Consider the following 72,089-nt stretch of genomic DNA (forward strand, 5'->3'; position numbering starts at 1 on the left):
AACTTCATCAGCAAGGAAAGGCTCTGGCAGGGGTGAGCTCTCTGCTGCTGTGCCTTTCCCTGCTGCCTCCCCCTACCAGAGCCGTTCACTGACACATGTAGCTACACATTGCAGTGTGAATGCAGCCTGCTTTTCACTGCAGCGTGTAGCTATCCCTACCCTATATGCTGACACCAGTAGTGTGCAGTGCAGTGTAGAGATAGCCTGTGAGTTGTCCCATTGACATCAATGAGGCTGCAGTGAGCTGTTTTCTAGAAATGTAAAGGCCAAATTCTGCTCACAGTTTCCCACATGCAATCCATAATTCCTATCTTGTCTCTCTGCCTATTTAGCCCTGGAACTGGGGGAAGGTGGGAGCCTGAGTGCGTGGAAGGTAGAGGAAGGGTTCACAGCCTTGAAGGACCTCTTGAAAAGCTTTTGTCAATTGTCAGGCAGAAAGTGAAATTGACAAAAGCCTTCCTAGTGGATAGCTGAGGAGCTGTCATTTTGATTTTCCAAATGGAAAGTCAAACTACTTCGGCAAAATTGAAATTTTTCTGTGGAAGATTTTGATTTTGAAATGGGCATTTTCCATCAGCAAATCATTATAATGAAAAACTACCAGGCAGCTCTGGTTGTTAGATCTGATCTGTCTGCCTAATCAAATCCTCATACACATTCAGTTGGTGCAAATCCTCAAAAATGACAATGTTCTAAGGGCTGCATTTTGGTTAACAAACAGATGCACTTGAAAAACCTAGTAAACACTTGCAGGTATTTTAGGGGTAAAACACAAGCCTGACATCAGTGAGGGAGAGGCAAGGACTTTATAAAACTGATAACCGAAATAGCTAGTTATTTTTGTCTTTACTATTTCAGAGGGGCTGCGCATCCACAGCTCTCTTTGGAGTTGGTGGGAGTTGGTGAGAATTAGGGCCTAGTTGCCTTAGGCCAGGTACCCAAAAATCGGAGCACCCAAAATCAACGACCACTTCTGAAAATTCCAGCTCCAGTTTGCTGGGCAACAGCAAATGGTAAATGACTATGATTTGTTTTAGAAGTTGTAATGGATTATTTTGTGACTACTTTGTAGTAAAAAGCTTGATTTATATGTTAGATCTATACAAAACATGAACATCTGACACAACTGGCTTACATTAATGCTGGTAAGACACTGGGGAAAGAAAACTGATAGCCAAAGTAAAATATCCTGAAGTGTTGGTGTTAGCAATTTAAAATGTTCTACCATTCCAGGTTCACTGAGAAGGACCCAATATACAGCTGGAAATTTTATTTATTAAAAATGAGACCTTCAGTATATGATATGTCTCATTTTCCTCTCAGCATTGACCTTGCATTTGAGATTTTGACTGCAACAAGATCAGAATTGATGGCGATGACTTGTATTTCCCTCTACCTTTCCGTTTCACTTGATGGCTAGTGGAAATGATTGACTTTCAAAATATTTCATCTACTGATGGACATTTGGAGAGTAACAACCAGCCAGCAACATGCTCATGCTCAAAGAATATGATCTGTGTGCCATTCACATCACTGTGGATTGCAGCAACGGGATTAGACATTATGGCTGTGTAAAATACTATATTGGTATTTGTATCTCTTGAGTTACTATGAAGGTTCCTTTGGCACCTATGAAAGGGGGTAACAGTCTTTAAGTATAAGGTACACTCATTGTCTTGTGGGATGAGGGAGATTGTTTTAATTTATATTGGAAGGAACTCCAATTTTTTGTTAAAATAAGTAAAAAATGTAGATTGATGTTTAAAAGTACATAAGAAAATGAAGGAAAATGAGCAAGAATGATGTCAAGTATTGTAATAATATCCTTATGTATGGCCAAATACAACATCACTTTCGTATCACATTAATTAGCATATGAAATATATTCCTGCCTGCATTTTAATATCTTTTCAGTATTATAGAATGCTTTTTGATACAGGAGCTCTATCAGGCTGATCATTCTCACAGTTCAGCATAATACTAATAATGTATCTGCCCGAGCCACATAATAAGTGCTAGAGTTCAAGACTGAAATTGTCATGCCTAAAGTTATACTGGTAGGACTGGCTTGATATGATTATTTGGACAAGGGGGAGGCCTCATTTCTTGGAAGACAGGATTAAGGAGGTAAATGGATCAGCAGGCTGGACACAGAATGTCTGTGCTACAATAAGGGGGAACACTCACGAAACCACTTACAGTGGACAAGATAACAATGGATAAGATAAGGAAGAATGTAATGTAAGGAATGTAAAAGGAGATAAGGAGTGAATCAGGCATGAACTGTGCATGGACAGAGCATGCTGTACAGGGATTGGATCCAACAAAGTAACCAAGCCAATCCCAAAACATGTAATGCAATGTACAGGAAATTCATTATGATGTGTAACTGTATATAAAGGAAGAGGTTTGCCATGTAACTTTGGATGTGTAGTACACCCTATATCCATCCCCTACGCTTGAGGCTGATTGACTCAGTGTAACTTTGTTATTTGCCAAATACATGAGTGACAAGACGGTGTTCAAACTGAATTCTTGGAGAACTGAGTGGAAGAGTCTTGAGGGAACCCCAACTGTGAGTTGTCCCATTGACATCAATGAGGCTGCCGTGAGCTGTTTTCTAAAAATGTAAAGGCCAAATTCTGCTCACAGTTTCCCACATGCAATCCATAATTCCTATCTTGTCTCTCTGCCTATTTAGCCCTGGAACTGGGGGAAGGTGGGAGCCTGAGTGCCTGAGGGAACCCCAACAATGCTTAGCATCTTGCAAGACTGGGCCCCAGTTTAGCAATTGGCTTGTCTTCACCAGTCATGGGACTGGACGAAACACTGGTATTATTTCTTCCTCTACCCTGCTGGGGTTTGCAAAATAGGTTTGGTCTGAACTGCCACCTCTCATAATCACAAAGGTCTGATCAGTCAGAATTTTAGGGAGCACAAGGTGGCTGGGCTTTAAGTCTGGAGATACTGCAGTCTAAGAGACCTTGTAATCCACTGGGCCTCTAGCTTACAGACTGAGGAACACATTGTTGCTATGCTGGGTCTGACTTAGTCCTTGTCCTAATTAAGCAATTCTGGAATCTGTTGCTCACTATACTGCATCCAGAAGGAGACAAATTAAGAGAAATAGAGAGAGGGGAATAAAAATAAGAAAGGAGCATGATATACACACAAACAAGCGTTCTCCAACCTTTTCCAGGAACTAGGGATACATTGTTTGCATTAACAAAATGCAAAGGGATGATCTAGCTTTCACCAGCCTGATCCTTCACTCCTCGATCTGGTTTAGTCAGAATGAGTGTTAGCTATGCACTAGGTCAGGAAGAAGCACCAGTAGAATGACCTCTCCTCCCTAATGCTTCCCAAAGGGAAGGGAGCCGGGGCATCAACAATAGTGTCCCACAGGAAAGTCCACTGCAGACAGCCTTCTGTTGCCGCCAAATATTGACATCTCCTTCATTTACAGACCATTCTCATCCATTTACTATGTATTCACGAATTCATCAAAGTCTTTGAAAGTAATTATTAAAATAGGTCAAAATCTTTCATGTTCAAAATTTCTATGATTTTTTTTGCAAAAAAACATGAAAATATTATACTATGTTGTGTCTGTGTGTGTGCGTGCACACTCAATAACTACAGATACATGTATATTTGTAGGTATTACATCTACAGCTCTAAGAATAAGCAAAGATTTTGTTCCTTTGGTTTAATTTCCCTTTGCTCTGCCCCTGTGTTAGAACAGTTTGTACTATTTGGGGATTTTATTGCCATATATATCCAAAACTCGAGCCAAGATGTACTAAGCTGATGAATTTGCAATAAATTGTAGCTGGGTGGGCTGGTATCACAAGAGCCATGTGTAAAATATTATATGTATTTGTTCTTTTTAAACAAAATGACAAGTTGGCCCAGTATGGGAGACCAATATAAAGGCAATTCCTGTTCTGAAAAGGTCACACTCTAAGGCCTTGATTCAGAAAGGCACTTAAGCAGGTGTGTAACAAAACGTGTGAATAGTTCCATTGACTTCCAAGGGGCTACTCCTTTGCTTTGAGTTACCCAAGTGCATAAGTGCCTTCCTAGATCTGGGCCTAAAAGCCCAACATAGTGAGGAAAAGATGCACTGTGTGATCCAGAGAAAGGGCGGATTTCTAACACAGAATTATTTTTAATGGTTTGATACAGAAGGGACCATACAAACTGGCAAAAAAGCCATTCCAAACTGGAGTTTCCATTCTGCTTGGTGTTGAGGTTTGTTCAAAGCTGACACACAAACTAAAACTCATTTTGGCCATGGACCTTTGTGAATTCCAACAGAACAAATGGTTTGTGCACAACCCCTTGCCATCTCTCTGCTCTCTACAGGCAGCCTTTATTTACCAGCAGTGACATCAGCTGAATGGGCGAGGTGCCTGTTATGCCTGTGTTTCTTTAGCAACATGCTTCTGAAAGAAAGGTTAATAGTATTTTAAAAAGAATATTTCTTCATTTCCAAAGCAAAGGCAATGGAGCTCAAATATTTGCAAGATTAGAAGAGCACGGTAAAGGCCCTGGAGCTCAGCTAATGAAAAAGGTAAATTATAGAAACCGATAGCAAAATGCATAAAGAATTGTCAGCGCATTACCTGCTAAGACTACAGGCTTCAAAGGCCCTTATTGAAATTGGGATATGGTGAGACATACAGGCATAGCACTGAAGTTCTAAGAAATTTTGATGCTTATAGTTGATGGTGAATCTCCTGCTAAATCCAATATCTGACTACGAGGGGTTGTCTTTGCATAGCAGTCTCACAAATCATGTTATTTGAATAAAGATCTGTGCTGTAGGAAACTCCCAGGCACATTTAATTACTAACATGTCATTGCATTCAAAGAAAGCTAATTTAAAACATCAGGCATTGGGGATTGGTCCTGCTTTGAGCAGGAGGTTGGACTAGATGATCTCCTGAGGTCCCTTCCAACCCTGATATTCTATGATTATACATAGCACAAGAGAGACAAAGAACAGCAGTAATTGGAATTAATGTTATTTGTGGCATTGTACTGGGGAAGCAACTGCCAGTGATTGCAGAAGTCCCTTGATGTAATGACTGACCTTTCTGGTATTATTTATTATTTATGTTACAGTAGCACCTACATGCCCCAAGTAAGTTTAAGTCACCTCGTACCAAGCACTGTACAGCCACACAGTAAGAGACAGCCATTGCCTGGAAGACCTTATAATCTAATTAGACATGACAAACAAGGTGAGAGGGGAACTGAAGCATGGAAAGGTGAAGTGATTTGGCCAAAGTCGAACAGCAGGTCGGTAGTAGAACCATAAATAGAATCCAGTTTTCTGACACCCATCCAGCTCCTTCCAGTCCAGTGCCCTGTCCACTGGACAACAAGGCTTAGACTTACAGTGCTCTGGACTTGATGCTCCAGTGCCCTGTACGCTGTACAGTCATTCACATCTGTGCAAAATTGGTATTCACTGTTAATAGAAGATGCTACTAAATCAGAATGGCAGCACTGAACAACCATTTTACAGTACAGACGTGGAAATTATATCACACGGTGCAGGGCTGTGGGCAATTTAGTCTTAAGTGAAGATAGCTGAGATTTATTATTTGATTTTAAAAACAAAGATGTGAGTGATTCAGAACCCGAAAGAAGTGTGCATGTGAGTGTAGTGAATGCATGGTTCTACCACTGCTACTTCCCCTCTTGCGGCTTCATCCATCATTCATGCCTTCTGTTGTTAGACTGAACACTCTTTGGAGCAGGTGTTTGCACTGCACCTAACACAATGGGGCTTTAATAATTTGTCCTTTGGGAGTTTTAGTAAACTACTAATAAATAATAATAATAATTTATCTATATTTGATATACATAAGGAGCAAAATATGCAAGCTATAGAAAAATTCAAAGGACACTCGAAACAATAGTCCTATGCATTGTTCACTGCTGTGCAGAAATATAAAAAATATAGATGTGATTGGAGTCTTAATATTAATTCCTGTCTTTAACTACAGCAAGCAGTACTCCTGCAATGAGTTGCATTTTCTCCATCAACACTGTTACAGTAGTTGCAGAAATGTCCAAAGTTGCTAAAGTTCACATCATTTATACAAAAAAGTGTCTCCAAATTCTCTGATGCTCTTTAAACTTGTTTCTCCAGCAGGCCAGAACAGCTGTATAAATTTTAAACTTCTGTTTTTGTTTTAACAATAATGGTGGGATCTCGGTATGTATGAATAAACTTAGTTTGTACATTATTAATCAAACAATTACCTTTCTGATTATTCCACCCTTTGGCCACGGGGCCTTATAAACACACTGTTTGGTTTCAGTTCTTTTTATTTGCTGCCTCTTTCAGCACAGCTTCTATTTCACTAACTTGAAAGCATGAGCATGGATTGTAAACATCAGCCTCACTTCTTCACGTTATCACTTAAATGAAAATAAATCAATATGATATTAATTTAATTTTTAAATCATTCACAGACAGGGAAAAAGAAGAGGTCTGTTTAGCTTCACCAGCAGTACCCTCTTGCGAAAGGCTGTAGCAGCTCTGAGTTTTCTCAGATTATTGAAAAAATCTAGCTGTTAGACCTTGGGTTTTTATTCTCTTAGCCCTCTGTTCTAGCTTTTCTAAAAGGCCTGGATGCCTGGACATTTCTTAAATGGTAATAACACATAACTTTGGGGCCTTAATGACTACAGTGAAATCAGCAGCAGTTAATCAGTGCTGGAATGGGAATCTGCTTGCTGGGAAAGAATGAATTTGAATGCTGAGAGGAAATTCAAGGTGTTGATTTACTGGGTGCAAAATCTAAAAATAATAAAAAGAGTGCATTATGGAGCTGTTCATTATTAAATATAACCCAATCCACAGGCAATAGCATTGCATCTGTGGTGAGTCTGTAATACATTTTTTAAACAGTTTTTTTTCCTAGATTAGACAAGGCTTTTAAGAATCCACAAGCAGCCGGGGACAGAACTCTTCTGAGATTATGAACCGCTTTGGCAAGGGTGTACACACTCCATCAATAGATGGAGCAATAACAACCGTCTCCAACTTGAGTTGCTTCTTTCTGATAACACATCTCTTATATTCTGATTGAGATTTAAACAGTTCAAATCCAAGTCTTTTTCTCGGCTAGGCACTGAGAAAGAATGAAGCTGCTGTATATCATCTATCTTTGAAAAGGAGGCAAAAAGTTATGTGTTATCAGCATATTCAGAGCAATGCAGTACAGTAACTCCTTGCTTAAGATTGTAGTTATGTTCTTGAAAAATGCAACTTTAAGCGAAATGATGTTAAGCGAATCCAATTTCCCCATAAGAATTAATGTAAATGGGGTGGGGGATTAGGTCCCAGGGAATATTTTTTCACCAGATAAAAAACTATATACTATGTAGATACACACACAGTATGTATTTTAAACAAACAATTTAATACTGTTCACAGCTATGATGATTGTGATGCTTGGCTGGTGGTGAAGTTAGAGGGTGGAAGAGGGAGGGATATTTCCCAGGGAATGCCTTGCTGCTAAATGATGAAGTAGCACTCGGCTGAGCCCTCAAGGGTTAACACATTGTTGTTAATGTAGCTTCTCACACAAGGCAGCATGAACAGAAGGGAGGGGAGAAAGCATAGCAGACAGAGACAGACACACACCTTGTGTGTGGGAGAGAGAGAGAAAGAGATGTACACAGTCCCTTTAAGTAAGCTAACCCACTCTTAAGTGCATTGTCTTTTTAAGTGCATCAGGAAGTTGAGGCAGCAGCTGCTGCTCCAAGTTCTCTATGTCTCTCTCCCTCTGTGTCCCCTCCCTGCTCTATATAGAGAAGGGGTAAGTGGGGTGCAGGAGCAGGGGGGAGGGGGACACCCTGACATTAGCCCCTCCTTCCTCCCCGCACAGCTAGCAGGAGGCTCCCAGGACCAGCTCCAAGGCAGAGGGCAGGAGCAGCACATGGCCGTGAGGGTGAGGGACAGCTGAAGTGCCTGGCAATTGATAGCCTGCTGGGCAGCTGCTGCCCAGGGAACTTGGGGGAGCTGATGGGGGGCTGCTGGCCACCCTGGTTCCAAGCCCCCACCAGCTAGCTGCAACGGGCTGCGCTTCCTGCAAGCAGCGGACAAAGCAGGCAGCTGCCAAATGACATTAGAAGGGAGCATTGCACAACTTTAAATGAGCATGTTCCTTAATTGATCAGCAATGTAACAACGAAACAATGTTAACCAGGACAACTTTAAGTGAGGAGTTCCTGTACAAAACACCTTATAACCTTTCCATTCTGTCATCCCTTCCAGTTCAACAAGAGGCAAATAAGTTGAACAGGAGAGGATGGAAACCCAGGGACCCATGCATAAGCAGATACTTAGAGTGAATGAACAGCCACTCTGCACCATCCTATACAATTTTCCAGAAAAGGAGGAATGGGACACTAATGTACACCCCTACATTCATCCCTGCCCAGTGTCACAGGAGAGTCAAAACCTCTTTGTAGTCACTATTATCAAAGGCTGCTGACAGATCTAATACAACTGGGACACTAGACCAGTATCCAGCTCAGAACAAGATCATCAACCAAAGATACTAATGCAGGCCCTGTATTGTTCCCAGATCACACTGATGGAGATCTTGATAGCAGAATACCAGGGGGTAACAGAGTTGTCCCACTCTTTTCAGTGACCTGAGCTTGATCTAGAATTTCAGTTTAATTTAAATCACCATGCTAATAGCATCCTAGCCCATTGATGAATGCAAACTGCTAAGTAATACAAAATATGGTGCCAAGCTCTGAGCACTGCTGCATTTATTGATTACATTGCATTAGCAAATTGTCTGGGAATACTTACAGGAAACTTTATTAAGAGCTGGGTGAAAAGTGCCAATCCATTTCCAAAGAAGTATATGTACTTTAATGCTTCAACGTCATTGATACCAGCACTGTATTTTGATTTATACTTTGAAAGAGTAATAAAAATAATAAATCAGGAACTGATTCTCAGTTGGTGTTAGTTTCATTTATACACACATTAAGGCCCCTTTTCACAGCCAGGATGATGTAAATCTACCTTTGTATAAATTAGAATCAAGCCCTCAATATACAGAAAGACATTAACATGATTAAAACTTTGTGCTGCTCCTGAATTTACTCATTTTCTTAATGGAAGTACTAGTTAGTATTTATAGGGTTATCATCCCTATACTTCAATAAGGATTGGATTTGAAATTGTGAAATCTGAAATTTTCTAAGAAACAGCTGATTCATAGTTTACTTAAAAAGTCAGCTCGCTGCATACAAAAGATGGAAAGCAACTTTTAAAAATGTTCAATGAATAAAAAATATGTAAATGAAAAGTTATGCCTCTTTTTTAATCATTTGCCTCTCCACTGTCAGTTTTTATATTCACTAGCGAAGTGTTTGCACACACTACGTTCAAAATTGAAAAGGATATTTAAATACTGTCTGCCAATCTATATAACAGCACGTGACAGTGCTAACATTTCCACTATACACTAGGTTAGAACAAGAAAGTACCATTTCCTTTGGACTTTAAGTCCATGGCTGAAGGAAGGCTGAAAGAATTGGGTTTGTTTAGTCTGGAAAAGAGAAGACTGAGAGGGGACATGATAGCAGTTTTCAGGTATCTAAAAGGGTGTCATCAGGAGGAGAGAGAAAACTTGTTCACCTTAGTCTCTAATGATAGAACAAGAAGCAATGGGCTTAAACTGCAGCAAGGGAGATTTAGGTTGGACATTAGGAAAAAGTTCCTGACTGTCAGGATAGTTAAACACTGGAATAAATTGCCTAGGGAGGTTGTGGAATCTCCATCTCTGGAAATATTTAAGAGGAGGTTAGATAAATGTCTATCAGGGATGGTCTAGACAGTATTCGGTCTTGCCATGAGGGCAGGGAACTGGACTCGATGACCTCTCGAGGTCCCTTCCAGTCCTAGAGTCTATGAGTCTATGTGCACACACACCTACACACTTTACTCACTCTCATTCAGACACCAAATCTCCCAAACAACCAATCAATCTACGTCTTTATAGGCAGAGAAGCAAGAAAGAGTGATATATTGTTATGGTCATTTCCATTTTAAGTATTTGGGAGGCTTCAGCTATTATAGTAGATTTGACCATGTAATTTCATAAATACATAAAGTGGAGGGAGAATGCTGGTTTTGGATTGTAAGGTTTCAGCAAAATTTGTGCATTTGTTTGTATTCATATTTGTTTGTGTTTGTGCGTATACCAGATATGTCTTCCCATGTTTGTCATGTGCATTCTGTTTTTAGTAGTTGTTAGGATCACCAGTAGTGCAATAAGACCCACTCTACAATCTAATAAATTCACCAAAAAACTTTTACATCACTACAAATTAGCCAGTAAAAAATAATTTTCAAAGTTTTTCCTGTAGAGAGTCTTGGAATTTTCCTATGGCTGCTGCCTGTCTGACTGGCATGTATATCACATTTTACCTACTATATATATATAACACATCAAAAAAGATCTTTCTTTTAAAAAAAGCACATCACAGTCTCTTGTTTACATTTTCTCCTATTTCTGTCTCTGTAGGTTGAATTAATTGCTTGTATTATTGAAATATATATACCGGGTACCGCAAAAAGAACAGGACTACTTGTGGCACCTTAGAGACTAACAAATTTATCAGATGCATCCCAAGAAGTGGGCTGTAGCTCATGAAAGCTCATGCTGAAATAAATTTGTTAGTCTCTAAGGTGCCACAAGTACTCTTGTTCTTTTTGCGGACACAGACTAACATGGCTGCTACTCTGAAACCTGTCATACAGGGTACCAACATTCTTGTAATCCTAGCCAGTTGTTTCAGCCTGTGATCCAGGTGCATCCTGTACATTTTCCAAAAGCTGGATGAACAAATCAGTGACTTAATCTTAGTCTCAGTGACTCTGGGCCACATTTTCAAAGGTGCCTAGAGATGCAGATAGGTGCCTACTGGGATTTTCAGAAGAGCCTAAGCAGGTTAGGACCCTAATTCCCCTTGAAATCAATAGGAATTAGTGGGATTTTTAGAAGTGCCTAAGCAATTTAGGTGCCTAACTCTCATTGATTTGCAACGGAGTAAGAGGTGCCTAAATGCTATTGAAAATCCGACTCTCTATCATTTAGTTTCTTCCTGTGTAAAATGGAGATACTATTGCTACCCACCTTTGTAAAGCTGAAAAAAAAAGATGAAACAGTTTTAATCCCCCTCACCCTCCTTTTAAAAAACAAAAACAAAAATAAAAGAACCCCAACAGAATACTTTGGATTTCCACTTCATTCAGACTGTCGGGCTTTTTGCTCATCTTTCCACAAATGGGGCTAACCTGCAGTCCTTGCTTAGGCAAACTTCTCACTGGGTAAGGACAGCAGATTTAGACTCCGGATTACCAGGACTGGATGTAGGTAATCCAGGAATCTAGGCACACAGCATGACCCACTGCACTCCAGTGGCTCCACCCACCAGCTGTGGCTCCATTTGCCAGATGGTGTGACAGGGCTGGCCCGCCCCTCTCTCAGTGAGGCAGAACAGTGGCATGAGTTACCCGCTTTGCCCTCCACCAACAGCAGGGGCAGTAGCACTGACATCTCATCCTCTAGAGCAAAGGAGACAGCAGCAGGAGGATCACCTAGGGGGCCACTTGGGGATCTGGGGCAAAATCAGTACTTGGCCCTGCTAGTAAAGGCAGGGGGCTGGACTTGATGACCTTTCAAGGTTCTTTCCAGTTCTAGGAGATAGGTATATCTCCAATTATATTTATATTTATATATTTTTCTAGCAGTTGCGGAGTGAGGTTCTGCTTGGATGAGAAGGCCAAGCCCACTGCACTCTTCTCTTCCTGCTACACACAGAATCTTCTGTTGAATTGGTACTGGCAGGGCCCCACAGAGCAATGGCTCTGGGAATTAATACTGTGTTAAAATGAATGGGGCAGGTCACATGTTTCAAAGCTACGGTTGCAGGCTGTCTGCAGAATCAAGCAGATAACACGGCATTAGTTACACTCATCGGGTTCATGTTTTCAAGCCTTCCTTCACAACCACAAGGAATCGAAAGCTACTTTAAAAATGAAAGATTAGATTCTGGTGTAACCCCATGACTGCAGGAACCAGAGCCCTAGACCTGAGTTTACAGTGCATATGCCTTAATCTGGCCCTGCCTAAGTAAAGTGAAACAAAAGTGAGGATCAGCAGCTTCCCTGGGTCTTTATGAGTGTTCCAGTTGTAGGACGATTTATTTCTGAGGTTCTATATATTGTATATAAAGCAAACACAATTTACTCTGCTTGATAATAAAATAAATTTATATTTGTTTTTAATAGATGGACAAAAACAGAGCCAAAACTAGACAATATTTTCCTGAATTACCTGGGCACTATTTAATATAGTACTGACGCAGTTAAAACATAGACATCTATAGTATGGTTCTTGGTTGACTTGTTAGGTATAGAGTTTTAATATAATATTTCTGACACAGACAAAAATATATATTTTATAACAATAGACACAAATACTACCCTGTTAAATAGCAGACTTACAGTAATTTACTGCCTAATTGCACATTGTACTTGTTCAAATGATCTTAACGAGTAGAAGGCAAAATAAATGACCATTTTATTTCTGTGATATTTATATTTCCAATCCTAAATTATTGTACTATATGAAAATAAAAGGCTAAATCTGACTGTTGCCATACTTGATTCACTTAAAGTTTACATTCAGTTCAGGTTCACATAAGATTAATTTATTTATAATACACATATCATCCTATGTGGACAGCTATAGACATAATAATAGTTCATAGATTACTTGCATTCATTTTTGACATCATGTCTATGTAATAAGCTGGATGTTATGAACAAACCTCATGCAGAAAGTTCTACAAACCTACCAAATAAGCATGTTTTCCACAGTAATTTTAACAGTATGAAAATAAAGCATATAATCATGATAAGAATACTTTACCCACAATGGTACGCCTAGAAATTATGACCTCAGTGTCTGAAAATGAACTTATTCCATTATTTTGCCCTATTGATTGTATAGAGGATTTAGTACTACTGCCTACAAAATGCAAAACTAGGAAAGAAACATCAGAAAGTCAATGGATTTTTCTTCACAAAAGTCAAGGTTCGGGTATGGCCCTTACTTTTATTCACATCTTTGTTCTCTAATGTTAGATACACTGAACTAAGGCAAGAAGTCTTGGGGCTTGTCTACACTTCCAGTGCTGAAGTGGCACAAGTGTACTGGAGAGCTTCTCCCATCAACACAGGTACTCTACCTCCCTGAGAGGCAGCAGCTATGTCAACGGGAGAAGCCCTCCTGTCATCATAGCACTGTCTATGCCGGGGGTAGGTTGGTATACTATGTTGCTCAGGGGTGTAGATTTTCCACATCCCTAAAAGATGTAGTTATACCTGCCTAAGTTTGTAGTGTAGATCAAGCTGCGTAGAGAGTCTTTATGCTAGAGTTTTCTGTAGGGACCTTGGAATCTTCCCACACTTGATGGAGCACATCCGTACAGTCCCTCTGCAGTTTCTATAACTCCTTTCTATGCAAGAATGTAGGTTTGTTCTGTGGATTGGCAGAGTTGTAGAACCAATGCCCACACTCCAGACTATCCTTCCCCCTCTGCCATAGGTGCTGGAACTAGAGGTGCTGAGGGTGCTGCCACACCCCCTGGCTTGAAGTTGTTTCCATTATATACTGGGTTTACAGTTTGGTTCAATGGCTCTCTGCACCCTTACTGCACTGAGATGCCATGGAATAATGCAACTCAGAGAGCAACAGATGTGGAATCTCGCATTTAGAACTGGTTGGGAAAGTGCTGATGAAACCATTTTCCATCAGCGAATGCAGTGCTGTTGAAACTGAAACACATTTGTGCTGGTTTCAGTGAAATTTCACTTAGGAGACAAAAAGCTTTAAAAAAAGTTTTAATAATGTTGAAACAGGATGTTTCAACATTTTTTGAATGAAAAACTTTGATTTTTATTATGAAACAATGGTTCATTTTGAATTTTTAAATTCTGTATTATAATATATATAATTTAAAAAGTCAAAACTTTTTTTTTGTAACTTCCTTTAGCTGAGAATTTAGAAGTTGCTGGGTTTCATTCCAATTTGGAACAAAACCAGTTTTCAAAATCTTGAAATCCTTTGTGACATGGAATCTCCATCTTCTGCTCAGCCCTGCCTCCAGTACAACTTCACTGCAGGTTGTCCCCATGAACCAGCAGATCTTCAGGAGTTCTGCTATGTTCAGGCCTTCCAAGTTCATGGAAGGTGTTAGGATTTAGTCTGAAGGGTAAGATCCTGGCTTCCCCTATACAGAGCCAAAGTATCAAGTCTTTGCATAGTTCATTTACAAATGGTTGCCAGATAGAGTCCTCAAACTCATCCTGGAGCTAGGGCACAGGCCAGCTGCATTATGGCTGCAAGTACAGGCATGATTCACTGTGTCAGACAATGGGGGGCTTTGAACTAGCAGATCTAAGCTGTGCATAGACCCACTGGCCAAACCCCAGTAACTTCTCCTTCCATTTCTATACGGTCCAATGGAGAACGCCATTGTGCATGCCCCAGGTTTTGGAGCCCCCTTAACTGGTCTGAATCAGCTCTTCCACTCACTCACATGGTAGAAACTTGGCATTGGGCCATGTGTGTATTTGAAGGAGGTCTAGTTTTGATCTACTGTCCTTAGAGCTTGACTTTTTTCTTTTAAATTTAGTACTGCAGTTCATAAGGTGCACATTCAGAGCTGAGATGCAGTGTTATTTTTGAAATATGACTTTTGGAAAAACATTAACATTTCTAAAATGAATTTTATGTACATACATAATATACGGATAGAATTAAAACTCCACAAAAGGAGCAAAAAAAATTAAGGATCAACCTTGTGAAAGTTACGTTGACACTGAATGCAAAAGTTGATGGCTTCTTCCTTTAGCAGCAAAACTTATTCTTACATTTTCTGTTCTCTGCTATAATTCATAGTTTCATGAAAGTTAATAAAAAACTGTCACCAGTAATCAAAACATAAGGAAATATGAATTTCAGTTTTACACTTTTCTGTCATCTGTTAATTTTACGAGGATCATTGGAAAATTACTGGAGTGTAACTCTTGGTTGTAGAGCAATTTAGTTGTTAGGCCTCCCATTGGGAAGGACCAGTACCAGTGAGAACAGACACAGACATCTAAGATATGGTCAAGTGGCTGCAATTTTATTTGTTCTTAGTTTGCGGTGCCAGGGGGCTGAGCAGTAAGAGGTCAACTGCAGTCTGGTGCTATCTTTTATGGGTGTGATCCACCTGCTGACCAATCCTGGAGTTCAAAAGAGACATTGGGATTGACCAATAGCAGTCCTCCTAACAAAAGAGGACTCCCTTTGGCTGACAAGCATCACTGTGCCACCTGTTGGGTGTATGGATTAGCCTTTCCTATTAGTTACTCTGACCTTGAAGGCTGACACCTACGGCTGCCCAAAAATTTTCTGTCAAAACTGTTTTTCAATAAAAAATTGAGTTTTCAACAAAGTGAATTTTTCCACATGTCCACTTTCCATAGACGTTTCACAGCAGCCCCCCAAATAAAATAGATTGCATTTTTTGTTTGAAAAAGTTTTGTTTTGTTGATGAAAAGTCAAAATTTTCTACAGATTTCCCACCCTCATATTCCGTCCAGCCCTCTTGACTCCCCATACTGTTAATGGACTCTGCACTATTCCATTTCCACACCAACAGACTGTTTATGTCCAATATTCCTTTTGACACTGAGTGAAGAAATTGTTTCTTTTATCACAACTGCAAAACTGTATTTACGTCTAGAAAGCATAAATTCCCATTACTTCACTCAGAGCTTAATTTTCAACTCAATTAATTGCTTTTATTTTTTTAATAAACAAGTTTTTTATCTTCTATTGGTGACAGCCTCTCAGAGCTAGACAGGAAAGGCTTCTGTAGTAATTTACTTTATTTAAGGTTATCTTGCATATTGTATAAGATAACACCACTTTAAAATAGTGATATATTTTTTAACCTTTTGTAAGAATAACACATTTAACCCTCCTATAAGGAACTTATTGTTAATCACACACTTAATTCAAATAATAAAATACTGGATGTATTTTTACAAAATTTGTTATAAGAAAAAGCAAGAAAGATTGTTAATTATCACTTGTTCAAGCAATCTGATAATTAGCAATGAATCACTTACAGTAGTGACAATATATTTTTGAGTTAGTGCCAATATAATGTTGACTGCTCATTATTTTAGAGTGACCATATCAGAATCTCACAGATGACTGAATACAAATGTCAAGTATCTTTATATACTGGCTGACCTAAATAGTTTTCACTGTTTTCTGTTATGTATATTTTGTGTTTTATATATTTATTAAATTCTGTAGTATCAAGATCTGTTTGCATGGGGCAGGAGGGGAGATGCGGAATTTATCCTTCGTTTGATATTCTATATCCCAACGCAACAAGTTTGATAATAAAATACAACAGTTTATTTCACGGGCTCCCACTCTCATAGAAGTGATTTAAAGAATTGTGCAGTGGCATTTTATTCCTGGTCCCTGTTTTCCTTCTGCTAAAATGCCTCTTACCATTCATGATGGGATACCCTGTTGCACTGCATTTTATGTGAAAGCAGAATTTCACTTTGTGTTGGTCACCAAGTTATCTTCAGCATTGGATAGCTCTGGACTTGAATCAACATCACTGAAGGCCTCCTTATTTGTGAAAGTTGAGTTCAGAGTCAAACTGCACCGAGGATTCACCGGTGCAAGCTCATTTAATATAATATTGTCACTTTTTACAAGAGTTGCTTTGTCCATGTTTTCTTGACTGTACCTCGCAACAACAGCATCAAGGAAGTCTAATTTTGGTGGCAAAGAACCACTCTCAAATAAATATTTTGCTAGGTAGGAGACTGCAATATTAGTGAAGAAGGAGGTGAGCATAGCAAGTGTTTTAAATGGGAAGCGCTGGACGTATATATGATTTTTATCTGCGTAGTAACCAGGATAGAAGATCAAGGGCTGAAGGTAGAGGTATGGTTCTCCTCCAGTAATTCTGAGAAGGAGGCCAAACAAATACCCTGCAATGGCACCATAAGTGTTGGTTCCTTTGATAAATAACACACATAAGAGTTGAGGGAAGATGATGATGTAAATAAGATCAGAACTGAGATACCAGAGTCCATAAACTGACTTAGCTAGCAGTGCCATTGCTGTCGCTGCTGCTCCAAAGACAAAAATAGTGATTCGCATGACCCAAATTATTTCCCTGTCTGAAGCCTAAGAAAAAAGAAAAAAAGGTGTTAGTTTTCCATAGTAATGCATGTATGACTTTTATTATGATTAGATCACACACAAGACTGAAAAATCAAAGGATTTGCATGATTTTGAATAATCAGATGTTGTGAAAGATTTAGCAAGATATGTAGCATGTAAGAAGAAAAAAATTCAATTTTTTGCAGCTTTAGGGAAAAATAGTTTAATATAGTGCACAAAAAAAAAGAACAAGTAGACAGAACTTAATTTTAAAAATAAGCACATCATGAAACAATCTGCTGATGTGAGAACATATCACTTCATTTACACTGACAGGCTTTTAAGCTATAGATCATTCTGCTCAATTTCAATTTGTCAAATGATTTCTAAGCATTTTTTATGTTAATTGGTGTTCTGAAAATGTCTCATAGTTAATGATTTAATAAAACTTGTACTGACAATAAGAATTAGGAATTGTTCAAGTATATTGTAACATCATGAATAGAGCTAAATGCAGTTTCAGCAGATGTTACTTCTTCACCTATGCAATTAATCATAATCACCAGGATTTCTGTGATTTTTCATTTTCTTCATTTAATATACTGTAATAAGAGGAAATGTTACATTTTATCTTACTAGAGATAGAAACAAATGGAGAAAATTTTCAGTGTCACTTTGAAAGTCTCCCCAAGCCCTTTTCATTACAGAAATAAATTGAAATTTAATCTCACATTTTGTCGAAATGAAAGTTGGTAAATGTTTCGAGCAAACATAGAACTCGCTGATAAGATTGAAGAGTCAGCTGATGACATTACAGCAGCAGATACTGCACCAAGGCCAAAGAAAGAAATATAGACAGGACAAAGATATTGAAGCACAATTGGTAAAATCATATCTGCTTCTTGCCTCTCTGTGGGGTCTGGTAAACCATACATAGTCTTGTTCCAATCTGTAATACAAATATATATACATATATATGTAATTGATTGTGTAGGATACATATTGACTTCTTTGCCTTTGTGAATAATCAGTGAGCCAGTGCATATTGTCATGTTCATTCATGCTCATTGGGACTATGCAAACCTTGCCAATTTGAGTTCAGATGGTCGCAGCAAATCTAAACCAACTGTTCTGCTTTGCAGGGGGTTTGTACCAGCTGAGGTTCAGTTGGAGGGGTGGGCTCATTTCAGAATGAACACTCCAAATATACCTTACTAAATTCGCCGATTTCACAATGAAACTAATGAGTTGTGCTAGCGCCGTCCCCACTAAGCTCTGCACCCGAAAGGTCCCTTTCTTTTTTGTTGCTATGTTCTGATGCAGTGGCCCTCAAACCTTCCTGACTGCCTGGAATCTTTTGGGTGCCCACATAGCCTGCTGCCATCGTCTGACTCTTTGAAATCAGTGCACTGGACTATCCCCATCAACCATGAGGCCCACTCTAGGAAAGGTCTTCTGCCCCCAACTCCTCCCAGTCATTAGCAGCATCACAGAAAACAGATTCTTGGTGCTGCACATCACTGTTCTGCATTGACCACTTCCCTGGGGCAGCACAGCATGATGTGTTAAGACCTCAGACTTCCCTAGAGAGCAGTGCAACAATAAGAGCAACCACCTTTCCTGCCATTTCCTGGGCCATTCTGAACTGGAGTAGAAGGAAGGAATGGCCCAGGATATGTGTCAGCGATTGCTGAACACCAGGTGGCTTTACCTACATAGCCACTGCCCAGGTGTTTGGAATAGGAAATATAATTTTGTTATGCTTACACAATGCCTAACAACATGGGTCCATGATCATTGACTGGCTCCTAGGCAATATAAACAGGAATTATATTATTAATAATAAATAGCTAATATCAGGATGGAACTCAGACTAAAATTTTGTACCAAGTCTGTGAACATCTAGGAAAGGCGAAATAATGGCAGCAACAGGGACAAAATTCCAGCTGTAATAGCACACGGTTGTATCACTTGAACAATAGTAGAATCTCTGTTAGATGGTATTTGCATAAGGTCTATGACACACACAATTAACTTGCTCTGATTCCATTCAATAGAAGGTAGTTTTATACATTTACAATAGATAGTTCATGAGTGTATTCAAAATATATTAAATATTTACATCATTAAACTGAGCTGCAGGATACTGTGAGTCAGAAGAATGTTCTATACAATTACATTCAGGTCTATTCTTGTGTAAAGGAAATCAGGAGAAGTTTAATGATATTACCTGGCTGGATTATATTGAACACATGCTCTATAAGGGTTTTCACACACTGATAGCCATAGTTACATTCACTGTGGTCAGTCATTTACCTGTTGATGCTCCTATTGCACCAATGAGTATCGCAGGAAGGGCCATCACAAGACAACCAAAAGCTGCCAGAAAGGATAATACTTGAGCATATGTGGCAGATGAAGAAGAAAGAACTCGCTGAAAATATGCTTGCCATGGGATTCCTCCTAACATCTGCAAGTACAATAAACAATATTCTATCATTTCTGGTTTACTAAGGTTTTCTTTGATATATTAATATACACCATAACAAGAAACACAAATAATCTGCTCCTATCCAGTGTTGTTACTATCTCAATTATATATACTCTCGAAAATTTCAACAGGCACAACCAATAACGATTGAATACTTTCACCATCTCAAATAACACTGAAATCTTTTGATGTGTAATCACATCTCTCCTTTTCTGTGCAGGCCATTCCCTTGAATAATTATCATTAATACTTTGCACTTCACCAGTCATCCAAAGATCTCAATGAGCATCACAAATACTAATTAAGTCTTACAAAAAAGATTAGGAAATATTATCAACTAATTTCATAGCTGGAGAATTGACATACAGAGCACCTTCTTAAAGCCAACAAGATCTACCTTAGACACCAGTGGGATTTGAAATGAACATTTCTTTGTATTTGACATATGTTTTAGACCTCCAAATCTTGCAACTATGTACTTTCAACCCAGTCCTCAAATAATTCTTCTAAGCCATGCAGTCAAAGTAATACCAATTGAAAGTCTAAGAAAGCAGTGGCACAAGCTTTTAAACCATCATAATGGTAGAGAAACAATATTTTTTCTTTTAAAAATGGTGCATCTCTTCTTCTATCTTGTTGAACAACAGGAATCATGTTTGAGTATATTTAAAATGACACACAAAAATCTACATTAAAAGCACATTACTAAAGTTGCAATGTCAAGTCTGTCTTGAGAACAGGGTCTGAATAGTGTCCAAAATATAAGGAATGGGGTTACACATTGAACAAAGAAAAAAAAACCTATTAAACAATTGCTCATTAATTGAGCATGATCCATCCTGTGCACTGAGTGTGGCAGGAGTCCTGTGGAAAAGGTAGCATGTGATCATATGGTTAACAACTGTTATCATAATGCATACACACAAAGTGGCCCAATTAAGATTGCACAGGCTACCTTAATTCTGACATTTCTTCGTTTTTGAATGTTTGGCTTTACAGTCTTAATAGTGTTTTTTTAACAGTTTTTTTGTATTTATGCATGTAACTTCCTATGTTTAAAAAAAAAGCAAATGGAGAAACAGAAATTCCATCATGTGGCACCATATTGACAACCTCGTGGGCCATTAACAGGATTGGAACCTTCAGAACCACCAAACAAGCCTCTTTCCCTTGAGTAATATGTTCTATTCCTCTACTCCTTCCCCAGCTTGGCCAAATTTGCCTGATTTTCAGAGGGATAGCAAAAGTCATATCCTTGGCATGCAGGGCATCAAATTCCAAGTTCCTGCTCTAAAGCATGGGGGTGCTTGGTTTCTCAAAGGAAAGGTTGGCAGAATCTTTTAATATAGGCAAAAAAACCCCCCATGTATTTTTTAACTCCATTCTCAGAAACAGCTGAACCATTTTGGCTGAGATTTGATAAATAAATAAATAAATTCATTCAGCCTGAGGCATTCACCTGGAATGGAAAATTATCTGTCCAAAGTTATAAGCAACTGAAAAGAAGGATATTATAATGCAAAGTGTTGGGCAAACTTAAGAATACATGGAGTTGCCAGCCATTCCTATATTAAATGGATTTTGCAAATATTAAACTCGTTTCACTCTTTGTCTGTCCATCCATCCAAGGTTTTCTTATTCACCTACAACTGTTGCATCTTTAATCAGTTGTATATAGCATTTATTGCCTTCTACAATATAATGCTCTGGCAAGAATGCCAGCTGTTAAATCATATCCCTATTCTATTCCTTAACTGTAACTAGGTCTACTCTTTTAGCTAAACAATATTTAACTGCTTTATTGATGGCCCTCTACTTCTGTTGCTCTGCTTCCATATTCTACTGAAATTTCATTGAAATCAGTTGACTATCAGGATATAGCTGGTATATTCATCAGCAGTGAAGAAGTTAAAAACCTCCATGCACAGTTTACTGGCAACTTTTAATTAGCCACTTTACATTTACACGTCACATGGCAATACACTATCAATGATTAAATGCTTTATTCTCTCATACAAGGCATTACTTACCAGTAAAAAGAAGTTGTCAAGCCATGAGTAGACATCAAGTGATTCAATGGATCCAAGCCAAGATTCTTTCTGCGCAGCTGTGAATCCAATGTTTTTAACTGCAGGATGTGACATTGCAAAAGGAACACTGATCCACTATAACCAAAGAGTGACATTTTATTGAATGTAACAGTCTGTGCAAAAATTATGAAATTATTGTATGAAAAATGTACTCGGTATTTTTCTTAATGCTGTGTGCTTTAGCCCAAATGCCAAGTTTAATTATAAGAGAATCATATTCTTTGTTGGGCTTTGTGGGGCCCTGGGCCAGAGCAAGTGGGGGCCCCTCCCCACCCCTTCCGCCTGCAGCTCCCCCACTCCCCTGCTCGCCTGGTGGTCCTGCCAAGGACATGGGGTTAGGGCGCCGGGGCTCACCCACACCTGCCTGCTTGGCACTCCTGTGCAGGGGCCCCATTGGCCCAGTGGCTAATCTGCCACAGCACTGAAGTCCACAGAGTTATGCCAGTGGAAAGTCTGGCAAAAAATGTAGGTACACATAAAAACCAAATGTATGTAGATAAGAGGGAATTATGCCATAAATCAATGTTTCCCAAACTTTTGAAAGCTGATTCCCCTTTAGGAAAATGAAACCATCTGCATGTCCCTGTTGTTGGAGCAGTCACTTGAAATTTGGCAAGAGGGGCTGGTGTTTGCCCCAGGGATGTGCCTTGTTCATCCCCATGACATTCTGCTCAAATTTAGTCAAGTTCCAAGCTTTAGAAAAATCACAATTCACATATTCTCAGTAGGATCTTCTTAGATTGTAGGAACTAAAATCTCTGAAGATTCTATCCACACTGGGCATGCTCCAGCCTAGAGCTGATCAGCACCTTCCTTTCAACTGATGCTCTGGGTGCTGTGAGTTGTGCTGGGTCTAGGTCTGGGCACCTGAACTGAGAACAGGGAGCCTGTCTCTCTTGTGCTCTCATTATTAAGATTGCAAAGTCAAACATTCAATTCTTAAAAAGTAGCGAAGAGTCCTGTGGCACCTTTAAGACTAACAGATGTATTGGAGCATTAGCTTTTGTGGGTGAATACCAGCCTTTGGTAATTTCCATTACATGCGTCTGACGAAGTGGGTATTCATCCATGAAAACTTATGCTCCAATACATCTTTTAGTCTTAAAGGTGTCACAGGACTTTCTGTTGCTTTTTAAGAATTGAATGTTTGACTTTGCAATCTTAATAATGTTCGTCTAATGTAGCTGTTGTATGTACCATACACACATACAATGATTAAAGGGCAGATTCTTTGCTGCATCCAGTTTATGTTGAACTGCACAGAAAGGGAGGGGTTTCTCTGGAAATTCAGTAATGGATTAGTGGATTCAGTATTCTCTGCCCTAATCCCAAACCCTGGCATAGTTTAGGACAGTCTAGAGACTGCTCTTAACTGTGCCTGAAGGCTATGGTGCCCTAGGGACCATATGCCAGCTGAGGATTTCTGAAGCAGTCCCCTCTCTGGCTGCTCACTCTCTTGCACTTCTTCACCCTCTGTGCGATAGGCTGCTGGGAGGGAGGTGACTACATCAGCTGGGACTCCCCTATACCAGGTGCAATCCCAACTGAGGAAATACAAGAGGTTTGGCATTGCCTGAGTGGTTTAAAAGGATGGAATGAGCCGGAGAATAGAGTCCTGTGTCCCTCCTTAGGACTCCTACACGGTGTCAGTGTATGGGCTCACTGGCACAAATGCAGCTTTGTGCTCACAGAGGTCCCTCTGGAATCAAACGGGAGTAGTTCTGGATGTGGAGGCTTTGCATGAGGAAGAGGGGCAGGACTGGTTGGTTATAGGACAGGTGTGTGATCCACTGCTGTGAGAATCTTCCAGTCCTCCTTCGAGCAGAAGCTCTTTGGGTCTGTGAAAGGCCACTTTATACTGCTGCAGTAATATCTCTGCAGAAACACAGCGCTTGGCAGCATGGTGAGGGGAAGGATTTCTTCTCCCCACACCCAGTGACCATACTTAGTTCCCAATCGGCCATTTAGGCTGGGCTCTGGGCCTCTGGATTTGGCCCATTTTCCAGAGCAAGACCACCACAACAACATAATATAAATGAGCAAGCTCACCAGCCCTAGGAAGATGCAGAAGAGCTGAACCACATCAGTATAGGCCACTGAGTAGAGTCCACCCACCAGGGTGTATATAATTGCAATCAGGGCAGAAACAATCACTGAAATATTGATATCAATATCAATGATCACACTTATGGTGGCACCTGGAGGGGAAAACAAAAGACTTTAGCTATTCTGCTCTCTTCAGTCTCCTTTCAGACACCAGTTTCAAGATATGTCACAGTCTGCAAAATAAAACTGTACTTTACTTGCTTTGGCCTGTTTTTTCGCTTTTGAGATCCAGTGGATAATAAGGAGCTGCATTCTGCCTCATCCCAGGGAGACAGAAAGCCTCCTGGAGCTCCTGAACATGCTGGGATTATGTGCTTGCAGCTACACCCTTTTCCACATGACAACTTGTCATAACTCTCCTACTCAGATCTGAACCTTAGAGTTCAGAACATAAGAAGCTAGCATGAAACCTCCAAACTTAATTACTAGCTTGGATCTGATATCGCTGCCACCAGCCAGAAAAATTCCAGTGTCTGGCTCACTCTGGTCTCTCCAAAACCTTCCCTGGGGAACCCCCAAGACTCAGATGCCCTGAGTCTCACCACAAAGGGAAATAACCCACTTCCCTTCTCCCTCTTCCCCTCCAGGTGTTCCCTCCCTGGGTTCCTGGAGAGATATACAGATTCAAGCTCCATGAATCTAAACAAAGGGATTCCACCCTCTTTACCTGCTCCCAGATTTCCCCACCCTGTGTACTCTGGAAGATTCCCTGCTTCAAGTCCTTGAAACACAAGTACTGAGAGATCTAATCTCTCTCCCCCCTCACCCAGAGGGTATGCAAAGTCAGGCTTAGTAAATCTAACACAAAGAGATTTTCCCCCTCCCTTCGTTTCTTAGCCTTAACCAGTGAAAAACACTTAAATAGGTCTTAAAAAGAAAGCTTTATATAAAAAGAAAGAAAAAGACATAAATTTGGTCTCTGTATCAAGGTGACAATATACAGGGTCAATTGCTTAACAGAAAAAATGAATAACAGCCTTATCCAAAAAGAATACAATTTAACACATTCCAGCAACTACACACATGTAAATACAAAAAAACAATATAAACCTATTGTCTTACTATCCTTGTACTTACAACTTGGAAGCAGAAGATTAGAAAGCCTGGAGATAGAAAGATCACTCTCAGAGCCAAGAGGGTCACCAAACCAAGACAAAGAACAAAGAACTTACACCCAAAACTTCCCTCCACCCAGATTTTAAAAAGTCTTGTTTCCTGATCAGGTGTTTCAGGTCACTTTTTGTTAACCCTCTACAGGTAATGGAACGTTAACCCTTAGCTATCTGTTTATGACACGCCCCCAAATTGAAGATAGTGGGGAACCTCACTGGCAGCGATTTCTTCCTAGAACTTTAAAATAAACAGATTAATACAACACATGCATCTTTACATATACTACTAAGTATGTAAACTACAAGACTTTCACATTTTAAGAACACTTTTTAACTACTGGATTCTGGGAAACTTTCACAAGAGAGTGCATCAGCTACTTTGTTAGAAGCTCCTGAAATGTGTTGAATCTCAAAATCAAAATCTTGGAGAGCTAAACTCCAATGAAGAAGTTTCTTGTTGTTCCCCTTGGCAGTATGAAGCCACTCTAGCGCAGAATGGTCAGTTTGTAGCTGGAACCGCCGTCCTCAAACACATGGGCGTAGCTTTTCCAGGGCGTACACAATGGCATAGCATTCCTTTTCACTGACTGACCAGTGACTTTCCCTCTCAGACAGTTTCTTGCTGAGAAACACGACAGGATGGAAGTTGTGATCCGTTGCTTCCTGCATGAGAACTGCTCCTATACCACACTCAGGTGCATCTATGGTTACTAGGAATGGCTTGTCAAAGTCCGTGGCCATTAGCACAGGGTCAGACATGAGCATTGCCTTAAGTTGGGTAAAGGCCTTTTGACACTCATCAGTCCCCTTAACTGCATTCGGCTGGGTCTTTTTGGTCAGGTCGGTCAGTGGGGCAGTGATTTGGCTGTAGTGTGGTACAAATCGCCTATAGTACCTGGCCAAGCCTAAGAAGGATTGAACCTGTTTCTTTGACTTTGGGACAGGCCACTTTTGGATAGCATCCACCTTGGCCTGTAGGGGGTTTATGGTTCCTCGACCCACCTGGTGTCCCAGGTAAGTTACTCTGTTTTGGCCTATTTGACACTTTTTGGCCTTAACAGTTAGTCCGGCCTGCCTGATGCGCTCAAAGACCTTTTCCAGGTGTTCTAGGTGTTCGGGCCAGGAGTCAGAAAAGATGGCCACATCATCGAGGTAGGCAACTGCATATTCGCCCAGTCCTGCTAGTAGACCATCTACCAGCCTCTGGAAGGTGGCGGGTGCATTTCGCAGCCCGAAAGGAAGGACATTAAATTCATACACCCCTGCATGGGTGACGAACGCTGACCTTTCCTTGGCAGATTGGTCTAGCGGTACTTGCCAGTACCCCTTGGTTAAGTCTATTGTAGATATGAATTGGGCACGTCCCAACTTTTCCAATAGCTCATCGGTGCGAGGCATTGGACAGTTGTCTGGACGAGTTACTGCATTTAGCTTATGGTAGTCCACGCAAAAGCGTATTTCCCCATCTGGTTTGGGTACCAGAACCACTGGAAATGCCCATGCACTGGTAGATGAGCGGATTATACCCATCTGTAGCATGTTCTGGATCTCCCGTTCTATAGCAGCTTGGGCGTGAGGAGACACCCAGTAGGGTAGGGTTCTAATTGGGTGAGCACTACCTGTGTCAATGGAGTGGTATGCCCGTTCAGTCCGTCCTGGGGTGGCTGAGAACAATGGGGCGAAGCTAGTGCACAGCTGCTTGATTTGTTGCCTCTGCAGATGTTCCAGGGTTGTGGAGAGGTTCACCTCTTCCACGCCACCGTCTTTTTTCCCTTCATAGTAGACACCTTCAGGCCACTCAGCATCATCTCCCTGGACTGTAAACTGACAAACCTGTAAGTCTCTGGAATAGAAAGGCTTGAGAGAATTAACATGGTACACTCTGGGTTTTAGAGAGGAATTGGGAAATGCTATGAGGTAGTTAACAGCTCCCAGGTGCTCTTGCACCGTGAATGGCCCTTCCCATGATGCTTCCATCTTATGGGCCTGTTGCGCCTTCAAGACCATAACCTGGTCTCCTACCTTGAAGAAACGTTCTCTGGTATGTTTGTCATACCAGGCCTTTTGCTCTTCCTGAGCATTCTTTAGGTTTTCTTGAGCAAGAGCTAAAGAGTGTCGGAGGGTGCTTTGTAGGTTGCTTACAAAGTCCAGAATGTTAGTCCCTGGAGAAGGCGTAAACCCCTCCCATTGCTGCTTCACCAACTGTAATGGCCCCTTAATCTCATGGCCATACACAAGTTCAAACGGTGAAAACCCTAAACTGGGATGTGGTACAGCCCTGTAGGCAAAAAGCAACTGCTGCAACACTAGGTCCCAATCATTGGAGTGTTCCTTTACGAATTTACATATCATGGCCCCCAAAGTTCCATTAAACCTTTCCACCAGGCCATTGGTTTGATGGTGGTACGGGGTGGCAACCAAGTGGTTCACCCCATGAGTTTCCCATAGTTCTTTCATGGTCCCTGCCAGGAAATTAGATCCTGAATCTGTAAGGATGTCAGAGGGCCAACCTACCCTGGCAAAAATGTCTGTTAGGGCCAGGCATACAGTGTTAGCCCTGGTGTTGCCTAGAGCTACTGCTTCCGGCCATCGGGTAGCAAAGTCCAAAAAAGTCAGTACGTACTGCTTTCCTCTGGGTGTCTTTTTTGGGAAAGGACCCAGAATATTCACAGCTACTCGCTGAAATGGGACCTCAATTATGGGGAGTGGCTGGAGAGGGGCCTTGACCTGGTCTTGGGGCTTTCCCACCCTTTGGCATACCTCACAAGACCGGACATACTTGGCAACGTCCTTGCCCATCCCCTCCCAGTGGAAGGACTTCCCCAACCGGTCCTTGGTTCTGTTCACCCCAGCATGGCCACTGGGATGATCATGGGCTAAGCTTAAGAGCTTTTCCCTGTACTTTTTGCAGCTGCCAGTCTTTCTGGTGTCTACCAGAAAGAGTCTCCTTATATAAAAGTCCTTGTTCTACAACAAATCGGGATTGATTAGAAGAGCTGAGAGGCGGTGGGGTGCTCCATGCCACCACCCAAGCTTTCTGAAGGCTGTCATCTGCTTCCTGCTCAGCCTGGAACTGTTCCCTTGAGGCTGGGGACACCAGTTCTTCCTCAGACTGTGGACTTGGTCTTGGTCTTTCTGGAAGCGATGTAGGTGATGGGGTTGTTTCCGTTGCTGGTGAACCGCTCTCCGCTGGTGCACCAGGGGTTATTTCAGGCTCTGGCTGAGCCTCTTGGGTGTGGTTGTCTGCTGCTTCTGCCAGGCCAGGCTCGCTGGCGCCCTCTGGTGTTGGGGTTGAAGATGGATTTGCAAGCACTGTCATCAGTGCTGGCACCGATTCTGGTGCTGGCTGCTTTTCCAGTGCCTGGTCTGGGACTGGAGTCGCTGCGGCTGTTTCAGTTGTTGGTATGGGATCCGGGTCCACTACCTCTGTCTGGGTCTCTGGTAACACAGACGGGGCCTCAGTGGACGGCTCAGGAACAGGAATGGGTCGGGAAGCTTGCCTGGTTTGGCTACGTGTAACCATTCCCACTCTCTTGGCCCGCTTCACCTGGTTGGCCAGATCTTCCCCCAGTAGTATGGGGATGGAATAATTGTCATAGACTGCAAAAGTCCACCTTCCTGACCAGCCTTTGTACTGGACAGGCAGTTCAGCTGTAGGCAAGTCTACAGCTTGTGACATGAAGGGGTAAATTGTCACTTGGGCCTCTGGATTGATGAATTTGGGGTCGACGAAGGATTGGTGGATAGCTGACACTTGTGCCCCCGTGTCTCTCCACGCAGTAACTTTCTTTCCGCCCACTCTCAAATTTTCCCTTCGCTCTAAGGGTATTTGAGAGGCATCTGGGCCTGGGGATCTTTTGGGTGATGGTGGTGTAATGACTTGCACCCGGTTGGGGTTCTTTGGGCAGTTGGCCTTTATATGTCCCAGTTCATTACACTTAAAGCATCTTCCAGCTGACTGGTCACTGGGTCGAGATGAGTTACTGGAGACTGGTGAGGTGGAAGAATAGGGTGTCTGTGGCTTTCCTTGGGTTGCAGGTGGGGTCTTTGGCTGCCCTCAGTTGTAGGGTTTATTGTCGATGTGCCCCCTGGGGTATTCATTCCCCTTGACAGTAGCTTTCTTGTGTTCTGCCACTTCCATCCATTTGGCTCCAATCTCCCCCGCCTCGGTGAGATTTTTGGGTTTTCCATCTTGTATGTACCGTGTTATGTCCTCAGGAACACCATCCAAGAACTGCTCCATTTGTATGAGGAGGTGCAGTTCGTCAAAAGATTTAACATTGTTTCCTGATATCCAGGCCTCATAATTTTTCCCAACGTAGTAGGCGTGTCTGGGAAATGACACATCTGGTTTCCACTTTTGGGTTCTGAAACGCCGACGGGCATGATCCGGGGTTATCCCCATTCTGAATCTGGCCTTGGTTTGAAACAGTTTATAATCGTTCATTCTGTCCTTTGGCATTTCAGCCGCCACCTCTGCTAAGGGTCCACTGAGCTGTGACCTCAGCTCTACTATGTACTGGTCTTCAGGGATGCTGTACCCAAGATAGGCCCTTTCAAAATTTTCTAAGAAGGCCTCAGTGTCATCACCTGCCTTGTAGGTGGGAAATTTCCTGTGATGTGGAACAATCATTGGAGGAGGGTTGTTAGGATTGGCTGGAGCATCCTGCCTGGCCCGCGCCAAGTCCATTTAATACTTTCTCTCTTTTTCCCTCTCTTCACTCTATTTTTGTTGTTTTTCCAGTTCTCATTGGTGGGCTGCATCTTTGGCTTCTTGTTCTCTTTTATGGGCTGCCAGTTTGATGTTTTCTTCCCTTTCTTTCAGCTCCACCTCTTTTTCTCTTTTTTCCATGTGTTGCCTGTGGTCTGCTTTTTTGATTTGCTTCTCTGCCTCCATTTTTGCCTTGGAAGTCACGGTTCCTGTTTTCTTGTGTTGGGGTGCCCTCTGGTGTTTATTGTTGGAACTGCTGGCTCTGTGTTGTCTCCTGGGGTCTGCCTAGCAACAGTGCCTTTTTTTCCCTTCCTCTAGCTAATCTTTTAAATGTAAAGTAAACCAGAAAAACCACTTTATTTGCATGTGTGTTGTGCTGGGTACTTGACTCTCAATCGAAGTGCTATAGTTTAACAAAAGACCCTTAATAGTTCCTTGCTTAATATTCAAGCCAAACTGCAACCAGAGAACAGAAAAAAAAATTCTCTCTGGCTCTGTTTAAAACCACCCTTTCTCTCTGCATAAAAGCCCTAGCAGAGAAAAAGAAAATAATATTCCTACTGGCTTCTGGATCTTATCTATCCCACCTCTCCCACCATTCTCCTACTCAGATCTGAACCTTAGAGTTCAGAACATAAGAAGCTAGCATGAAACCTCCAAACTTAATTACCAGCTTGGATCTGATATTGCTGCCACCAGCCAGAAAAATTCCAGTGTCTGGCTCATTCTGGTCTCCCCAAAGCCTTCCCTGGGGAACCCCCAAGACTCAGATGCCCTGAGTCTCACCACAAAGGGAAATAACCTACTTCTCTTCTCCCTCTTCCCCTCCAGGTGTTCCCTCCCTGGGTTCCTGGAGAGATATACAGATTCAAGCTCCATGAATCTAAACAAAGGGATTCCACCCTCTTTACCTCCTCCCAGATTTCCCCACCTTGTGTACTCTGGAAGATTCCCTGCTTCAAGTCCTTGAAACACAAGTACTGAGAGATCTAATCTCTCTCCCCTCTCACCCAGAGGGTATGCAAAGTCAGGTTTAGTAAATCTAACAAAGAGATTTCCCCCCCCCTTCATTTCTTAGCCTTAACCAGTGAAAAACACTTAAACAGGTCTTAAAAAGAAAGCTTTATATAAAAAGAAAGAAAAAGACATAAAATGGTCTCTGTATTAAGGTGACAATATACAGGGTCAATTGCTTAACAGAAAAAATGAATAACAGCCTTATCCAAAAAGAATACAATTTAACACATTCCAGCAACTACACACATGTAAATACAAAAAAACAATATAAACCTATTGTCTTACTATCCTTGTACTTACAACTTGGAAACAGAAGATTAGAAAGCCTGGAGATAGAAAGATCACTCTCAGAGCCGAGAAGGTCACCGAACCAAGACAAAGAACAAAGAGCTCACACCCAAAACTTCCCTCCACCCAGATTTTAAAAAGTCTTGTTTCCTGATTGGTCCTCTGGTCAGGTGTTTCAGGTCACTTTTTGTTAACCCTTTGCAGGTAAAAGAATATTAACCCTTAGCTATCTGTTTATGACACAACTCTTCGGGCCAGTGCCTGGTTATAGGGCAGGGGTATGGCCCTGTCTCCTCCACACCTCATTTGCAACACCATATGCCCTTGAAGGAGTAGGGACAGAGCAGTCCCAGATCCTGTGCTCTGTTAATTGTAGCAACTGCAATTCTGCCTCTTTCTGGGAAGAAGGAAGGAAGGCAGGCTCTGTCATACACCCTCTCCTCACACTGTGTGCCCTCACAAGGGCCAGGATACTACTGCTTTGATTTCACGCTCTGTCCAAGCTATGTTGGCTTCCCTAATTCACAGCTGCCCAACTCTGGCACCAATTGGTGCTGCACAGGGATGCACCTTACTTACATCACTGGATGATGGGTATAGTGGAGCTATGCTTCTCCATGAGCCTCCCTCCCCTCCCTGGCCTGCCTACACCCCTCCTCTTATGGTGGAGGGTGGAGGAATGGCTGGGATAAGGGGTGGGGGGCGGGGAGAAGAGACACTTCCACTGGATTTACAGCAGAGGCTAATTTCCCTGCCCAGGTGGAATTCTCCATCCACCTTCTTCAATTGCTTTAAGTCCACTTTCAGCTGCTTATGTAGGGGCAAAGTGGCCAGTCCCCTGTGTTTCCAGAGGTTGTGGACATGATGGACATTACTCTAGAAATTAATTGCTTTTGTAGTATTGATTAAATACACTTTATTTCTATAGCACAAAACTTTAACATTCATTCAAACAGTGAATCTCAATAAAGCAATTAGTATATTTTCCTTAGATGAAAAAAAAGTCTCACTTGAGTGCCTCTTTTATAATTCATTTTAAAAATCCTTCTCCCACTAATTGCAGAATGTTTAATTTAAACCATTACAATGACTTGCAGGTGTGGCATCTCTGCTGTATGTAATCACTAAGGTCCATGTGAACCCATAGTTGGGAAAGACCTAGCAGTACATCTCCTGCAGAAGCTATGTTGTCTCAGGGCTTCAGGAGCTACTGGGAGGCATGCTTTTGCTTCACAGATGCCTTCAGAGAGCCTCCAAGATTCATGGGTTCAGAGATGGACCCACATATCTTTCTTAGACTGCTGCAAACCTGTCCCTTTCTCCCAAATGAAGAACTCTGAGGAAATTCAGAGTTAAAACTTATTCCCCATAGTGGATATAACCTTCATAGGAGAGAATGGTACAGTAAATTTTGTAGCACAAAATGGTTGACTTTGTTCAAATAGTAGCTAAAATGGAGAAACCTCTCCATTTTATAGTCTTTAATTACCACTTGTTAATATAATATGCTAGAAAGGCATTCACAATACTTACTTTCTTGCTTTGAAATACAACATAAAGCCTTCTCAAAAATCAATTGATCTTCATTCAAAAAGAAAGAACATTTTAAATTCTCAGAAAGTTCTTCGAGTCATTCACTTCCCATCACCTCAGCAGGCAGTCTGCTCTCACATTTTTAAGGGTCTTGTGATGAAATTATGGAGAACAAGTTCCCCTGTGCTTCGCAGTTAATCAGAGCACAGTTGGAAAGAAGCTTGAAATTTTATTTTTTGTTTAAAAAAAGATTCCCCTGTAAAGCAGTACTATATATGTGCACGCTGTGTGTTACTTGGTTTGAGTCATGACCACTAATGGTGATTTAACTTAAGAGTTTTCTCCATTTTTGAAGGGAAGCTAATTTCAAATCTCTAATAGGGATGGGAGAATGGAGGTGTGATTTTCTATATGCAAATATTACTCTTCCTTTCTGAACCATGTTTCCATTAGTTCTCTAAATCATTTTTGAAACCTAAGAATGTTATTTATTTTTCCAAATACAGATGCATTCAGAGTTTAACAAGATTTAGGCTCATTGATCAGTCACAGCTTCTATGTTCTATGATCCATTGAAATTGTTTTACAGCTAGGTCTCCTACAATGGTCGAATGCTAGGGATTATAGCATTTATATGCACTATCAAAAATGTTGTGTGACTATCCTCTTTCTTTGACAGCTATTACTCCTGGTTGCTGTGATTTTGAGGTTGTCAACAAAAACTGTGTGACTGAAAATAACAAAATGCTTTAAAGTATACTGAGATAATCAAGGTTCTGATAATCGGGTATCTTTAAACCAAGACAACTGTCCTTTTAAAAACTGTTTGGCAGGGTAGTTCACATTTTAAAGTAGTTTCTGGTTTCAGGAGCTGGTTTTGAACTGGTGCTTCTGTTATGCATTTCTGATTTTCTAAAACTCCCTCTGGATAGTGAACGAATGTTTTTATCGCTGGTCCCTTACCTAAAGCAGAGAAGATGGCTGCAGCCCAAAACATCTCTCCCATTAGAGCGGGTATAAACAGCAGCCCTCCCATTCTTCTTCCATAAATCTGTTGAAAAGGGTCTAACATTGTCACATAGCCTTTGGAACGCATGGGTTTTGCAAAAAATAGACCACCTAAAAATTAAACAACAAAAAACGCCAACTTTAGTGGAAAAATGCATTTATAGTCAGTAAAAGACTGCTGCTTTTCAGTGGTGTAAATGTGTCTGTTGGACTGTATTTTTAAAGAAATGTAAAATGTAATTAAAATATCCTCTAAATATGAAAGGAAGTTTTATTTTTCCATGTAAAGAAAGCAGCAGTTCAAAGAGCAGGATAAATATGAATGAAAATCATTTAACATCCCCTACTCTATGTTCACACACAACACTAACACACATGATCTGGTTATGAAAAACAAAATATGGATTTGCAAGGCTCTGTGCTTCAGTGCATTCAGCCTGCTGTGGGTGGTGCTCAGTTCATTTTCATTTAATGTAAAGGTGCTTAGCTTGGGATCAACATATTGGAACAGGACTGCAATTTTTTTTTGCTCTAATTTTATTTGGTGATGTATCCACAAGCCAGACATAAATGTCCAGCATGAGAAAGGAAGGAATTTACCCAACATTATGTCTAAGAGAAGAACAGGGTTAGATGACTGGAAAGCATATCTGGGGGAGCAAGGAGCCACCTGGTAGGGGAAGGATGTACAGGTAGAGATGAGGAAAAGACGCAGAAAAGCATCAGCAGGAGACAAAGGAACAGAATAGAAGGGAGTAGAAATGAAGTGAAGAGCCAGACTAGACACTGAGATCCATTTTTATCAGAAAGGACACTTAGCACATTACCAAGAGATAAAAATAAATACATACATTCCTGATAGTACTTTTTCATTCAAACAATTGCTGTAGTTGATACAGGGATCTCATGTTAAATAATAAAATGATGACAAATCAGTCAGGAGTTAATCTATACTATTGTGCATGGGAAGGAAAGTGATTCACAAGACAATAGCTTTATTAAGTGGTGCTCCACCCTATGAAGAAATCTGAGAGCCCCTGTTCTACAATGAATTTTACTTTCTGATTTTTTTTTAATTAAGAAAAGGAATTGTGCTGTCAGAACAACTCCCTTTTGTGCAAATAAAATATACTATGTCCATTTAAAACAACTGTAAGACTATATTTATGAAGACAAAAGTACTGTATTTAAAAAACAACCAACCAACCACACTGTTAATACTTTATACCTTACGTAGTAGCAGTCATTCAGCGTAAGCCTCTTAATTTTGGTATATTTAGACTTTCATTCTGAATTTGAGGGGAAGGAAGGTCCACTGTTTTCTTTGCTCTGCCACTGCCTTCCTGTATGACCTTGGGCACATCACTTAGCCTCTCTGCCTCAGCTCTCTACCTGTAAAATCTTGATAATAGCACTTCACTGCCTCAAAGGGGTATTGTGAGGATAAACACATTCAAGATTGTTCTCAGATATTAGGGTGATGAAGGCCATATATAGTACCTTTCATTGACCAATCTGAACGAAACAAAATCTACTCAAAATAAAAGCTTTATATTGTTGTAGTAGTCCTCGAGTGCATTCAGAAGGGTTAACCTCTGGGTGTCAAAGGCAGTCTTGGTGAGTTAAGATATAAAATTATTTCCAGTAATTAGTAATGCATTAGTTTCCTTTCTAAGGGCCTAATTGAAAACCCATTAAAGTCACTGGAAGGCCCACCATTAATGTTAATGACCTTTGCATCAGGCCCTAATTGTGGGCGTTCCAATAACAATTTTAACATCTGTATATTTTAAGAAATGGAGAGACTAATTTATTTTTGCTTACCTAAAACCAGACTAAGGGAATAGCCAATGGGTGCCTGAGCCCAAGCCAGCCCATAGCCTGGGACATACACGGCTTCTGCTGTCCCGTTGATATAGCCTCCTCCAACCCAAGTGGCTGAAAAGAAGAGGAGGAAGAACTGAAAACATAAACCCTATTTTGATGGTCCACATTTATCATACAACTATAAACTGAACTCAGTTCAGAAAATTCTTAACATTTAAATTGAATAAGAGTTTAACCAATGATAGTCCTTAAAATGTGTCTCGAGTTTCACCCTCCAGCTAAGTAAAAAAAATCTCCAGATTTAGCCAATTTTCAGTTCTACAAATGCCATTTAAAAAAATTAGAGCTGCGGTGGGCATGTCCTTCTACCAAAATTTTCAGACTTTGTCTCATCTGTATTTAAGCCTTCTAAAGATACATTCCTGAACTGAGTTGTGCTATATGTAGAGGTCCTGCTTTCATTCACACAAAGAACTGCAATATTTGTGATATTCCTAACCACTGGAAGCTAATGCACTCATTCTGTCTCTGGTGGCAGATTGCCAGACTTGGGAGGCTGAGGATCAAGACGAAGTCTCAAATGCAGATCTCACGCACAGAAGTGTATTGTAATTAGATCTGGGCAAATAATTTATAGCAAATAATTGCAGGGAATATGATTTCTTTTCCTATTTGCAGATTGTCTGCAAATAGATCTTGATTTTCTCTAATGTATTTGTACAGATACTCTCTGTATAAGATTTATGAATTAATGTTTAGATCTGTAGTTTGTTCATGGGCAGTTCATTACAAATGTTAGATTTTAGAAATGCAAAACCTGAGCAGTTTTGATTGGACACGGAGGTCACAAGATTTTGTTCTTATTTCCTGATTAGATGAGAAGGAATGTAACTCTTAGAATCATAGTTCCAGTGTAAAAACTTGAATTCGAAATTCACTTTTTCTGAGTATTCTGCAATATGCTGTCAGCAGTCACTGTTTCTACAAACATTCATGCCAATAAACTAATTTGTTAGAATATTTGAAGAAAGCAAAGACAAGTGGGGGGTGAACACAAATGAAAACAAATTATTTAAAAATTTTAATTAACTTTTATGGGAGATTATTTACAGTATTCTCTCAGACATTTTGTAATAATATCACTCAGCCACTGAGCATGTACAAAATATGGGTTTGTGTGTTTTTTAATTTTGAAGCTAAATCTTGTATGTTTCCACAGGCTAAGGAACAAAGCTAACAGTGGGGTTCTGGCTACAAAGAGAAATAATGAATATCTTCTACTCCGCATTCAGAATCATAGCCCTGGTCCAGTATTCAGCTGCAAATCTTTGTAGGAGATGTAGTTGGGACAGCAATGGAAGATCTGCTCCTGGTAAGAGTGGCCAAATCCTTCTGCCTGTGATCCTGCTGTTGTCAGTGGACAACTTGGTAGCTTGCCAAGATTTATTGCACAATACACAGACACTGGCAATGATAATAATGCATGCCCAGATATCGAGAGATAGAAAGATCACTCACCCCATTACTGATCCCTGGCACCAAGGCTCAATATTACAGAATCACTAGCATACTGCTCATACTATAGGCTTTTGTATCGCCTAACAGGGATGGGTGGAAAAGCTAGAGAAAACATGGCCCAGTCTAGTTTGGTTCTCCAGTGTCCTGACATGCCTGTGATTTGTGTTGCTAGCTGTATGTTAAAGAGTATATAGTAATGGGATTGAAGTGTCTAGATACTATGATTGTAATGTCTACAATGAAAATGCTTAGGTGGATGGATGGAAGTTTTACCTTCTTCACTAGGGAAGGCGGACGTAGAATCTGTAGAGTGGTGCCCAGTACTCTAAGTCCCAGGCTGGAATAACTTGTTGGCTGAGTCAGATCAATTGCACCAAGCATTGGTTGCATTTGGGATGGAGAGTAACAGGTCTGGACCCCTGACTTTCTCATTCCAGTGCACCCACTTCTCTTCCTAAGCTGCTTAGGCATTTTACCTGCTATAAATCATATAGGAGTATGTATATCAGGGCTCAGAAGGGATTATTTTGTCCAACACAGCTTTTTTTCACCCAGAAATACTGACACGCTTCCTTAGTACCAGACCAAACTCTTATTTTTTATTTTATCATGTACTATATGAATAAGAAAAAAATTCTGAGGTGCTGTTTCTAATATATTAGCACATTTCTAATGGGATAATCTCTCATTTTAGGAAAGAACAGCTGGGCTTCACTTCATGGTCATTTCGGTTTCCTTCCCTCACAAAACTGCTCATGCAGTAATACTAATATACATACATGGTTGCATATGTAAGATAACAGATCATTGTATTGTTCTTTCTGATATTTAGACTGTTCTGACAATGGCGCAGAACATCTCTTGACCTGGTTATACCCAAGGATCTCTTAATAGACCTTTTCCTGAACCATTCTGTGGGGGTGGTGTTAGCTCTCACCACCTCTCTGCATGAACAGGGAGTTCTTCCCCCAGAATCAGATCTCTGAGATATGTGCAGATCTCAGGAAATCTATTTTATACCCACTTAGGGTATTGCCTCTCTCATTGCCATAGCTATGATCAAGGCAGGTGCTTGGGCAGGAGCAAAATCAGTCTGTAAGAGAGAGAGGCTGCTGATAGGACATTCTCCATGGAAGCACCATGACTTTCCACTCTTATCACAAATAGCCCAAATTGGTTAATCTTCACTGGACATTGCAGAGCTCATCTATTTTCCCAGGCTTTCAGGAGAAAGGGCTGGTATTTGAGGATATGGTGGAATATTGTTCAGTGTTAATTTTTTGGTTGGTCAGTTTCTGGATTTGGCTGTGAGGAGTGACTTCTAATTATATTTTAATTTGCAAGTCTTTTAAACATCTGTTGAAAGAACCTAGAACATTGGGAAGGTGCTCTTTTGGGAATGCATGCATCATAATAAATAAGTAAATAAGAGCCATAATGGCTGGGATGACATAAGGATGAAATTTCATTCTTAGATGTATATTTTCTGATAATTAGCTTTGCTAAGCCCCAATTTTTAAGTTATTTTAATGTAGTTGTTGTGTGATCTCCCTTTTTTAAACAAGCCAGACACAGGGAATAAAAAATTAGTAATCTACAGAGTCAGTCACATATGGAAGACTATTTTAATCTTTTATCTGCCTGCACTTTTGATGAAATACAGACAACATCAACTTTCCATTTTAAATGTACACCAAGAGAAATGTTATAGATTATGTTATAGGTTACAACGTTATAGATTATGATGTGGAGTCAAATGCTGCTTTTAGTTCAGATGAGAAACACAGAAATTTATATTAAATGATCTTTCCATGTCAACATGTATCACAATATTGGATTTTTCTAGTAGTTACACAGATGGAAAACCAGCTAGCATTTCTTTATAAAACAATCTGCTGACTGATCACTCAAATTGTTATCAAGCTAATGAGATTTTGTAAAACAAAGTTACTGATCACACAAGCATATTGATAATTTTTCATTGTATAAGAAAATGTAGCGTTCTCTCTGACTAAAATGAAGAACAGTGTCCGAGGATAATTATTATCATGGTTTCATTTGGAGCACTTTTGTTAGGCTGCGGCAGCATTTGATTAAACAACTCCCAGGGTTTCCCCCAGGGTTTAGTCACAACCATAAACATTTATGGTGGGCTGAAATTTGCCACAGATCTCGTCTCTGAGGTAATTTTTTTTACTAAATAAAATGCTAATAATTTGCTCATATTCAAATTTATACATGTAAAATGATACATGAGTTAAAGGCTTAATTTGTTCTTTAATTCATCTTAAACAATTTCAGGTTTAAAATGAAATTTTGTGATTTGTCCATAATTCAGTTTTCTAACTCTTTGTATTTTGAGAACAGCAGATATGTTCAGCTTTGAACCATTTTGTGTTAAAACATGTTATTTACTTTTTAATATAGCTGTTTCTTAAGAAACATAAACCTCCATTTAGATTTTCCCTATTGACATTATTAATTGGGTGTATACATTTTATAAGCTGTCCAAATGCTTATTTACAAAATAAATTTTAATAAATCTAAGCTGAATCCTACTCCCACTGAATTCAATCCAAAGATTCCCATGGACTCCAGAAATGGGCCATCAATTTGATATTAAAATCTAAGTACGCAGTTCTGCCACCCTCGTGTTGAGTAACATCTTACCCTAGGGGTCAGTCCTTTGATTTCAGTGGTACTACTTGTGGAGTAAGGCACTACTCAGCAGGAGTCAAGGTAGCAGAATTGGATCCTATTCTAATAAATACAATTTTAAAAAGGAAGTTTTAAAATTTTGAAGTTTTTTTGTTTCCACATTTGTGGTATGGGTGTGCTATGATGCTCAGTAAGCAGTTTTTCATTTAAGTTCTCATTTACATGACAGGCTTTCTTTTTGAATTAGCATTTAAACAATTAAGTGAATTAATGGTATATATTTATGTTGGAATAATATTCCTAAAATTCAGGAATTTCAAAACTCAAACTAAAATACTACCCTTTAACTCATTCTGCCTGGATATCACAAGATAATCAACAAAAATCAAAATCCCCCTTTGTTCGGAGGCATCAAAATACCAAGGCGTAACATGGTAGTTTTCTGTATATTATGGCTGATTGTCATCATCCTGCATTTAAAAATTACCTTTCAATCCTGCTTTACAAACGGTGTGGTCCAATCATCCCTATTCAAACAAGACTTAGGCCCTGATTCTGCATAAATGTATGAATATGCATACATTTGAGCACTGTGCAAAGTGTCATTGAACTTAGAATGGGGCTAACTTTATGCATGGTTGGTAGTCCCACATTAACTTCAGTGGGGCTACTCACAGCATGTAAAATTAAGCATGTGCATCACTCTTTGGATGATCGAGCCTTACACTTTGAAGTACATGGGATTTTTACCTGAGCAAAGACATCAGGACTGGACCCTGTGTGAATACAGGAAACATCATCAGCACAGATGATCAGAGGATGACAATTCTGTTTTGTGGCAACTTTTGAGGTTTCAAAAAAAACTGTTTTTGTTCTTCCTTTGTTTTGGGAGGAAAACCTTTGGAATGTTTTCATAATAATGGCATTGTGTCAGGAGGATGTGTGTGTCCTGGTGGTTAGGACTGGGATGTAATAGACCTAGGTTCAAGTCCCTGCTCTGCCTGATTCAGAATGGAGTTTTTGATCCCAAATCAGGCCAAGAGGGATTTGTATTTGGGTCTCCCACAGCGGAGGCCTAACCCTAGCCATCAGCCTCCCCACACCCTTCTTTCCTGAAAATGTTTGAGAGGTATTGGTTTTGTTCCAAGGTGGAAGTAAAACAAATTTGGAAACTTCAGAAGCTGCCACAAAATGGAATCGTCATCTTCCAGTCGTGGTGACGTGCCTCATTTTGGCGAATAAGTTCCAACCAGAGTTAGTCAGTGATATCCAGCCCCCTTTGAATGGAGAAGTGGCAGTTCAGCAGGCAACAGGAACACACTACACTACACAACAGTGGAGGGAGGGAAGTAGAGTTTTAGCCTTGATTCAGAATCTATTGGCTTTAAACAACATCCTGAACAATTTTCCTGTCTACAACCAAATGTGCAGTCCTTAAGTGAGCAAAATTCCTATTGCAGTCAGTGGGAATTCTGCTTGATTAAGGACCACAGAATTTTGCTCTTAGTTTTTATGAGGCTCATCCTTAACTCTGAAGCTGGAAATACATCACAAGAAAGAAATTTCAATAGAATCTGATCAATCTAAACTGGAGGTGTAAGGGCTTCATGTTGGAATTGCATTAAGAATATCACAAATGTGAATGATTCTAAACCAAAATGACATATGTTTAAATAAAAAGATATCAGTTCAGTTTGTATACAATGTAATTTTGTACAAATTAGATAGACTATCTGAAAACACTTGTAATTTAGGACCAGATTGTGATGCTTTTACTCATACTACCAGGGCCGGCTCTAGCCATTTCGCCGCCCCAAGCACGGTGGCAAGCCGCGGGGGAGCTCTGCCGCTCACTGGTCCCGCGGCTCCGGTGGACCTCCTGCAGGCATGCCTGCAGATGCTCCACTGGAGCCGTGGGACCAGTGGACCCTCAGCAGGCACGCCTGCGAGAGGTCCACCGGAGCCGCCTGCTGCCCTCCTGGCAACCAGCAGAGAGCCCCCCACGGCATGCTGCCCCAAGCACGCGCTTGGTGCTCTGTGGCCTGGAGCGGGCCCTGCATACTACTGAAGAGTTACTCACACAAGTAGTCCCATTGTCTTCCGTTAATCTAGTGGTTCTCTCAGACACTCCAGTGCACCCCTTTGAGTCTCAGAGGTTGCGCTGGAATGACTGAAAGTAGAACTCAAATCTTCTCCTAATCTCTGTCTGCTAATATGAATATGCACAATACAATATTAGGTCAGTTTGCCAAACTATGGCAAAATAGGCCAAAATAACCCCTTATGTAATTCTATTGAAATCAGTGGAATTAAATTTGGCCCAGTGCATCAAAAATGCTCTTTGCTGCAGCATATTTTCCCATTCCTTTCTGTATTTAAAGTTTTTTCTCTTCTAAAACACATCTCTAACCCACAGGTTTGGGATGCTATAATAAAAGTAACTGTATATTCATTCCACTGAAAAATTCTGATATCTCAGTCTTCTATTTAAAATCATTACTGCCCCAAAATGTCTCTATTTACTGATTAATACGGCATCAGTGTAAAATAAATAGAGTTAATTATTCCTTTAGAATATAATGATGATGATTTAAATGACTGGCATATTTACTTATTCATTAAACAAATACAGTATCAAACAAGCAAAAATAATCCATCTTAAATCATGACTGTGCATTGAAATTAAGATTTCTTTTCTCCACTTTGCATTATTCAAAACACAATATTGTCTATATCTTTTATTCATAAGAAAGAAAGAATGAGATGCTATGTTTCAGGTATAAAAAAGAGGGTTTATCATACCGGTCATCGTAAATCCACCAACTAGCAAGCCTATATCTCTTCCACCGACTATGATAGCTTCTCTGCGATCTCCATCACTGCCACTATTTTTGGTTTTCCAGGCAGCCCATATTCCAACAAACAGGATTGCCAGATAGAATACAATTATAGCTACCAGCCCCTCCACATGGAAAGGCATGTTGAAATCACGACTTCCCTGGATTGCTATTTCATTAAGATCTCTGAAGAGAATGCAATAATACATTATACACTATACATTTGATAAAAGCAAAGCAAACAAATCATACATGCATGGCACGAGACCAATTAGAACCAGAATATAAAGGAAACTCATCACTTCATCAAAGAGAATGTATGGATTATTTTATTGAATGGTTATTTCAGATGTAACCAGAAATAATATGAGTTGTGTTTAAAACAATGCAGGTTACACCAATATTTCAGAAACTTCTGACAAACCCTTGAAACTAAAAGCAAATTGTTACTTAATTTTTTAAAATTTGTTTCAGGAACAGAAAACTAGCATTACATGAGTTAAACAAAATAATCTTGCTAAAAACTAGGGTGTTGCAAGAAATCACTTATAATTCTAATTGTTTAATATACTCCTTGATACAGTAGACTTCTCTACTCAAGAAATACTTTCACTTACAGCCTCCAGAATAGAAAATATTAGTAATATGAGCTGTTCATTTTTACAAAGATCTTTTATTAGTTTAAATCCATGCTACAAAATTACATTAAGGAATATCAAAAGCTGTGGACAAATAATAACCACACTAGAAAACTTAAGTATTGGAATCCATACCCTTTCCCTCCCCACATTAACTCCTCATTCAGCTTCTGTACTTATACATCTGTATTTTTCTGCTCTTGCACATCTGTATTTGCTTTTTGATAAGAAAAATTCCTCACACCACAAGAATTTCTTCAGTTTTGTCTTTCATTTTCTAAATGAAAAACTCCATACATTCTAAAAAGTCAGAACAGTGAAACATGCCAAATAGAAGACAAGTGTAATTGAAATAATCTTAGATTAATAAACTCTAGAGGATTGATACTATTAAGAAATATACCTATTCAGTGCACCTTTGCCATCCTTTCTCACAGTTTCTTTGAACTCACTCTCAGTTACACAAAGAAATGAACCCTGTATTTTTATGTACTAGATATTGACGTAAAATATACTATCTTTAATGTACACTGTGGATCTCTACATAAAAAAAGTATTTAAGTTTCCATACAAGTCTATAAGTGAAGTTTAACACCCCCGCCCCCAGGAATTGACAATACTACTGTCATCTACACAGAGTGTAGCAAATTCTTCCAATCCCCCACATATCACTATCCAATACCTTTGACATACATAATCAGCTTTTACATTCAAGCAAAGCAGGTAGCTTGTAGTTTCTGAGTTCGCACAGGCAAACCCTGAGCTTGCCTACTAGCTACAGTAGCAAGTTAGAGTTATTTCTCCCATTAAGCAAAAATAGGATCCAGACACAGACAGTTCCCTGCATCTTCAGCATCACTCAGCAAAAGCTTTTCCCCTCCAAAGCTTTTCCCTCCCCAGCATCACTAATTCCAATCCCTGCCCCCATTCACCTCTTTTGTGGCAGGGTCTCCTCTTTTCCCTTCTTTCTGTGCTCTCTGTCTCCTCTGTCTCTTGAACTGGAGTCAAGCAGTCAGATCCCAGCGCCTTTTGTCCAGAGGTAGATTGTGAGAAGCTTTCTCCTTTTTTAAAGGGACAGTTACATTGCAAAGAGCTCCAGCCCCACAGAAGCATCACATCTACTTGAACAAACGCACATAGTGTCCGGTACAACACGGCACACTACTGACGCAAGGGCAGTCACACACCGCGCCAACTAAGAGGCTCACTGTGTTTCCCTCTTCCATGTGGGGAGTGCGTCTGTCAGAGCTGGAGTGTGGGGGAGAGATATCAGAGTGCAAGAGGGGACTGGGGAGAGAGATGACTCAAAGGAGAATGACTGTCTGAGCCATTCATGGGGAATGGAGGCAGGGAATGATCAGAGGGGAAAAGAGGGAGAGAGAAAAAAAAATAAAAGAAAGAGTCAGAAAGGAGCAGGGAATGAGGAAGAGAAGGAACTAAAATGATTGGGGTTGAGAAAAGATGAGGAGAAATGAGAGGAGGAAGGGAACAAGAGAAAGAAGGGGCTGATTAAACTATGAATGCACTAGGCAAAGGAAATGAGGGAGAGTAGGCATCAGGTGGGAAGGCGGGGTAGGGATGAATGAGAGACAAAGGGAGAGAGAGAGAAGGTTTGTTGTAGATAGTATTAGCGAGTGCACAAGTGGTACAATAAAAATGGAAAAAAGTTCAAAATCCAAAATATAAAGTAGGGAGATAAAAGAGGGATGTATACATTAAAAAAAGTCAAAAGGGCTTAAGAAGGCATCACACATTTTAGTCATTCAGCAGCCCCAGGATGAGCAGTGTGGAGTCTGGAAAGTCCTCCTGATAGAACAGCACAAAATGATCAGCCATTCAGTAGCTGTGCAGCATCCTTGACTGCACACCTGCTACACCGACGGCTGTTCCTGAAACCCCGGCTGTAGTCATTTGCCACATACCTTCCCACCCTACATCTGATCTGCTTCGGCTTGCACTAGAGATAGCATGGCTGCTTGAAGCCTGACAGTCTTTCCTCAAGATGAGTGATGAGGAAGGAGTTTCTCACAGAGGAAGCAGCTCATTGCCGTTCTGCTCGCCACAATATGACAGCATCTACCATAGAAGCGGTCGATCACATAGGTCCAGATTGGTCTGCTACTGCTGAGTCGGTGATAAGGCACTTCCCACATATCTTTTGGAAAGTGGCAGTTGTGGCATCTCCTGGAATTTGTCAAGGAGGTTCTTTGCTGCAATATAATGCCTGATGTTAGGAAGAGGCATATGAGAGAGGACTGGTAGCCATCAGTGTTTGTTGGTCTCATAGCCTCTGTTATTCTCATCATTTGATTCAGTTATACATCAACTAGCTTTGTATGGGAAGAGGTTAACCACAGAGAAGCACAGTATTTTCCGTCTGAGTATCAGAGACCTAGTGCTGTGTTTGGATGTTAGCTGCTCAAGTTGAGCCCACAGGCTTATTTAAGAGGCCATTTCTGTTCTTTGTCTTTTGAGCCATCTTAGTGTGGTGATCCTTGTAGTTAGGTGTGTAAGTTACAGTTACTCCTAATTACTTCTAGTGGCTTTGGCCATGTGCTAGTTGTTCTCCATTCAAGAAGATGTTAAGCTCTTGTGAAGTGTTGGTGTGGCTGAGATAGAACCATGACAACACTGCCTTTAAAAAAAACAACAAGGAATCCGGTGGCACCTTAAAGACTAATGGATTTATTTGGGCATAAGACTTTAAGGTTCCACCGGACTCCTTGTTGTTTTTGTGGATACAAACTAACACGGCTACCCCCTGATATTTAACACCGTCTTTGACACACTAGGCTTAAGTCTCCCCTTCTTACAATAGCTACGGATGGCTGACATGACTGGTGCAGGTCGTCCTCAGGTTTTTTTTGAAGTCTCTGTCACCTGAAGCTAGGCAGATGCCATCTGCATACTTGAATGGCCTTGAAATTGTTGGTAGAGGTAGATAATCTGTAAGTATGTTTAAAAATGTTTGAGCAAGAACCCATCCCTAAGGGAATCCATTCTGCTGGGTCCTCCAAATGCTCAATTAATTGCCTAGTATTTCTTGGAATCGTCTGTTTCAAAGTATCGTTTCTGTAGTCATAACAACACATGGAGGTAACATCACTGACCACTTAACCAGCACAGCTGTGTGCCAGGTGGTACCATATGCTCCCATCAAGTCAAGAAACACAGCCCCTGACTTCTTTTTCTGTTGGAAACTATTTTCTTTATGGGTGCTTAAGAGCAAGAAATTGTTCGCAAGTGCTCCTATAAGATCTGAAGCCTGCTTGGTCATCAGTCAGAGCCTGCTCTACTGTGGGCATGATTCTTTGAAGAATTAGTCACTCTAGGATTTGTAAACACAGCTCAGAAGTGGTATTGGATAGGAGGTATATGGAAGGGAATGGCCTTTTCTTGGTGTTCGTATAGCTACCACCTTAACTTTCTGCCATATTTTAGATCTCTTGTTCTCTTGAATATGAAAATTAACAGCAATGTTATGTTCTTCTTACCATGGTGTGGTAGCATTTCTGGTGATACCTTGTCAAGACCATCTGCTTGTAGACAGTGCCTGCTGGGAAAGGTGGGAGCCATTTGCTACCCTCCTTGGCATCCTCACTATCACTTAAAATGGACTCCAATGTGGGGCAGAAATCAAAGTGAAGAAATGGTTCCCAGCTGCTGTTCAGGACTATTGTTCCCATGGTTATACTCCCATCCCAGGCAGACCTGCTCAGAGCCTCATCTCCCACCTACAGGGCTACCAACTCTTATGATTTTTTTCATAAATCTAGTTATATTTGTGTTTGTCTTAAAGCCTCAGCTTGTGGGGTCCTGTGGATTCATTAGAATCTCAGATTTCATTAAAAAAGTTTCTATCCCTCATGCTTGTAGCGAAAAGCTTAAAAATATGATACTTAAATGCTCAAACCCCAAATCTGTGTACATGAGGAGTGGGGAGAGTGTCTCAACGCCATTCAGATTTGGTATCTGCTCAGATTAAAGTCATGGTATCCCATGAAAATTCACAAACACAGTCACAGGGCTCCACTGTAGTCAGTGTCAAAACTCCTGTTGAATTCAATGGAGCCAGAATGTCACCCCTAAAGTTTAAGATTAAACAAGCCAGGTTTTCATTCCTGAAAATTGTCCTAACTAATTTTGTCCATTTGAAATGCAGAAATGGACTAACACCTCCAAAATTATTTATCTCCAGTGAAAACTAGGGCATAGGTCTACTTTTCCTGTGTACATGTGCCTAATTCTTTACTTAGTTAGTTCCCCCCAGACATGTTAAATTATGCATTTTCCTCTAAGGAGTTAATCAGATCGTAGGTTCATTGAGTTCTGATATGGGATTGGATCCCCAGACTCCCTTTGTTGCTTCTAAGTGGTGCCAGTTCACTGCCTGAGAAGAAGCTGAGGTAGCAGTTTTGTCCTGGATCAGAGCCATATAAATCAGCAGCATTAACTACTTAGCACCCCTCCTCCAGAAGTACACACTCAGCAGCATACCAGTTCAGATGTTGGATTTACAGTTGGTATCCCAGCACATTCCTCTTGTACCCTCCAAAGTCCTTCATTCTATTGGCTGGAGAGGGACTCTGCTAGCACTTCCAGACAGGATCAGTGTAATATAGCAGCACCCAATAGCATTCATTACCCACAACTGCACCTAGAACAATGATGTCTATATTATTACATGCAAAAAACTATGTTAAAAGAACACTATTAAGGTTGCAAAATCAAGCTCTTAAAAGTTAGGAAGTGCCAGAATCAAGGTTGCCTGTTCATATGCATTATGATTCAGTCTTTCATTACATGACCATATACTATTTTTTCATGCTGCCCCAGGGATGAATCAGGGTTGTGCCCTGAAGGAGGCTATATAAGACCTTATTTGTTGCAGAAGTTGGATGGTGTGTAGTATTTGTAGTACTGGGACAGGTGGGTCTGGGCCTGCCTATAGCTAAAGACAAGCCTCAACAAAGGGGGAAGAACTACTAAGTCTAGGCTACAGTTGATTGCTGGGGATGAAAGGAGAAAACAGGAATAGGAGTGATGTTAAAGGTTGAAAATCAGGGAACCAGAAGGGAACACAAGCAGAAAACCCCCAACATTGCCCACCAGTCCACAAAGGCATCTAAGGAGTCAGTGGACATGGCCCAGGGGAACTTTGCCCAGAGTTGTGATCAGATAAGGTCCTGCCACTTGGTATCAGGGTGGGACATGAAGGCAAAGAAGTAGATGATATGAAGCACGAGGGTGTGCGGGTGTTTTTTGGGTATGGTTCACAGAAGGAATGACTGGATGGCATTCAGCTGACTCATGTGGTGTGTTGGGGGTGGTCAGGGAGGCTCACTGGGTGGGGGCCGGATGATAAGTTCTGGAGGGGTGAGCTGGAAGTGGGGAGCACCCTCCCACCTTGAGAAAAGCAAGTGAAGCCAGAGGCCAGGTGCCCCTCACCTCCTAGAGGTTTCTATGGTGCTGTCCTGAAAAGGGCATCCCTTTATTTATAAATTTTCAGATGGAATCATTGGCATCTGTCATTTCTGATCATATATATGACAGATAATAAATAGATAAGGCAGCACAGGCAGGGGCCCATGTTACTGAGTTCCAGGGTACTGGGAAGCTCTTCTGGCCATGATGGTTATCTCAGTCTCTGGTCTGGTATTCTCCAGCTTGTGCCTGTTGTTCACTTGGTTTCTTATACCTTTCCACATTATATATTCATTAGCTTTCCTCCAATCAACATTATTTAACATAACACATACCCAGTTATACATTTATCCAAACTCTCATAAATTTATTTTTTCATTTTCCATTCTATGCTATTATAAATCATTAACTTTACATCAACATTAAACAAGTAAAATGTAACCCTTATTTTCTACCATTCAGCAATTTTCTTCATATACTAATATTATAGTTCAGCATGTATGCATCATCCTAAAACGTTCATTAATATAGTCTTTGAATGGAAAAGAGATGAGGAACAACATGACTTATGTCAACATATTCTTATCTTTTCCAAACATGGGTTTTCAGGAGGCTTTTTGCTCAAAATTTAGCATCATGCTTGTCACTCATTAAAAAGTCTTGTCAGTAATTTTGCCTGTTGCATTTTGAGGTGCTTTATTCAGTTTAGGATCTAGGTATTTTATTGTTCCCCAACATGCCTACTGGATCAGATCTTGCAGGTGAGTTAGGCAGAGGAACAACAATTGTCCCCTGGTTCATGTATTGCTCTGAAGCTTAGGTTCCCAGATGCCTGACATGAGGCTGCAGGTCCCATGCAGAAACATAGGCACCTAGGGAACTTTTATTGCAAAAATTTAGGTGCTGCATGATTTAGGCACCTATGGGAGTCAATAACAGATGAGCAGGGACTTTGTGAATCCCAATGGGACCTGATTATGGGATTTAGGCATCTAAAGTGGCAGTTAAGTGCCTAAGTCCTTTTGTGAATCCAGCCCCAATAGACTAGATGGTGGCAAGCCAGAAAGGGTAATGGGAGAAGACACAGTAAAATGATCTGAGCCATGATTGCCTGGCAGTGTATCATCTTGTGTACATCTTCCTTGCTTGTGTAGCCAGATTGGGGTTTAAAATCCCCAGTACTAGTGGATACTGTACTCCTGCCTAGGAACCTATGCGCCTCTTGTCCATTAGACCGCACGACTTGTTATTTATTAAGACATCCACAGTTGCCTGCTGCGCAGATGAACTTTCCTGGTACCATCCAATCTAATGGTACTTAGTTTCTGTCACCAGTGTCTCACCTGTGAATAACAGTCATCTGCTAGGTGCAGCACTTAAAAGTTCCTTCAGAATTTAGATATAGTAAATTTTCCAGATATATTTGCTCTACTTAACATGGGGAATAACTGGTAACATTCCAAAATTCCTGCTGATTCTGTGACCTTTGTACCAGAACTTTTATCTGGGTTTTCTCTTACTCCATCTGAGCAGATGCTACACAGCTGTCTTGGCAGGGGACTCAGTTTGTGGAAGTGATGTTTGTCAAGACACCAGAATCCACTGGATTGCTCTTCATTGGTAGCCTCTGACCAATGTCCAGGAAGAGCAGGCCACTCCTACCAGCTGCAAGCTTCTTCCATGACCTTCCCTCAAGAATTCTCAAGGCCCATTCTACACTAGGCTATGCAGCTGTTCATTGCACCTTGGAACACTTTGTGCAAGCAGGGTGAGAGCCAAATGCTGTTCTCATTTACAACAGTGCAACTCTGGAGTAATTCAGATGAAGTTAATGGAGTCACTTTCAATTTACATTGGTTTAGATGAGAGTATAATCTGGCTTTAAATCTCACTTTTACTACCCTTTGAACCTATCATTACTCCTTTCTCTAGGCAAAGGTGCCAAGCTGTGTTTTACTGAATTTGTGTGTAATAATTTACAACCATAACCTGATCTTAATAAAGATTTTTGTCTTTGAATTAATTTTTCAGTCACCAAAACGTTGTGTATAGAATGGTCACAGTGGATACCCCTCATGGAATTGATGAAAGTATTTAAGGGTAGGGAATACATAATAATTCATCTCAATGTGTTTTAAAAATACTGGACTTTTTACAAGATTTTCTCTTGTTAAAATGCTTTTATTGCAGCTTAGTTTAAAGCCTGCAGTAAAAACTTTCCTGAGGCAAATGCTAAAGAAAGGTTTAATGGCAGAATTATTTAAAAATAAGGTCTTTAGACCCAGTTTGTGGTTTTCAGGATATCATTCATCTTAGATTCCCACTGCAATTTCTTTATTAGCCATGCAGTCCCTAAAGAAAATTATCCATCCATTTGCTCCACAGCTCAGCAAAACCATCTGGATGCAGTAGGGAAAATATAGGAAGATATAGCTGAAAGAAATGAACACTTGCTAATTACTTTGAGGAAAGATAAAATTACAGTTACAGTTCTATGCTCACAAGTCCCCAGACAGTATGCATCACAAACATGAACTTCTTGATCATAAACTGTATAAAGTGCTGAAATACCTGCACATTATTTAATACTGTACTGCATAATATCCCTTAGCCTATAGTATATTACATTCAAAAAGCCCTCATGTTAAAAGAATGTTAAGGTTGTAAAATCAAGACTCAAAAGTTAGGATAAGCCACAAATAAGGTAGCCTGTGCAACCTTAGTTCAACCCCTTTGTTCATATTCATTATAAAATGATCTTTAATAACATGATCACATATTTTTTCCCATAAGACCCCAGTGACATTCAGTGAACAAAGAGTTTGTTAATATTTCTTCTTATCCTCATCATATCACTGGGCCTTATTTTATTACACAGCATTCAAATCCTGCATTGAATACAGGGTTACTAATTTCTCTTTGGTTGTTTCTATGGTGCTGTCACCTTAGTATCCAAACACACAAACATTAATTAATTTACCTTCACAACACCCTGGTGATAATAGGTGGCATGATCATCCCCATCTTGTAAATGGGGAACTGAGTCATGGAGAGATTAAGGCTAAAATTAATTTTGGGTGCCCAGCTTGAAACACCTAAGCCCTGATTTTTCCAGAGTATTTAACAGTTTATACCACATTATATCCTCAAAACACAGCTCTAGTTGACATCGTGACTACTCAATCTTGAGCGTTCAGCACTTCTGCAAAGTTTAGAAATAGCTAAAACCTTAAACCTTAAAACCTGAAACTTAAAATATACTAATTCAGCCTTAGTCAGACACCTGCTCTGGAAAATTTCAGCCTGAACAGTTAAAATATGGCAAAGCTATAAGCAACTGAATACAATCCGATAATGAGAAGTTTCAGGTAACATTAAGTATAAGTTTTGTTGCCTGCAAATAGTTAGAAAGCAGTACACACACTTTTATCTCATTGTTAGTCCACAAAGAGGTTCATTTTGTCCTTCCTCTATTTCATCTTCTGTATTGAAAATGTCGTGAAAATAAAAAGTTAAAACAAAAATCAAAAGACGAACAAGAAATGGCTCTGCTTTTCCTCTCTTACTCTAGTTTGACACCAGTCTAACCATAGCGATTTAGTAGAAATACTCCTAGTTTACTGCACTGTAAATGAGAGAAGAATCATATCCATAATATTTGCACCATGTTATAATATGGGTGCTGACCCACTGAGAGGGACTCCTTGTGTCAATGCTGGCATCAGTTTTTGGTGGCCCAGTGCAGATTGGTAGGGCTCTGCCTCATTTTCCCCTTTGGAGCTATCAATAAGTTTAATGAGGCTTGTATATAGTGAGAAGTGCCCCATCAGGGGTCTAATTTATTTAACTAGAGACCAGACAGACATTCAAGCAAGTCTTCACCTCCCAGTGCCCTGGGAGTAGGTGTGGGTGGGGAGTTAATATTAGTCAATCTTTTCATTTGGGTCCATCTGTCTCCTCTCTCGAGGCTCTTCGCCAGTAAGGCCCTCTCGACCTAGAACCCCCTCCTGGAGTCACGCCTCCTGCCGTCACCTGGGGAAGGGTTCCTTTTCTGGGGCCAGTGTCCCTGCAAAGGTCAAACCACTACAGCTCTTCTCCAGAGTGGAGTGTAATTCCTCAGTGATCTGGACCTCTTGCCACTGACTGACAAGGTCCTTCACTGGAACCAGGCCTTTGCTACTCATAGCCTTTTCAGAATCTGCTCCCCCCAGAAGCAAATTTCCTAGGACTCCTTTCCTGCTGAACTCTAATCAGCTCCCCTGAGAAGTCCTTTTCCTCAGGAACTTCCTCTCTCTGTTCTGGGCCCTCTCTATGACTGAGCCCTCAGAAGTATTTATTGGGTCCAGGTGTTCCCAACTAATTAGCTGCCATTCAGCCAACAAGGTAATGAGCTATTTATAGGTGGATCTGGGTTGGCTCATTCTCCTTAGCAGAGCCTGTCACAGGTAGACTGTCCCTGACTCTTCTGAAAAGTCCAGCTCCTGTCACACACCACTTAAGAGAGGCAATCATCTGGTAAACTATGGTTTTGAATTTTGTTAGGGAATAACATTTATATTGTGGTGGTTTCCATAAACCAACCAGATTGAAGACTCATTGTGTTAGGAGCTATACCAACATATAATATGACACCTTGTCCCAGGGCCATTATGCTTTCCTCTTGGTTTTGTACGGTGCTGAACATACCAATAGCATTAAAATAATGAATAGAAATGTTAATAAAATCAATATAGGATATAGCTAAGGCTCTTCAGAAGAAGCAAATTACACATCAGAGGACCATCTTGGCAAACAGTACTTTGAAGGGCCTATCGTTCTTTTATTAACCTCTGAAAAAGCCAGAGTTTAGTACAAACAAGGAGAGGTAGACAAATCCTGGATCCAGCCTTTGTTGGGCTCAAGATTATGAAAGATATTGCCAGCCAAAATCAAGCTGATTGATATGCTTAGTGGGCTTCTGGGGAAATCTCTCCCTAAGCAGCAAATCTCTCTTAACACAGACTCATAATTAGTCAAGCTTCAATAATATCTTTTGAATTGGTAATCTGTTAACATAGGGAGCACACAGGGATTAGCCTTTAGTGTCATTTATTGTGTGTTCTATTAGTATGCAGAGTGTGTCCACATAGACAGGAAAATACAGTCTCTGCCCTCAAGATCTTCTAATCTAATGACCTGATCAAGAGTCCATTGAAGTCAGTGGAAAGATTTCTGTTGACTTCAGTGGCTTTGGCTCAAGCTCTAAGAAGATAAACAATGTGTGAATGGTAGGAAACTGGGCTGCAATAAAAGATGTACAGTTTCCATATACATTAAAAAAATAACACCAACTATACCTGACTGTATCTCAATCTACCCATTTTTCCCTGGCCAATCTCCTTTAGGTGTCCTGGGAAAAAGTGGATATTGAGAAAGGATTTAAGGGAGACAAATTTAGAGGACTTAAGTTTCAAGGTAGGGAAGACCTTCTATCCATAAATGGAAGCATGGAAAAAAAAGGGTGGTTGAGGAATTCATTGGGAGGGTGCCTCTTTTCCTCCAGTGAAAACAAACTCATGTTGTTTTAGCTATTGCTCTAGCATCACTTCAGTCATTAGCTTGGAAACATTTTGGGAGATGTTTTAGGCAGGCCTCTTTGTGACATAAAATGGTACAATCAGACCAATGAGTAGCTGTGTAACCACTGCCCTTTAAGGTGGGGTGTCCTTTACAAAGCCCTGCTGCTGTAGCCTCCAACCAGGACTGCTCCAACAGCCTCAGGCATGTGAGTCACTCACAGCTACATCTGTGTGTGCTTCTGTCAGCCTTAAAGATTACCCTGGGGTGACCCCAACACATTCCCAGTCCCACATTTCTCCCAGAAAATTGAGGTCGTGTACTGCGCAGCCTGCTCCTGGACAGTACAAATATATTAAGTCCATTATTCCTTTAATAATATGCACACAACTTGTCACCCCAAATGGAGTTACCCAGACACTTCAACTTGAACATGCTGCTTACTATTTGCTAACTTTACAAACTATATTAGATTCAAAGCAAAGTTTTCGCACCATACGCTTTCAGTCATCTTACTGACAAAGTCTTCAGGTCAATACTCCTCCCCCAGAGTCCAATGGCTGCTTCTTTTGTTTTTTCAGGTGCAGACAATGCAATGGGCAGGGATAGAGAGAGAAGTGTCTTGGGGTCTCTGTCCCTTCTTTTTATAGTCCCCCTTTAAGAAGCATTTCCAGCTGGGAGCAAGGCGACAGACAATCTGTATGGAAGGGAGCTCCATGCTGTTTCTTTGCACAGATGTAGATTTTTTTTGCCCTTTCCCCATTACCTGCCAAAGAATGGCCACTTAGCAAGTAATGTATCAGAGGGGTAGCTGTGTTAGTCTGGATCTGTAAAAGCATGCATCTGATGAAGTGGGTATTCACCCACGAAAGCTCATGCTCCAAAATGTCTGTTAGTCTATAAGGTGCCACAGGACTCTTTGCTGCTTTCAGCAAGTAATGGTCCTTCAGCATTATTTATACCAGGATGAGGCAACAACTTGCCCTTTCTCTGAGGAACTGGTTTCGCTACTCCTCACGCTTATCTGGAAAACATATTTTAGTCATGATTTCAGCTTATGTTTATAATTGCACATATAACTCTGTTACATGCACTTACTGCTCAGCAAATTATGAGTTTTTAAATGATACCTCACTTGTGAAAACATTATTACAAAAGTGTGTACAGTGTGAACAAAGAGGTATATTCTGTCACACTCTGATAGACAGCACTTTGTTCTCATGTGAAATTCACATCAGTCTCTGAACATTTCTCAAACAATCCATGAAAATGGCCTTCTTTCAAAACAACCAAAGCAACACAGAAAACAAACAAAACTAACCCAGAAACTGTAGGTCATAGGCTAGAATCAGGAGAATTACGTGATTTATTACTAATTCTATTTGATTTAAACGTTACAATTACCAATAGGTGCAGTACTAAAGACTGTACTTAGTACACATTCAAGCAAAGTTCCCAATGTCTTGAGCCAGAATTTTGCTTGGGTGGTGGATTAGCTGGAGAGAATCCATGCATGAATCTGAAAATCCTGTGATATTCTGCCTGTGGAATTTTCTTGGAACCATCCCACTATGGGAGGAGTGAGATTAATTTCTCTCTCAAATGGACAAGGGTCCACAAGGGGCAGAGTACACCACAAGGGGCAGAGTACACCACAAGATTTGGGTCGGGTCCCCACCTCTTTCTCAGGTATAAAAAGACCACATCCTGACTTTGTTTAAATTATATATTAATCATTGCAGTCATTCTCATATCTGTGGACCTTGTAACCTGCTGAGATCAAAAGATCCACAGGACAATGCCTCTGATTTTGGGGCATTCACCAAGGTATGGGGACAGGCACATAGGCTACAAAGAACTAGTGCCTCTACATTACTTCTTCAAATCTCTCTTGTCCCCATGGCAATATGAGTTGAATAGCCACCACAACCTACTTACGAGCAACTGACACCAAACAGAATGGAAACATTTTCTTTGAACCTTGGAGCCCCAATTGAACAGAAATCCTGGACTGTAGCTTCTATGGAGTTGGATGATGAATTACAAGATGGTGCCATTAATGCTCATTTTCCTGTCACCTCTATCTACATAAATTATCTGAAATAATACTGAACCATTTCTGAAAGTTTTCATCCCCACCCTGGAGAAAATAATGAAGAAACTGATCTGATCCTTTGTCAGGAGTTCAGGATTAGCTATACTTAAGATTTTTGACAGTGCTGAACTTTTCTTGGGAACTATAATTGACAAGTCCATATACTATACATCAGATGTCCATGACACTTCATTAGTTTCTATGATCATGGGCTGTAATGATGAAAAAGTTGGATATCAGAGTTCAATTCAGGTAATGTTAAGTTGTTGATGAAGTACAAAAAACATGTGCCATAATTTCTTAAAGGAAATCTTGCCAGAATTCTTCATAATGTTCCTGTATCTACACAAATCATATCACATTTCTTTGTACTAGGAATATCTTCTCAAATTGAATTACTTTCATTGAATCATAGAAATATATACCTGGAGAGGACCTTGAGAAGTCATCAAGGCCAGCTAACTGTGCTGAGTAACCAAGTAAACCTAGGCTATCCCTTACAAGTGTTCATCCAACCTGTTCTTAAAAAACTCCAGTGATGGGGATTCCACAACTTTCTTTGCTAGGCTATTCCGGAGCTTAACTATACTTATAGTTAAAAAGTTTTCCCTAATATTTAACCTAAATCTTTCTTGCTGCAGATTAAGCCCATTCCTTCTTGTCCAGCCTTCACTGGACATTGTGAAAAATTGATTACAGTGCTTTTTATAACAGCCCTTAACATATTTGAACACTGTTATCAGATCTCTCTCCCCCAGTATTCTTTTCTCAAGACTAAACGTGCACAGTTTTTAACCTTTCCTTGTAGGTCAGATTTTCTAACCTTTTATCATTTTTGTTGTTCTCCTCTGGACTCTCCAATGTGTTCACATCCTTCCTAAACATGGCACCCAGAACTGAACACAGTAATCTAGGCCTTACCAGTGCCGAGTAGAGCAGAAAATTACCTCCCATGTCTTACAAATGACACTTCTGTTAATACAGCTCAGAATATTAGCTTTTTTTACAGCTGCAATCACATTGTTGCCTCATATTTAATTTGTGATCCATTATAGCCCCCAGAACCACCTAGCCAGTTATTCCCCATTTTGTAGTTATTTGATTTTTTCTTTCCTAATTGAAGTAACTTTGCATGTATCTTTACTGAATGTAATCTTGTTGATTTCAGACCAATTCTTTTATTTGTCAAGGTTGTTTTGACTTCTAATTCTAACCTCCAAAATGCTTGCAATCCCTCCCATCTTGGTGTAATCTGCAAATTTTACACGCATACTCTCCACTCCATTACCTAAATCTTTAATGAAAATACTGAGTAGTACTGGACCCAAGACTGAACTCTGCGGGACACCACTAGATATTCTCTCCCAGTTTGATGGTGAACCATTGATGGACACACTTTAAGTATCAACTTTAAAGCATTATGTACCCACCACATTTCCCTAGTTTGCTTACGAGACAGTCATGGGGGTCTGTGTCAAAAATCTTACTAAAATTGAGCTATATCATAGCTACTGCTTCCTCCCATCCACAAGGCCAGTAAGACTGCCAAAGATGACTTTGTATAATCCTGGTGATGTATCTGATAAATATATATCTCAACATTCAATTACACATATTTTTTACTTCCTTTTTATTTTGGACTGAGATAAAGGAGAGATTTTACTCTCACTCTCTTTCTTGTTCTCTCTCTTCTTTTGTTTAGTTTTTTATTTTATATATATATGTAAGTTTCATCTGTGTGAAGTTCACCACAATCAAAACAAGTATGATGAAAATTCTTAGGTCAGTTATTCATTTAAAAACATACACAAAAACGTTAGGGCATAACATAATATTTATAGTTTTCTTATTTTATCTGCATTAATGGGATTAAGGAAAGGGTTGGGTTTCTCATTGGGTTACCTGGGAAAGTCATAGAAAAAATTTGCTTTATTTAAAAACACTTAGAAAAGGGGAAAACCACTACCCAAGATGACATATCTGCATGTAGTATCAAAAGCACTTAGAAAAGCTGGGAGCTTAAAACTCACAAATGGGGCCAGGCTTCTGACTACTGTCATGCTTCCCCAACAGGGCCAGAGAGACCCATTGGACTGTCACATTCAGGCCTCTTGATGCATGAAATTCACCTCTGTTGAGAAGGCTAGCACAAGCTATATGCACTATTTAAATCCTAGTTATGTTTCAGAATAAGCATTACACATGTTCTCTGCTCATGGATGAAGTCTCTCCCCATCCCTCCATAGACAAATTTAAATATTACCAACAAAAAAAAAATCTTAAACTCACACTCTGTAATGTACCCAGACACAAATAACAACACATGTACTTAAATGGCCATCTACGTAATGGTATTCTGGTTTCCCAGAACACCACAGGACACAGTTCAGGGTTCCCACCTCCTTCAGAAGTAAAACCCCCATATCCTGGCTGTGTTTTAATCACAGATGCACACTATTGGTAAAAGACAGCCAATCATTCTCACATGTACCAGTGTTCCAGCTCCCCTGCTATTCCGGTGCATAAACAAATATATCGTAAACTAACAACAAAATTAGTTATCTTTTAACCATTGGTGAATAGTACATTATTTTCTGGATTATGTGGTATGGATTTATAAACAACCTTTTTCAGAGATATGACCAACTCTTTTCAAATTAAATACATTTGGCAAGATAAAAACTATGAATATTCAAAATATGATTCATCATCATTAGGCTAGGCAAAACCCCAAACAATAGGAAAACGGAAATGAAAGAGTTCCATTTCATCCTTTAGAAGACACTCTTTTAACTAACTGCACCAGATAGGCCTGTTTACAACATAAGCTCCAATTTCTACAAGGTTTAAGCAAACTAGTTAAACTTGTTTTGGAGAAGAAAATCAGGGTAGAGATAATCTTGGAGGAATGTGATGGAAATTATATACATCTTTTTTGTTTCACACACAGTGTCTAATAGTTTATTTAATCAAATCCTCCTTCAGTACTTATCAACCAAATTCATGTAAAATTATCATATTGAAATACTTGCCTTGTGGCACACTTAATGGCAATGTGCATAGAGCCAGCACTTCTAGCTTGGGATACAGTCTAATCTCTCCCAAATATTTGAGCAGGACATTCTGTTAGATCTGACACACTATGAATCATCTAGAACAGAATGGGAAGAATATGTGACTAATTTGACAGAGGGGTTTTTTTTACAGATAAATATAAAGCCTCTTAACTATAGTCTGAGGGTTTAAGTGGGCTTTATATGCTGCACAGACGTTTTGCAGGCCCTCTGCATATGGATGAATTTCACCCACAATTGAGTTCTTTCCTTTTTATTTATTCAGTGATTAATTTCAATCTATCCTCCATGTAATGAAATCTATTAGTCTGATCAGTTAAATAAAGAGTTTCAACAAATTTATTTCTGTATGTCACTATTCACTATTACCAATTTTGTAGATTTGGGCATTGGAGCCCATGATTCAAGCCTTGATATAGAAAGGTACTTGAACACATGCCTAACTTCTAGTATGCAATTATTCCCAAAGACTTCAGCGGAACTACTGGTGTGCATGTGCTGAAGTAACTTTCTGAATCTGCCTCAGTAAACCTAGCATTACATGATGTGAACAGCAGTTGACCACAGCAAGAATCCTTCTGGGGGATATGGGGAATAGATCTGCCACAGCAAACCAATCACACGTGCCATCTACACTGATGTCATGCCTCAAAGGTTAGCATTGGAGCAATGCTGCAACTGCAATGAAAGGCAGCACATAGGCAGGCCTGCTACTCCTAGTATCTGCTGAGCAACAGCTTTATAACAGACCAGTGCTATACTGGAACTCTTCTGAATGCTGAAAGTATGGAACATGGCCACACCTGCAGTAGATCAGACAATTAATATTCCATGCTGAGAAAAGTTCTCTCTCCTTGTTGGCAGTGAGGAGGACCATGACCCTCAGAATGCTCTACAGCTGTGTTTTATGCCATATAGTCCCATTAGCAGGGGCACCATTTGTGCAGGCATAGCTTGGCTTGCTACCAGCATCATTCATTATTTTGGGCATTTGTTGTCATTTGCCAGCAGTTGGATAGAACAGGTCGTGCAGGGGGAGGAGTGGCACTATATGTGAAAGAAAATGTAGATTCAAATGAAGTAAAAATCTTAAGCAAATCCACATATTCCATAGAATCGCTATGGATAGAAATTTCATGCTCTAATAAAAATATAACATTAGGGATCTATTATTGACCACATCCCTGTGCGGGGAAGAACACCTCAACAGCCCAACACTGTGGCATTTAATTTCAAAAGAGGGAACTGTACAAAAATGAGAGGGTTAGTTAAACAAAAGTTAAAAGGTACAGTGACTAAAGTGAAATCCCTGCAAATTGCATGGGCCTTTTTAAAGACACCATAATAGAGGCCCAACTTCAATGTACATCCCAAATTAAGAAACACAGTAAAAGGACTAAAAGAGAGCCACCGTGGCTTAACAACCATGTAAAAGAAGCAGTGAGAGATAAAAAGACTTCCTTTAAAACGTGGAAGTCAAATCCTAGTGAGGCAAATAGAAAGGAGCACAAACACTGCCAGCTTAAGTGCAAGAGTGTAATAAGAAACGCCAAAGAGGAGTTTGAAGAACGGCTAGCCAAAAACTCCAAAGGTAATAATAAAATGTTTTTTAAGTACATCGGAAGCAGGAAGCCTGCTAAACAACCAGTGAGGCCCCTTGACGATTAAAATACAAAAGGAGCGCTTAAAGACGATAAAGTCATTGCCGAGAAACTAAATGGATTCTTTGCTTCAGTCTTCACGGCTGACGATGTTAGGGAGATTTCCAAACCTGAGCCGGCTTCTGTAGGTGACAAATCTGAGGAACTGTCACAGATTGAAGTGTCACTAGAGGAGGTTTTGGAATTAATTGATAAACTCAACATTAACAAGTCACCAGGACCAGATGGCATTCACCCAAGAGTTCTGAAAGAACTCAAATGTGAAGTTGCAGAACTATTAACTAAGGTTTGTAACCTGTCCTTTAAATCAGCTTCGGTACCCAATGACTGGAAGTTAGCTAATGTAACGCCAATATTTAAAAAGGGCTCTAGAGGTGATCCCGGCAATTACAGACAGCTAAGTCTAACGTTGGTAGTGGGCAAATTAGTTGAAACAATAGTTAAGAATAAAATTGTCAGACACATAGAAAAACATAAACTGTTGAGCAATAGTCAACATGGTTTCTGTAAAGGGAAATTGTGTCTTACTAATCTATTAGAGTTCTTTGAAGAGGTCAACAAATGTGGACAAGGGGGATCCAGTGGACATAGTGTACTTAGATTTCCAGAAAGCCTTTGACAAGGTCCCTCACCAAAGGCTCTTATGTAAATTAAGCTGTCATGGGATAAATGGGAAGGTCCTTTCATGGATTGAAAACTAGTTAAAAGACACGGAACAAAGGGTAGGAATTAATGGTAAATTCTCAGAATGGAGAGGGGTAACTAGTGGTGTTCCCCAGGGGTCAGTCCTAGGACCAATCCTATTCAATTTATTCATAAATGATCTGGAGAAAGGGGTAAGTAGTGAGGTGGCAAAGTTTGCAGATGATGCTAAACTACTCAAGATAGTTAATACCAAAACAGATTGTGAAGAACTTCAAAAAGATCTCACAAAATTAAGTGATTGGGCAACAAAATGGCAAATGAAATTTAATGTGGATAAATGTAAAGTAATGCACATTGGAAAAAATAACCCCAACTATACATACAATATGATGGGGGCTAATTTAGCTACGAGTCAGGAAAAAGATCTTGGCTTCATCGTGGATAGTTCTCTGAAGATATCCATGCAGTGCGCAGAGGTGGTCAAAAAAGCAAACAGTATGTTAGGAATCATTAAAAAGGGGATAGAGAATAAGACAGAGAATATCTTATTGCCCTTATATAAATCCATGGTACGCCCACATCTCAAATACTGTGTACAGATGTGGTCTCCTCACCTCAAAAAAGATATTCTAGCACTAGAAAAGGTTCAGAAAAGGTCAACTAAATTGATTAGGGGTTTGGAGAGGGTCCCATACGAGGAAAGATTAAAGAGACTAGGCCTCTTCAGCTTGGAAAAGAGGAGACTAAGGGGGGATATGATAGAGGTATATAAAATTTTGAGTGATATAGAGAAAAAGAGGATAAGGAAAACTTATTTACTTATTCCCATAATACAAGAACTAGGGGTCACCAAATGAAATTAATAGGTAGCAGGTTTAAAACAAATAAAAGGAAGTTCTTCTTTACACAGTGCACAGTCAACTTGTGGAACTCCTTACCTGAGGAGGTTGTGAAGGCTGGGACTATAACAATGTTTAAAAGGGAACTGGATAAATTCATGGTGGCTAAGTCCATAAATGGCTATTAGCCAGGAAGGGTAAAGAATGGTGTCCCTAGCCTCTGTTCATCAGAGGATGGAGATGGATGGCGGGAGAGAGATCACTTGATCATTGCCTGTTAGGTTCACTCCCTCTGGGACACCTGGCATTGGCCACTGTCGGCAGACAGATACTGGGCTAGATGGACCTTTGGTCCAACCCGGTACGGCCGTTCTTATGTTCTTATGTTCTTTTTTGTGGCTTAGCTGAAATAAGTTAGCCATCTTCAGTTCCCAATAGACAGGTGTCATACAACACACTTCACAGTCACCATCAGCACCAATTAGTACACTTTTTAGCATGCTCAGCCACAAGGTCAATGTCCGAAGGAGCATGGAGATCTTTTCAACTCTAGTCAAGTCCCCTACACAACAAAGGTTGAAGCAAGTTGACAGAGGAGGGTGGGAAACTTGCAGGGTCCTCATTAAACTTGTTTTTGTGGAGCAATAGGGTGCAAAATGTAATTCCTATTAAAGTAAAAGTGGAATTAGTACTCTGACAAATCCACAAAATCTGCCAAAGAAAGTTCATTTTTAATTTTACTGTTTTATTTATGCAGTCAATACAGATTCATAAATTTTCCTTGAGGTATTAGGAAGGTAAATGCAAATAGCATGAAAACAATGTTTTCTAGGATTTGTTTTTCATTTAACTTGAAGCTAGGAAAAGATTGAATTCAGGCCCATGGGGCTTCCACAGGTGCATTTCATTTTGGCATTTTGCTAAAAGATGTTTAAACTACAATGTTCATAAAAAGGGGGTAATTTATTAGCATAGTTACATAAAGCTGCAATACCCAAGAGAGCAAGCAGATTTATTATGAAGTCATCCTCTCAGTCTGTGCTTTTATAACTTAAACAAATGACAGGGAAACATAATATTTGTATATCATTTTAAAAAAATCTTTCAGAAATGATTAATAATCTTTATGTGCACTGTAACTGTGCGGGTGATCCATCCTGCAGTTGTTAGACAGAATGAGAAAAAGAGAAAGACCTTGTGTGATCCAAGCAGAAGGCAGTAAATCACAAGATCCTGAAGTCACAAAAGCAAAGATATGCAGAGTCCATTTATTACAACCCATTGTGGGTTTGTTTTAGTATGTAGCCATATTCTGGCTTCAGTCATTCTGGCTACAGAGCTGTGCACACATATGGTCCTCATTTTCTGCTTAGAGTAACCTAAAATATCAATGCACAGCAGGGAAGGCAAAGGAATGTGTTCAACTTCAGCTGTACATTTTCTTGATTTTGTCAGATGGTTAATGTAATGTGTATGCATCTTTGTGGTTTAATTCCAACATGTGTCATCAATATGATATCGTGTCTGCAGCTGGGCCAGGCTCACTAATATGTCCATGAACCCACTGTGATTTTAGTGAATCATGTAAACTCACTGCATATACAATAGTTGCCATTGTGGTGATATTGTGAAGGAGAGTACACATTTTCTAACATGAAATTTAAAATGTTTCTCATAAGAGAGGAACAAATGTAATCAATATTGTAAAAGAGGGAAGATTGACACTTGTAGGTAAAGCTATAATTGTGTATGTGTACATTTGTTTGATGTCAGGTCAGACGTTTTTTAAAACGTTTATATTTATTAGGAAATAGGTAAGTGTTTAAATCAGTGAATATGTATGAAATATTCTACATTTTAATCAAACACATCATAATTAATTAATTCTATTAAATAGTATTTCAGTCATGCAAGGCAATATGTTGTTGCCATTTGCTGCCTAGAAATCATCTGATCAGCACCCTGGACAGAAACTCAGGTTCACATTGGGTATTTTTAAAAATTTTGTAGCATTTAATTTAAATCCGTGAAGTCTAAATGTGCAAGTGTTAAAAGTCCCCAAAGGGACAGATTACAAAGCCAAGTCTTCCCTAAGAACAGGGCAGAATACCAGGCTTTTATGTCAGTATCACTAACATAAAATGAACCAACTGATGCGAGCAGAAGGGGGAGGTTTGTTTGCTGGGCCTGAAGGTCTCTCAAATTCTAAAGTGTAGGAATAGACACTGAATTAGTTGCATTTTTCTGAATAAAAATATTTTTGTGACTTCTCTGCGGTAGGGACTGTATCTTTCTGTGTTAGACAGTGCCTAGCCCATTGCAAGCACTACTGGAATATAATACAGGAGAGATTTTCAAAAGGCACAAATGGCTGGGAGGTAGTTAGGTACCTAAGTCTTGAATTTAAATGCCCAAGTACCAGTTTTGGCTCTGCTGGGATCCACAAAACTTTCACCAAGCTGTGTAGGCACCTGAACTCCTTTGGCATCCAAGTTTTCAAAGTAAAAGTTCCCTAGGCACCCATATTCCTGCCTCTTGGCATGTGTACTGTTGCCTTCCTCTAGCTGACCAGACATGTATCTCCTGCCTAAGCCCCTGAGTAATTCACAAATCAGGGAAGACAGGCATTCGGTTGCCTAAGTCATGTGTGGGGCCTGCACTAATGGGCATGCTCAGAAGCTGCTTACCAGCTTGGGTGCCATTCATATATGACCGAGGAGAAGGAGCTTCTACCCACCTTATCAGGTTCAGCCTACTGGATAGAATACTTGGCTGGGATGTAGGAGACTGAGGTTCAATTTCCCCCTCTCTATCAGAAAAGGAAAAGGGAGGCCCTGTTCAAATCCCACTTCTCAGAAGAGTGCTCTAACTCCTAGTCTATGGGATACATTGGTGTGGGGGTCCTACAATGTCCCTGTTGAAGCTGTTCCACTGTGGATAACTAATGAAAAGTGGTTGGATTAGCTTTCTAGATAGGTGCCCTCAACACTGGGCTACAGAGTCATTACTATTTTCTGTGGCCCAATGACTATTTAATTATTTATCCACCGTGGAATAATCATAGGGATACAGAGAGCATGACTCTGTAGTCTGGTGATTGAGGCACCCATCTAGGAGGCAGGAGACCCCAGGGTCTAGCCTCTCTGCTCCCATCACTCTTTCATTAGTTATCCACTGTAGAACTGGGTCTTTCACTTCCCAGGCAAGTGTTCTAATCACTGAACTAATAGTTCTTAGAAGGCACCACTGCCTCCTCCTCCAGAACTAATAAATATGGTCAGAGTTAAGGGTAGCCATTTGTTGTTCAGGATTAAATGTGGAGCTATGTGGGCTATTCGAGAAGCAGAAGAGGAATTAATGAGTAGCTTATAGATTGTGCGTTAAATGACATAACCCCATAAAAAAGAGGAAATATGTTTTGCATTGATGGGCTATGTAGTCTAGAATTTACAGTAATGTGGCATTGACTTTTCTGTTTTCTGTCTCCCTCCCTTTCAAACTTCATAGATAGGAGTACATGGAAAATGTAGTTCAGTGTTAAGTGACCTGAGACAACAGGGACAGAAGAGGAAAGAACAAGATGAGCAGACAGAAAAACCAATAACCTGGAGATCAATTGAGCAAACAGAAACAGGAACAAGAACAAAAATGAACCAGGGTAGAGGACTCTGTCCAAGAATCAGGGGGCCAGTTTGAAATATTTGTATAGAAGATATTCCTCAAGATAATTATTTTTTTCAAACATTTACATAAGGTGTGAAATTTTTATACATGCCTGCAAATCACTGAAATACTAACCAATAAAAAATTGTTTCTTTATCCTTGAAAGGAAGTTTATCCTTTGATATAAATTTTGATCAAATCCAAATCTCTCTCTCTTGCCACCCCACCCTTTTTAAATACATTTTTAGGCCTGATTTTTCCTGAGTGTAAGTCAGTATAGGTCCATGACTTCTGTGGTTTATACTAACTGAAGATCTGGCCTTCTGTACATATTTAGTCATGGTAAATGGTGTCATATTGAAAACCCTGGAGGCTAAAGTTCTCTATTTACCCACAGAACAGGTATACAGCATGAGCAGTTCAGATTTTCCCAAAACGCACCCCCTCAGAAGCAAAAGCAAACAGTGAGCAGAAAAGGCAGATACCCAGAGATACGGAGGATCATTCTTTTTGATTTATAAAACCTAACTCTATTTCTTCATTTCCGTTCAGGTTTTGACTTCTTCCGAGTTTGCCAAATACTGTCAGTTTTTGTGGCTTTTAAGATGCTCACTCTTGTACTTTGGGAATTGATCTGAGATACAGCTACAAATGAACTTCTGTTTAATATCAGATGAAGAATTAATTGAATGCCAACGTTGTGCAAGAAGTCACTCAAAAGTCAGGAATAGAAAGTTAAAGTGTCATGCACAACCTTTGTGCAAATGGATTATGATGCAGTCTTTCATTTTAATTTTGGAAATAAGGTGCAATTTTCTTTTAACAGGGAGGGTAATTAACCATTGGAACAAGCTACTTAGTGATGTGATGATTCTATATTACTTTACATCGCTACATCAAGACTGGATGCTTTTCTAAATGATCTAGTTGAGCTCAAACAGAAGTTATGGGCTTGATGCAGGAATGGCTTGGTGAAATGTTGTGCCCAGAGTTATGCAGGAGGTCAGACTAGATAATCATTAATGGTCCAATCTGGCCTTAAAATTCTATGGATCTTGTGCTGTAGTTAGTTTATAGTTCGAGAAATCAAATAGATATCTCATACATATTTTTTCTATAGTCTGACGAGCACATTAATAGCATGCTGTATTTCCTCCCACCCCTTTGTTTTTATATTGAATCTGTAGTGGCTCAGTGTGGGGGCCCTCCCACTCTGGGTCCTTGGGAGGCCACTCTACCTCATTACATCACTGATATGTCGGCCGCTGTAGGGAACGAAGCAGTCTCCGCTTGCAGCTGAAGCCCAGGCCTGTGCTCAGGCTAGGTGGGAAACAAAAAATCATTTGGCCCCAGCCCTGGATCAAGGCAGGGCAACAAAGAGTCTGAGGCTCAGGTGTCCGGCCTGAGGAAAGGGAGACTGCCATACCCGGCTTGGGGTGGCGGGGGGAGGCTGGAGTGCAGGCCCATCTGCTCCACTGTGTCTCGGCCCAGGGCCCTGACAGTGACAAAGAGTTTTGTCACTGGGTCAGTGGGAATCCACGCTGTGTGTTACAACCAGACAGGGGTCTGCTACCTTGGCCACTTCCATACTCCCTTTCTTGGTGTACCTGTTGCCGTGAGGAGGGGTGGAAGTTGACGGCGACTCCCGGGACCACAAGCAAATCTTTGGCGGTCTGGTCCAGCGGTGGTCCAGGCCAGTCGTCTTCTCCCTCTGGGGTCAGGTCTGACAGTGGTCTGGGTGGTCCGGGCCAGTTGTCTGAATCAGCTAGCGGCCCCAGTGGCCCAGGCCAGTCCTCTGCTCCCTCGGCACCCTCTGCCGCTTCCCAGCTCAGAAGGCCACAGGAGGTATCTGGTGTCTCTGGTGGATGCTTCCCTACTGAGCTTTCTGGGTCAGCTTTTATACTTCCTGCCCCTCCAACCCACCTTCTGGGGGAGGGGCAAGTAGGCCCTGGTTCTGCACACCAGGGCTCAGCGTGGGGGCCTTCCCACTCCGGGTCCCCAGGAGGCCACCACGCCTCACTACAGAATCACTGAAATTCAGTGTGTGCTGGACATTTAATTCTGTTAGAAAATCCCATTTATTTAGGCCAATGTTTTCCAAAGTGGCCTTTGATTTTGAGTGCCTTACTTTTTTTGTATGCCCAGGTTCATACATCCTTCTATGGCACACTCCAGAAAAGCATCCCTTTTGAAGAAAGCATTTAAGCAAATGATTAAAACTCACTGAATCCAATGGGACTCAAGTACTTGCTTACAGTTTAGAAAATTCTTAAGTGCTGGGATTTGGATCAGAATTTGAATCTGTTTCCGTGCCCTCCCCGCCTCTTCCTCCCCTAATTTGCATTTTGTAAGCCCAAATTGGAAAGCAACAAGTAAAGGGGTGAAATTCTGGCCCCATTCAATGGGAGTTTGGCCATTAACTTTGATGGGGCCAGGCAGGACCAGATTAACACAGGGGCTTTAGGGGCTGCCATCCAGGGCCTTGGTTAAGGGGGGCCTTGCAGGCCAGAAGTGGCCTGCTGCTTCTTTTCATCCTGCCCATGTCAAGTCTCCATGCTGCAGGCCCGATACCGGTCTCCAAGCCTTGGCGCCCCCCTGTGGGGTTGGAGCCGCAAGCACCAGCTCGCCAGCATGCCCCTGCAGCCCTGAGGCGAGGGGCGGGGGGTCAGGGAATCTCTGCATGCTGCCCCTGCCCCCAGCACCAGCTCCACAGCTCCCGCTGGCCATGAACCATGGCCAATGGGAGCTGCAGGGACAGTGCCTGCAGGCATGGGCAGCGTGTCTGTGCAGAGTGGCCTGGCCCCTCTGCATAGGGGCTGGAAATGCCTTAGCCCTGCTGCGCTGCCAGCTAGGAGCTGCCTGAGGTAAGCGCCTCCCAGATGGAGCCTGCACCCTGCATCCCAACCCGCTACCCGAGCCCGAGCCCCCTCCTACACCCAAACTCCTTCCCAGACCCCACCCCCACATCTGCACGCTAACACCCTGTCCTAGCCCTGAGCCCCCTCCCACACCCAAACTCCGACCCAGAGCCCACACCCAAACCTCCTGCCACACCCCAACCCCCTGTCCCATTCCTGCACCCCTCCCTAGCTGGAGCTGCACCCCCTCCCACACCCCCATCTTCTGCCCCTGCCCTGACCCCACTCCCACACACTCCAAACCCCCAGGGCCCCACAAAATCTAATAGCCACGCGCCTAGAGGAGAGTTAGTCTGGCCCTGGGGCCAGGATTTCACCCAAGATCCCCCAAACCAGAAGCAAGTATTGAAAATGTTTGCATTAGACACTATAGATGACAAAGTTTCTTTTCTCTAAGATATGTATTTTAATAATTTTGTTAGCAACCATGAAAAATACATTCTTTTGAACCAGAAGCAACACAGCCTTATATGCAATTCTGAGAAAAACAACAAATAATAATTTCATTTATGAAGCACCCCCATGCCACAAAAGTTCCTGGGGTGCTGAAGAATCATACAAAAAATTCTCATTCGTTAATAAAAGAACACCCTGACCTCAATGACATTGCAGACAAGGTGGGTAAACAAACAAAACAATAAAACAGCAGTGGTAGAATGAGGCTGTTAGTGGGCCACATATGTCTTTGAAAGGAGAGTTACCCTTCTATAGCATCTTGTGCTTTCAATGCACTGGTTTATATGTAGTTCTCAAAATGCTATATATCTCAAAGATGGGTAAGTACAAGTGCTTACTGATCAGTAGCCCATTTCCCTAAAGGGGAATGTTGGTTGGATGAAAGCAGGAGTATGCTTTTTTCTGGATTCCACATAGAATATCAGGGTTAGAAGGGACCTCAGGAGGTCATCTAGTCAAACCCCCTTGTCATAAACAGATAGTCAAGGGTTAATAGAACAGAAGTACTTCATGTCTCTTTTGCCTGTAAAGGGTTAAGTTCAGTGAGCCTGGCTGTCACCTGACCAGAGGACCAATCAGGGGACAGGATACTTTCAAATCTTGAGGGAGGGAAGTTTGTGTGTGTGCTGTTAGATTTTGGTTGTTGTTCACTCTGGGGGCTCAGAGGGACCAGACGTGCAACCAGGTTTCTCTCCAATCTCTCCGATACAGGCTCTTCTAAGTTCAGAATAGTGAGTACTAGGTAGATAAAGCGAGTTAGGCTTATGTTTGTTTTCTTTATTTGCAAATGTGTATTTGGCTGGAAGGAGTTCAAATTTGTATTTGGCTGGGAGGATTTTAATTTGTACTTGTATACTTAGGCTGGGAGGGTATTCCCGGTGTCTATAGCTGAAAGACCCTGTAACATATTCCATCTTAAATTTACAAAGATAATTTTTACTGTTTTTTTCTTTCTTTAATTAAAAGCTTTTCTTGTTTAAGAACTTGATTGTTTTTTTTATTCTAGTGAGACCCCGGGGGACTGGGTCTGGATCCACCAGGGAATTGGTGGGGAGAAAGGAGGGAAGGGGGAGAGAAAGGTTAATTTTCTCTCTGTTAGGATTACTTTCTCTCTCAGGAAGAGTCTGGGAGTGGGAGAGAGAAGGAGAGGGGAAGGTGGATTTTCCTCTGTTTTAAGATTCAAGGAGTTTGAAGCACAGTGATCTTCCAGGGTAACCCAGGCAGGGGAAGTCTGGGAGAGACAACGGTGAGGGAAAGGGTTTACTTTCCTTGTGTTAAGATCCAGAGGGACTGGGTCTTGGAGGGGACTGGAGTGTACCAGGCACTGGAATTCCTGGTTGGTGGCAGCGCTACAAGTACTAAGCTAGTAAATGAGCTTAGAGGAATTCATGCTGGTACCCCATCTTTTGGACGCTAAGGTTCAGAGTGGGGAATTATACCATGACACCCCTGCTCAAAACAAGACCAATCCCCAGACAAATGTTTGCCCTAAATGGCCCTTTCAAGGATTAAACTCACAACTCTGGGTTTAGCAGGCCAATGCTTAAACCGCTGAGCTATCCCTCCCCACAAAAACATAGCTGAGGGACATGTAGAATTGGGTCAGTTTTGGGGGCATTGAGGTGGCCCAAGAGAAGCACTCTAGGTGATCACAACAGATGTGATGGAATATGAAGAAGTTATCATTCTAAGCTGTCAGTTAAGATGTACAAATGGTATGTAATAGACTAATATTTTAAACAGTGTGGTACCTGTCCCTTCAACACTTCTTCCTATGAATATTCCTCACTCGTGCAATTAGTCCTGCAGATTACAGTGGGATCTGCAAATAAATAAGAATTGCGGGTTTAGATCTCTTTTAACAAAAAATTAACAAATAATTGCTCAATCACACGGAAGTAGGCAATTTATAACAATGAAGGTGGTGCCCCCTTTAAAAATAATGTAAACCAGTTAAGATGCACTTAATGAATCCCCAAGTCTTTGGGATCCCTCTGCTCTTATTTGTTTCAATTAGTTGTATTGAGAATCAATAGGAACATATATTATGTTATGCACCCAATAATTGATTGTAGTGGTCTGTTTTATTCCAGATGAAGAGGCCTTGTTGAAGGGAGATGCATTTTACGATAAGTGGTTCTGACTTCCAGGCAGCTGCTGCTAATGCCTCCCAGTGAGTAATGCTATATAAATGAAAATGGCCTTCTTTCATGCAATTAAAGAAGGTGCTTATATAAACTTTACTGAAAGTAAAATACAGTGAAACTTTCTTATAATGCTTCTGAATTATAACATCAAAACTTCAGACAACTTTAGACTTGATTTAGAATGGAGTTTGTATTCATGCATTAGAGTTTAACACTCATACGCGTAAAGTCACTGTTTGTCTTTCTCCGACTGCTCTGCAAGTGTCCAAACTAATGTGGCATGTGTAATATTCAGCACTGAATATGAAGGAGGTAATGAGCAATATTCTAATGCAGATATTAGAGCAGGTGCCAGTAATAAGCACTACAGCAATGGTTGCAAAACTGCTGCCATTCAAGCTTTCAAAATATTTACCTTTAGTTCTGAATTTTGCCAAGTCTGGCTTCTTGTCTGAAGGAAATTTTTCC

The 72,089-nt window shown here is 40.6% G+C and overlaps 1 protein-coding gene across 1 annotated transcript; it reads right to left on the reverse strand.

Annotated features, from left to right (window-relative positions):
* Window positions 1–15,604: 15,604 nt before the first annotated feature.
* On the reverse strand, window positions 15,605–44,144 carry SLC5A7 (solute carrier family 5 member 7). The gene is made up of 9 exons (XM_030551690.1): window positions 44,076–44,144; window positions 42,471–42,691; window positions 35,490–35,603; window positions 33,621–33,776; window positions 23,940–24,088; window positions 21,831–21,965; window positions 19,626–19,779; window positions 18,041–18,258; window positions 15,605–17,333 (listed from the first exon to the last, which is right to left on the reverse strand). The coding sequence occupies exons 2-9, from the start codon at window positions 42,646–42,648 to the stop codon at window positions 16,692–16,694; spliced, it is 1,746 nt and encodes a 581-aa protein (XP_030407550.1). The 5' UTR covers window positions 42,649–42,691; window positions 44,076–44,144; the 3' UTR covers window positions 15,605–16,691.
* Between the last annotated feature and the right edge of the window lie 27,945 nt (window positions 44,145–72,089).

The sequence above is a fragment of the Gopherus evgoodei genome, chromosome 1 (assembly GCF_007399415.2).
Source record: "Gopherus evgoodei ecotype Sinaloan lineage chromosome 1, rGopEvg1_v1.p, whole genome shotgun sequence".
NCBI classification, from domain to species: domain Eukaryota; kingdom Metazoa; phylum Chordata; order Testudines; family Testudinidae; genus Gopherus; species Gopherus evgoodei.

Bases quoted from the DNA above. Each gene is read 5' to 3' on its own strand.
- SLC5A7 (XM_030551690.1), bottom strand. From the start codon at position 42,648: ATGCCTTTCCATGTGGAGGGGCTGGTAGCTATAATTGTATTCTATCTG. The intron at 35,604-42,470 runs GTATGATAAACC...TCTTCTTTTCAG, and splicing joins TGGTGGATTTACGATGACCG to CCACTTGGGTTGGAGGAGGC. The intron at 18,259-19,625 runs GTAAATGACTGA...TTTGTATTACAG, and splicing joins TGCAATAGGAGCATCAACAG to ATTGGAACAAGACTATGTAT.